The following is a 72,089-nucleotide window of genomic DNA, read 5'->3' as shown; positions in this document are numbered from 1 at the left end:
CTGTGACCTAATGTATGGTCAATTTTTGTGAATGTGCCATGTGGTGCTGAGAAGAAGGTGTATTCCTTTTTATCCCTATTTACTTTTCTCCATATGTCTATTAATTCTAATTTTTCTAAGATTTCATTCACTTCTTTTACCTCTTTCTTATTTATTTTTTGATTTGATTTATCTAAATTTGATAATGGTTGGTTTAAGTCTCCCACTAGTATGGTTTTATTGTCTATTTCTTCCTTCAATTCTCCTAGTTTCTCCATTAGAAATTTGGGTGCTATATTATTTGGTGCATACATGTTGATTAATGATATTTCCTCATTGTCTAGAGTCCCTTTTAACAAAATATAATTACCTTCCCTATCCCTTTTGATCAGGTCTATTTTTGCATTGGCTTTATCAGATATCATGATTACCACTCCTGCCTTCTTTCTATCAGTTGAGGCCCAGAAGGTCTTACTCCATCCTTTAATTCTGACCTTGTGGGTGTCAACCCGCCTCATGTGTGTTTCTTGAAGACAACATATGGTAGGGTTTTGGATTCTAATCCATTCAGCTATTCGTCTACGTTTTATGGGTGAGTTCATCCCATTCACGTTCAAAGTTATGATTGTCATTTGTGGACTCCCTGGCATTTTGATTGCCTTCCCTAATTCTAACCTTTTCTTCTTCGGCTCTACCTTTTAGTCCAGTGATTTACTTTGAAACAGTCCCCCTTGTCCCCTCCCTTGATGTTTCCCTTTTTAGTCCCTCCCTTTTTGTTCCCTCCCCCTCCCCCCTCTCTTACCCTCCCTTTTTGTTCTCCCTCTCCCCCTCCCCCCCTTGGTTTTCCCTTCTCCTTACCCTTGTTGGGTAAGATAGAATTCAAGATCCCAATGGATCTGGAGGTTTTTCCCTCTCAGAGCTGATTTCCCTGAGATTGAGGTTTAAGTAACCCCCCCCCCTCTCTTCCTCTCCTTCTTATAGGAGTTTTCTTCCCCTCCCCTTCCCATGTGAATCTTTGTGTGAGAATGATTATTCTATTTGGTCTTTCTTTACCCCCTATTTATACATTACATTTTCCCCACATGTTAGTATACATAGGTTGATATAAATGTAGTCCTTATAGAAGAGAGTTTGAGTAAAAGAAGAAGATAACATTTTCCCCTTTCCTTAATATTTACCTTTTCAGGTATTCCTTGCTCTTTGATTTTCGGTATCAAACTTTCCACAGAGCTCTGGTCTTTTCTTTGCAAAAAGTTGGAAGTCTTCTATTTTGTTGAATGCCCATACTTTCCCTTGGAAGTATATAGTCAGTTTTGCTGGGTAGCTGATTCTTGGTTGGAGACCCAGCTCTCTTGCCTTTCTGAAGATCATGTTCCATGCCTTACGATCATTCAGAGTAGAACTTGCAAGGTCTTGGGTGACCCTGATTGGCATTCCTTTATATCTAAATTGTCTTTTTCTAGCTTCCTGTAGGATTTTTTCTTTTGTTTGATAGCTTTGGAATTTGGCAATTACATTCCTGGGAGTTGTCTTTTGGGGGTTTAGTGTAGAAGGTGTTCTGTGAGCTCTGTCAGTGGCTGTATTGCCCCCTTGTTCTAGAATCTCTGGGCAATTTTCTTTGATTATATCTTGTATCACCATGTCCAGTTTGGTGTTTATTTCTGGCTTATCTGGGAGTCCAATTATTCTTAAATTATCCCTTCTCCCCCTATTTTCCAGATCTATCACCTTGTCGGTGAGATATTTTATGTTCTCTTCTAATTTCTTGGTATTTTGGCTTTGCTTTATTGATTCTTGCTCTTTTACACGATCGTTGTCTTCCAGCTGCCTGATTCTGGCCTTTAAAGCCTGGTTTTCTTTTACAGTTTGGTCAAACTGGTTTTGTAGATGCGTGAATTTCTTTTGCATTATTTCCAACTTTTCCTCCCAGAAGGCTTCCATCTTTTTGGTCATTTCTGATTCAAATTCTTCATAGGTTTGTGGAGAGTTTCCATTTCCTTTGGAAGGTTTTGGAGCATTTTCTTTTATATTATCTTCTGTCTGCTCTGTATTTTGTATTTTGGCTCCATAGAATGTGTCCAAAGTCGCCCCTTTCTTCTTATTTTTCTTGGTATTTTGGGGCTTCTGTGGTTCTGTGGAGTTTGTCATCTCTGAATGTGGAGGGTTAGTTTTTCTTGTCTCTGTCTGGTGTTCAGAGGCAGTCCTGGGCAGATAGTTCTATGGGCTTTCCCTGGGTTAAACTGAATATGCCTCACTGGAACTGGAATGGAAGGGTCGGACCACGAGGCCACACTCTCCCCCCGGCTCGTTTTCCGGAAGTTGCCTTCAGAATCGCTGGCCGTGAGGCTGTTTCGTCGGCCTGCGGGGGGATGGGCTGCCGCTTCCCCAAGCTCCGAGAGCACAGACTTTCACTGAGACTTGGATAGCAGGATCCAGCCCGTGAGGATGTCTTGCCCGCCCTGAGGGTTGCTGTTGTTTCGACCAGCTCTCTGCAGCGGAGGCCCCAGGCAGTAACTTTCCCCCGGACGGACTGGCTCTTTGACCGACCGGCTCTTTGCAGCGGAAGCCCCAGGCAGTAACTTTCACCCGGACTGGGACTTGGGTAGAAGACCCTGAGGGTTGTTGTTCCTCAGACCCTGCTCTCTGAGCCCGGCGCGGCTGCCGCTTCCGGGAGCCTTGGACTCTGCGCTCCTACCCCTGAGGTCCGAGGGATCTCGGGTTCTGGCTTTTAAGGGGAGCCGTACCTTTTGAACCGGGTCCAGGTCCAGGAGGAGGGTTCCCAGGGTCTGTGCTGTTGATCGTTTTGAATTTCGGCGCCTTAGGAGCTTATCGTTTGAGATCGGTCGGGAAGGGTTTTCCGGAGATCTGAACTTCAGCTTTCTCTAAGCCGCCATCTTAACCGGAACTCCTCTTTTTTTTTTTTATCATGGCATCTCTTTCAAATGGTGATCAGCAAATCTAATATAAGGGTCCCTGGTAATGTCCTTTTAAATATTTTGTGTGCATGTGTGTATATTTATGTATATATATATATGTATATATATATATATATATATTTCCCCCAGATTTCATTTAGTTCTCTTCTTCCCTATTCTCCTTGCCCTATCCCTGAGATTGCAGAAAATATGATATAAGTTGTACATATGCTATCATGCAATATGTATTTCCATTTTTGTCATGTTGTGAAGGAAGACATATCACTTATAGAAGAGAAAAAAATTATGAATGAAATGAAGCTAAATATTCTTACATCTACATTAAGACTCCATCAGTTCTTTATATTGTGGGGAATCTCTTTCTGACCATTTGCAAAGTCTTCTTGCTATTTCTGACTTGATAGTTCCTGAAGTTCTTATTGTTACTATCACTGCCATCTACTCCTTCCACTGTTGTTTCATTCATATGTCCTTCAGGTATCCTTTAATCTTTATTTCACAGATCTCTGACTTTTTCAAGTTGTCTTGAACAAGAAGAATATTTCATTCACAAATTTTGATGGTTCTGACAATCCAGAATTTTATTTGAGATATTATTTTAAGGTTGTATGAAAGGGAATGTTGGGAGATCTCATTTGAGTGTTTTTTTTTTCCTATTGAACAATGATGGGTCCTCCCCAGAAGTCCCAAATTATTTTCATAATGTTCTTCCCTTGCCTTCATTTCTTTCACTAAATTTTGCCTATACTTTTTGCTATAAATCTTATTTGATTTTAAAATATTTTCTTCTTTATAATCTTTCTCCTCAGAATATGTTTTGAGTTTTGATCTAATTTATTTTTCTTGAATCCCTTGCTTGTAGGTACAATCAAGTCTTTGTCTTCTCAATTTGTGACTTATTTACTTTTCACCATAATAGCTTTTTTACAGATTTTTGTTTGTTTGCCATTTGATTTCCCCGCCCCCTTTTCTCCTTAGGACTTTATATTTTGTTATGCTTTGCTTACCCTCTGTGGAGGATAACTAGTCTGAGAGACTTGGCCTTCTGCTAATTTCACAAAACATTTTAAGAGAATGTAAATATTTAGTATTTCCAATGCAGTACCATCTGTGAAAAGGTTTCTTCACTTGCCTCTTCATTTGCACTCTACTCCTTTCTCAATAAAGTCCTATTACCTTAGGAAACATACCTTGCTGATATTTCCTTTCTTTCTCCCTGGCTAGTAGAATATTCCCTTGAAAATTCTTTCTGACTAGGTATTAAGTCTTAGGCTTACTTTCCCTGGATTCTATGCTGCTGTCCCCCAATCAGAGTTAACAGCTAGTATTGCCTCTACTGTGCCCTCTTCCTGACCAGCTTCCATCTCAGTGTCTTCAAACATCTTTTTCTTGGTTTCTAACTTGCTTTGTGCTAGAAAAATGACTGACTAATTTCTCCTTTATATTTGCCTTTCAGAATTTTTCTTTGCACATTATTTGTTTATTTTGAGAGGGATTGTGTTGAGAGGACTTAGAAAAATGGTAACAATTTTATTTTCTCAACTCTACACTGGCTACACAAAACCAAAGAGAATTATCACAGAAAAGGAAATATGGAAGAAAAATTGTGGATGTGCTCAGACTGAAATACATAAGCAATAAGCAACCATGAAGAAGAACAAATGCAAATAATTTTTGTCCATTTTAGAAGCAGACCTAAATCAAGTACTGTTAACTAAGAATTGGGATAATAGTAATAATAACCTATTACATGTTAAGTATCATGCTAAATTCTATACAAATATTCTCTCATTTGATCCTCACAACTATATGCAGCTATTGGTAACAGTGAAATAGATGAAATATATCTGATGCTTTTATGTTTGGTTTTATCTATATTTATATCTATGTATGTATACATTTGTATATATGTGCAAGTATATCTATCTATCTAAAGTTGACCAAACTGAAAGGACTAGATATATATCAGCGATTTTGTTGTCGTCACTACTGGCAGCTGACCAAGATTATACAGTGAGTTAAACAATGAATCAGGTCTTGAACCCAGGTCTTCTAACACATGATTCAGTGTTCTTTCTTTTATAAAAAATGCTTCTAGGGAAATCTGAATGTAGAATAACTAATCTCTGAGAAAATTTGAGGAATGAATTTTTGGCAGATGCCATGTTGTATCATGGAAAGTTAGTAAGAGTGTCTGAGTATTATTGATTTCTGACATCTATTAAGTGTCCCCCCAAAACAAGATAACATATTGGTTATAGTACCTAGTTAAAAGCCATATATTAATGGGATCACATGGATTTTCATTGTTAGTTGCACAATATTGCTATCTAAACCTTAATGAATTGCACCTGTAATCCAAAGCAGCTGCTTGTAACAACTATCTTAATCTCACAAGGTTGTAAATACAGATTCTAAAGCCATAATTTCTATAGATATAGAATAATTCTTGATTATAGCTATCCTGAATTTATGATACCTGTAGAGATGTGGATCATGACTTCAACTGCAAATAATTTGGATTAAGTGTCACCTAAATGGTTTGCTATTGTAGTCCATAGAGTTTTTATTTATTTGTTTGTTTTCCCTATTTATAATATTTTTTCCTTTTTTATTAAGAATATTTTTCCATGATTACATAATTCATGATTCCCCCTCACTATTTCCTCCCAACATCCTGGAATTTACAAGCAGTTCCACTGGTTGCTCATTGTTCAAGACCTATTTCCATGTCATTCATATTTGCAGTAGAGTGATCTTTTAACATCAAAACCCTAATCATATCCTCATTGAATAATGTGATTAATCATATGTTTTTCTTCTTCATTTCTTTGCCTATAGTTCTTTCTCTGGCTGTGGATATCATTCTTTCTCAAAAGTTCCTCTGAATTGTCCAGGATCATTCCATTGCTCCTAGTAGAAAAGTCTTTTACATTCAGTTGCACCATAATGTGTCAATCTCTGATTACAATGTTCTCCTGGTTCTTCTCCTTTCACTCTGCATCAATTCTTACAAGTCTTTACATTTGTAGTCCATAAAGTTAACAACATCTTCTCTTAAGACAGACCATTAAGGAAAACCAAATAGTAATAGGGATAATGTTCATTGTTAATTCAAAAGTTTTCTACATTTATGGATGTTAGCTCTCCTTCCAATTGTGACAAATATATTTAATCCATGCATTCTGGGTTTATGTGAATCTCATCCATATTTTCTCAGAAGTCCTCTACAATTCCACATTACTGTGAATTTTGTGTGGTTGAAAAATATTTGGCTTTATAAATGAAAAAAAAAAGTTGACTCTTTTTCCTCCATACTAGGTCATAAAAACATGGCATACAAATGCAGAAAAGCAGAAATAATAAATGCAACCTTTTCAGATCACAAGGCAATAAAATAATGATCAATAAAGGTACATGAAGAGCCAACTTAAAAATTATTTGGAAATTAAAAAAAAATATGACTCTCCCAAATCGGTTACTTAGAGAACAAATCATAGAAGCAATTAATAATTTCATTGAAGAAAATGACAATTATGAGACATCCTTTCAAACTTTATGGGAAGCAGCCAAAGAAGTACTCAGGAAAATTTATATCCTTGAGTTTGTATATTAACAAATTAAGGAGGGCAGAGATCAATGAATTGGACATGCAAATAAAAAAAATGAAAGTGAACAAATTAACCCCCCCCAGAAGAAAACCAAATTAGAGATCCTAAAAATTAACGAAGAAATTAATAAAATTAAAAGTGATAGAACTATTGAACTAATAAGTAAGACCAGAAGCTGGTGTTTTGAAAAAAAACAAACAAAATAGACAAAGTACTGGTCAATCTAATTAAAAGAAGGAAAGAAGAAAACCAAATTAACAGTATCATAGACAAAAAGGGATACCTCACCTCCAATGAAGAGGAAATTAAGGCAATCATTAAAAACTATTTTGCCCAATTATATGGCAATAAATATGCCAATCTAGGTGATATGGATGAATACTTACAAAAATATAAATTGTCTAGATTAACAGAAGAAATAGAATTCTTAAATAATCCCATATCAGAAAAAGAAATTGAATAGATCATCAAAGAACTCCCTAAGAAAAAATCCCCAGGGCCCGATGGATTCACAAGTGAATTCTATCAAATATTCAAAGAACAGTGAATCCCAATACTGTACAAACTATTTGACATGATAAGCAAAGAGGGAATTCTATCAAATTCCTTTTATCACATAATATAGTACTGATTCCAAATCCAGGCAAGTCAATCTCCTTAATGAACATTGATGCAAAAATCTTAAAAAGGATACTAGCAAAAAGACTCTAGCAAGTGATCAAGTGTGTTATTCACTTTGATCAGGTGGGATTTATACCAGAAATACAAAGATGTTTCAATATCAGGAAAACTATCTACATAATTGACCATATCAACAAACAAACCAAAAAAATTCACGTGTTTATCTCAATAGATGCAGAAAAAGACTGACAAAGTACAAAACTCATTCCTATTGAAAACATTAGAAAGTATAGGAATAGAAGAGTCTGTCCTAAACATAATAAACAGTATCTATCTAAAACCATCAGCCAACATCATCTTCAATGTTGATAAACTATAAGCTTTCCCTTTAAGATCAGAAGTGATACAAGGATGGCGTTATCACTGCTATTATTTAACATTGTACTAGAAACACTAGCTGTAGCAATTAGAGAAGAAAAAGAAATTGAAGGTATTAAAATTGGCAATGAAGAGACAAAGCTATCACTCTATGCAGATGATATGATGGTCTACTTAAAGAATCCTAGAGAATCTACTAAAAAGCTAGTTGAAATAATCAACAACTTTAGCAAAGTTGCAGGATACAAAAATAAGCCCACATAAGTCATCAGCATTTCTATATATCTCCAACACATCTCAGCAGCAGGAATTAGAAAGAGAAATCCTATTCAAAAATCACCTTAGATGATATAAAATACTTAGGAATCGATCTGCTGAGACAAACACAAGAACTATATGAACAAAACTATGAAACACTTTCCACACAACTAAAACTAGATCTGTGCAATTGGAAAACATTAAATGCTCATGGGTAGGATGCTACCCAAACTTAACTATTTATTTAGTGCCATACCCATCAAACTACCAAAAAACTCTTACTGAATTAGAAAAAAAAAAACATAACAAAGTTCATTTGGAAGAACAAAAGATCAAGAATAGATAGTAATAATGAAAAAAAATACAAAGGAAGGTGATCTTGCAGTACCAGATCTCAAACTATATTATAAATCAGTGGTCATAAAAACAATTTGGTTCTGGCTTAAAGACAGAAAGGAGGATCAGTGGAATAGACTTGGGGTAAGTGTCCTCAGCAAAACAGTCTAGGACAAGTCCAAAGATCACAGCTTTTGGTACAAAAATCTAGTTTTCAACAAAAATTGCTGGGAAAATTGGAAGACTGTGTGGGAGAGATTAGACTTGGATCAACACCTCACATTCTACACCAAGATAAACTCAGAATGGATGAATGACTTGAACATAAAAAAGGAAAATAAAAGTAAATTATGTGAACTAAGAATAGTATACATGTCAGACCTTTGGGAAGGGAAAGATTTTAAAACCAAGTAAGACTTAGAAAGAGTCACAAAATGTAAAATAAATAAATAAAATATAGTAAAATAAAATAAAATAAACAATGGAAGGAAAATGATTCTTGTAACCAGGGAAAATGTTCTAAATTGATTAAATAAATAAAATTTTCCAAAAAAACAAAAAAAAAGGAAAAAAATAAAGGACGTTTTAAGATATCCCCAATTAAGTCACCATATATATATATACATATATATATATATATATATAAGATCAAGATTTATTGTTACTTTAAGAGTATGTCTTTAATATTCAGTTAATTTTTCATAAAGTCCAAAACTGTGTGATCTTTCCCTCTATGATTATTAAACCATCACTATAGATACAGAAAGGGGTTATAGAACTAAGAATCTTTTAATTTAATTTGTTTCAAAAATTTCCTTGACCAACAATTCATCACATTTTGCTCAATGTCTTCATTATAGGATTGAGTATGTGAAATGTTTAGGGAGGACTAGCATCTCTGGTTTAAAGATTTGCTGAACTCTTTACAGGCCACTTTTCACTCAACTTTCATCTATATCTTAAGAATCTATAGCATGAGCAGAGACTATATCCATTAAAATCATCTTGGCAGTTGACTTAAATCAGATTGATCATAATGACAGGCTTCAAATCTATTGGTGAGTTAGGGGGATGGCTGCACCAAGCTTAAGAAGCCTTCCCCTGGTGGAATAGGTGGATTAGAACAATTTGTTCTAATGTCCATGAAGTCATCTGGAGCAAGTAGTGTGGATTACTTAGAAGCTTAGAAGAAGAAAACATACCAAGGTCATCACCTGCTTCCCAGGTCATTGATAGTAAACTTCTTGATTTATTTTCATTTTTTTTCTCTAAAAAGGTAGTTTATTCAGAGCATTTCAATTCATGAAGTTTTATATATATGAAAATTAGGATATGAGAACAATTATTCATTTGCTCCTTGAAGGGAAAAATTGGGCCTGTACAGGTGGAGGGAGAGAAGGAAAAATAATTTTCCTTGACACAGGTGAAGTCCAGAAGAAAAAAGACACCATGCCTGAAAGCAAGTTCATCTTTGAACATGGGGACTTTCTGCAATCCCCAGAGTCAAATGCTTAGTTCTGGAGAGAGGCAGGATAGAACTATGAACCACCCGGTGATTCCTGGAAGTCAGTGTATTTGCCAGAGGTGGCCAGTCAAGTTGAAGGCAGCTATTATGGGAGCCTCTCAGCTACTCTCATGCCTGAAGAGTGCTGCTCATTGGGAGGAAAATACATGAGGATGGCAATTTGAGAGCCAAATTCCTCAAGAAAATGGCATAGATATGTTATGATGGAGTATTTTCACATTTCAATAACATTGGACATTGAGTGCTACATATTAAAATATTGATTTCTTTAAAAACAAAAAAAATGCAAGAAGCAAATTTTAAAGAATGCATCTTTCAATCAACAATTTGCTATTTCACAGCATGGTGTATACCTGCAGGAGACTCTGGGAGTCCTGGAACACTCCAGCCAGTCCACTATGGCAGAAATGCAGTGTATGCAAATCTGTACACTGGCTATGCTGGGAGAGGCCCCAGGTGGCTCCAGTCATCCATCACCTGAGGGGTCTACTGATGGAAGACCTGTTTAGGTGACTACATGAACATGAGATATACAAGGTCCTGGCCTACAGATTTGGTGGCTCATTGGACCTGGTACAGCTGCTGGCTGACTGTGAACTGGCTAAGTTTCTGTTGTCCTTGCTGGACCTCTGGGTATTCTGATATGCACTAGTCATAAGAGTCTGAATCTGTCCCTGAACAATCTAGGTACATGATACAGGCTGTTCATGGATACTGCAAACAACCAGTGTTTAACTGCACTTAATTTGTTGGATTTCTCTCTTGTTGGTAATGATATGTTGAGTCATCTACATGTTGTATGTCCTGTGCTGCTTGATGCCTACTGTATCTGGATCTGGTGCTGGACCTGAATGATCTGCACTTGCTGGCCTTCTCTCATCAGCATTGTCACAGTGATGGTCTGGCTCTGCTAAGATTGGGCAGTGGTGATCCCGAATAAATGGTGGTTGCCTCCTGGCCAGTTTGTTTGCTCTGGACCTGGATAGCCATGGGTTGCTGGGCCTGTTTGAAGTTGTTCTGAACAGACACTGAAGGTGTCACATTAGTGCACATCCTCCTGACTGTTGGAAGGTTTTAGTTCATCTCAACTTGTTAAATTTTGTAATCTCTATGGCAATGTCATTTCTCTGGAGCATTTGGGGTTTGTTATCTTCTATGTGGATCCAGGTCATAATACCAACTCAGTGGTAAATACTGGTAAAGAGCCCAGGGACTTCAACACTTATAATCTTTACATCTTCATCCAATTTCATGACCTTAAAGAAGCTAATAGAAGCTACTGCTCACAGACATCTTTCACTGTCAAATTTTAGATTTCTTCCATGACAGGAGAACAGTAGGTCTTACAGACTCTGCAGAGCATTCCTGCTGCTCATACTACCAAACTGGTAACATGAAAATTAGTTACAGTTGTTCCACTGGCTGCTCAGGAAGAGAGCTTGGACTTTCACTAAATGGAAGAGTAGGGACAAAAACAAGATGGCAACTTATCTGTTTATACCATCTCCTCTGCATGACCCCTGAATTTTGTCCTGTCACTGGAGTTTGATGACCAGAAAAGAAAGTACAGCTGATGACTTTTTTCCATTTCTGCCTCACTTAAATCCAGTTCACCCACAAGTCAAGACTTCACCCTCTGTTGTCACTGATTATTCAAACAACAAATTGAAAAGTCCCTCTTAAGTAGTTGGGCTAGTTATTGACAAATACAGGAAGTCTATAAACTAGAGCCATAGTTAAAGCCTTTTTACCTATACTATTTGCTTGTATCATAGCTGATACCACCAGCTAGACCTCGCACACTATGGAACAGGCATGGACTTTTAAAACATATGGCTTCAAGACTATAACTTCTTTAGCAAAGAGTAAAAGTTCTTCAAGAATATCATAGATTGTTTAAATTCCAGAACCATCAATCAAAAAATTTTCAATTATTAATTGATTGGTATATGCAATATACACAAAGCTAAATTAAGGGAAGACAGTGAAAAAATACAATAACCATCTAAGTTATCATTTTATATAGTAAAGTATCAGTTTAACCACATTATTTCCCTTAATTACATTATATATCTTAAGTTTTTTAAGTATGTCTTGTGTGCAATTAGAAATCATGAAGCCTTCTTTTTGAGGCATTTGAGTGTATGTGCATGTGTGTGTGTGTGTGTGTGTGTGTGTGTGTGTGTGTGTGTGTTGCTTGGAGGTGGGTTTGGGCAAACTCAGACTGTTCCTTGCTCCATCTATTTGGCTGCCAGAAGTGGAAATGGACTCTGAGCATTATTTTCCTCTAAGGTGAAGTACAGAGAGACCATTTGCATCTCACAACTCACAATATTTCAAGGGGTATTGTTAGTGATTATACAGTGACACAAGAGTGTTTAACTTTATTATCATTTAAACATATAACAAAATTCACTAGCTGTTTTTGAAGTTTTAATGCTATATAAATCTTGTACAGACAAAAAAAGATATTCATTGGATTATGGAACTTTAACTGGAAGGTACTTTAAAAAACATGTAAAAGTTTCTCATTTTATAAATGAAATGCAATGAGTTTAAAGTGTCTTACATTTGAAGTATTACATATACCCATATCATTCGATGAAGGTTAATTAATTTAATTTTTATTGCCACAATGTATAGTCACTGGGTTGAAGTGATCATTTGTGTATTTATCCAAAAATATCTTTTTACAGATTTTTATTAAAAAGGTAAAAATGTACCTAAAATCACTCATTGTACAGAATAGTACCATTCTTTTGTAGTATATATCAGAAGTTCTAATTCAATTTTAAGCTTTAATAAGATAAGAAGTACATATACTACACATTTACAAAAATTTTCCAAAGTGGTGCATTTGAACATTCAATATAACTCCCATGTTGTACTATATATTACTCTTATCTTTTCTTGAATTTCATAAAACTTACATCAACTGGTGGTCAGTCATTAAAAGTATTTAATTTGTAAACTGAGCCCTAAGAAGAGCTAAAAAAGATTGAATTAAAACATATGATGAAATTAAATTTATTATAATAACCCCCCAAACAATGTAAATGTGAAATAAATTTATATAAACTTGCAATTTTGGTAAGTTTGTAGCATTTATACTGTTGAAGTCATGAAAGATCATGACTGTTATGAGAGTTTGGGGATAAGCCAAATAGTTCAAGAATTTCAGAGCTCTTTTGAAAATTACAAACTTTATCTTAAAACCACATGATATAAGTGATAACATTATCTCCATTTTGCTCTGAAGACAAAGAGCAATATAGAGATTACACATGAACTACCCATGGTCACAAACTTATATGTCAAGTATCTACTATCTCCAAGTTCATTTTTAAAATTTAATATTTTCACTATTGAGTATTGATAGCTAATATTTATAGTCATATCATTTGCCAGAATGTGTTGAATTCAATGAATATGTTTGTTAATATACATTTCTATATATAAATATATGTATGCATTTGGAATTGTTAAATTAATAAAATATACATAAATTAAATTGAAAATGTTTTACTGCTCTACAGTGAAAATTATTGCATTGATTTTTCAGAAATCAACAAGGGAGAGGAACTGATTTCTTTTAGACAGTTAGTGCTTTGCTAAAGGATCTAATAAAACTTTTCATTGTCATAGAGCTATTAGCATGGGGGTCACTTTATCAACAGAGGTCTTCCCTAAAGGGAGAAGTTTGATGATAATGAATGAAAAAAAAAGACAATGAGTTCCACTGGCTGCCTTTGTTTCAGTAGACAGTGAAAACTGCTGAGCAAAAGAGAAGGATAAAGAAGCCCTGCCTTTCATTATAAGTATAAAAGTCCATTGAAAATGTTACTTTTTTCATGAAGGACAGGACAAACAACTATAATCAGGATATAATATTTAAATATATTATTTAATTTGAAATTTTTTTAAATTCTGGGTACTTCATCACACCATGGCATCAATGAATTTGCTATATTCTATCACTGTATCACTCTAAACTTTATTCAGGAAGTCTCTAACATAGTCCATGTGTTTCTCATGTTCTAGTGTTCTTGTTGGTCATGTGTTTCTTTTATTTCTGATAGTAATTCACAACTTGTTATGGAACCATACAAACTAACACCAGGGAATATAGACTTTGGGGATCCTATTTTCTTATCATCCTCCTAGGAGCCAACTGTTCTCTGTTACCAACTGGGAGAGTTATCTTTTTCTTATTCAAAAGTAGTTAACAAGTTGCATGTAGCTCAGGATATTCTTTATCCCCCTGGAAAACTGGAGTTTTGGGGTTGCCCTGGCACTGCCTTGATGTTGTAGACCACTACTTCTGCAGGAGTGTCTAAAACTCACTATCATGAGCATTAATGCCACTAATTTTACTAAGGGTACCAGGGGATTCTCATCGTTTCCCTCCTCCCACTGTGACAAGAAGATTGGGCAAGTCTTTTCCCATGGATGCTATTCGCCAATTAGAAGGCATTGACCTGTGACTGGGAGATCACTGATCAAGGATCCTGTGGAGTGGAGTCTTGTTGAACTAAGTGGCCTCTGACTTTGCTTCCAAAGTCAGGGTTCCATAATTATGTAATTGATTCCATTATTGAAAGATAATTTGTCCCTAGAATCTCAAGTTGATAGCTAGAATGTATTTATTCTCACCAAATTTATAATTAGAAATATTTGTAATAATTATTTGAAATAAATTTTGCTAAAGAGGTATGTAGATATATGGAATATCTATGATTTCACCTAATAGAGGCTTCCTTTGTAGATAGAATTTAACAATTCTATCTACAAAGATCAATCATAACATTTCTTTGGCATTTTATAACATCATAGTTTTATAACTCAAAGAATTTAGTGCCATTCTCACCGTTTATAGATGAGAAAACTGAAGCCCAGAGTGGTTGAGTAAAATTCCCAAAGTTACATAATCCATACACAAATGTCAAGATCAGATTTATACCTAGGTTCCATGAATATAGATATAATCTTTCCACGGTAACACCTTGGATACAAAGAGATCTTTGGGGCTTATAGCACTGAAGATATTTTTTTCTGAGTTCCAATTAATTAAGTACCATGAAAACTTTTTATGCCAGTGACTTTAATTGTGGCTATTATCTGCAGTAACTAGAAAATTAATCTTTGGTAAGATTATATGATTCAAAAATGTATCTGGAAAGTTCAAGCACTTGGGGGACTTGTGATACCAAATAAACATTTCTAAAATAGATACATCTGTTATATACTTGAAGAAAGATTGTCTTTTGAAGAAAAGAGTTGAAACATTAAACATGTGGATTTCAGGGTTTTTTTTTTTCACTTCAAAGGATAGTAATTTATTTAATTGTTGGTTGTTTTATGTATGTATGCCACTACCACCTTTCCTTCCTCACTCCACTCACAGATTAAATGCAATATTCTCAAAATAATAATGAAGTTGTTGATATAGTAAGGATGAAAACAAATCTGCAAAAATATTCAGGAACAATTAAAATAAAATTATAAAGTATGATGACACAGCAAGAATGTGAGTAGTTATGAGAAAGTATCATATTTCCAAAACTTATTTTGTGAATATATTCATATATATTTTGATACCTTTTGATTATAGAAGTAATTTTGGGCAACTAAGTGGTGCAGTGAAGAGTTCTGTCAGAATGTCTCATCATCCTAAATTTAAATATGGCCTCAGATACTTATTAGTTGTGTGACCTTGTCAAGCCATTTAATCCTGTTGGTCTCAGTTTCCTTGCTGGGAAAATAAACCAGAGAAGAAAATAGAAAACTACTTTAATATCTTTGCCATGAAAACTCCAATTAGGATCACAAAGAGTTGCACATGACTAAAAAATGACTGATTCCAAAAAAAGAAGCTTTTGATTTCTTGTAAATTTGGTAAAATTTTGTGTAAAAAATTCATATTTTCATAGCATTGTGATGTAATTACCATCCGCTCTAGTTCCTTTAGTATGTACACACTCATATTCTTTGCTTTTTCTATACTTCTGAATAGCCCTAAAGTCAACAATTAATCTATAATACACTGGGTTTTCATCTTTTTCTTCATGTTCTCATATGATCATTTAATTATTTTATTAAGTTTTTTTCAAATGGACCCCAATATTTGGAATGCAGTTTGTGAATGAATTCCATTTATTTAATACATATTTGTTTAGATTGTACTATGAAAAAAAAAAGAACTCTGGTGCTCCATAGCCTGGAATTGAACTCATACTTCACCCTCTTACTAGATTATGAGATCTAAAAAAATATCTTATCCCTTCTGAATCTGTTTCCTCATTTATAAAATATAGTAAGAAATGATCTCTAAAATTCCTTCCATTAACATGGATATCTACATATTTACATATATACACACACAGAGAAGTAGGTACCTGTGTTCATTGGTGCTATGTTCCAAAAGCTACCTTAATGGCCAAAATTGTGAATAAAACCAACATCTATTAAATTATATATATATATGTATATATATATATGTGTGTGTGTGTGTATATGCATATATATGTGTGTGTGTGTAATTTGTGTGTGGATATATGTGTATAGATATGTATATATGTACACACACACTCTACTCTTGCCTCCCCTCTAAAAACAAAGGAAAAGTGAATGTGGAAGCAGAAGAAATTTCTGAGCACATATCTCCAGCAATGGTGGATTTTTAGGGCCTTGGGTTGACCATGGATAACTGAAAACATGAAAAGTAAAATTGTGGATAGGGAATCCCTTCACTGTCTATACATGTATGCATGCATACAAATATAAACACATATACAACTAAGTGGGGAAGAAAATCATTTCAGTGATCAGAGAAGTCTTCTTGAATGTGGTAGAACTGGATTATACCATAAATGGAAGGAGTTTTGATTTTTAAATTTATGGAAAGGGAATGAATATTCATTCCAAGAAAGGAGAAGAAAATATACAAACACAGGCAGAAAAGAGTTCAGTTCTCTAAATAACAGTTTGAGGTAAGGGTTTTGTTGGATAGTATTCCAACATTATAGGTTTTTCACTGCACTTTTTTTCTTGTTTTGCTTTGTCACCTCATTTCCTATCTTATAATCTGATTAAATTAAAAAATATGTAATAGTCATAGATTAAGTTCAGGGAATGAGGGAGAAAAAGACAAAGGTAGTGAAAGATTCAGTGGGGAGAGACCCAACTCCCTCTGCCCTAAAATAGCACACCTTCTACACTAGGATACTAGATTTAAACAGATGAATGTTATATTCAATTGTTTCTAATTCTTTGTGACCTTATTTGAAATTTTCTTGGTCAAGTTATTGGAATGATTTCCCATTTTCGTCTCCAAAACAGGTGCATAGGTATATTATAAGAAGAAGGACATCTCAAGAAATAAGGAAAGGTTTCCCAAATGTGGACAGTGTTACCTAATCTGAGCTTTGGAAGAAAAAAGGATTACTAAGAGGCAGAGGTAAAGGAGTGCATTCCAAGCACTGAGGTTTACTTCTGTAACGAAAGGCACAGTGAGGCAAGGGATTTAATGATAATTTAGAGTGAGTTGGATTGAAATGTAGTGTTTATAAAGGAGAATAATATAAGATATGTTAATTAGGTAGCACAGTGGATAAAGTGCTGAGCCTGAAGTCAGAAATACTCAATTTCATGAGTTCAAATCTGGCCTTAGATGCTCATTAGCTCTGTGACCCTGAGCAAGGCACTTAAAGCTCTTTGCTTCTCTTTTCTCATCTGTAAAATGAGTTGGGGGAAGGAAATGGTGATTTATCTGAGTATCTCTGCCCCCCAAAAAAAGAAAGAAAAAAAACCCTAATGTAGTAGAGAGATAGACATGACTGAAGAACAAGTTAATGAAAAACAAAATGAAATAAATGGGGAAAGAGCATAAGTATATATAATACAGTGTGTGTTAAGCATTATGCTAATTATTTTTCAAGTACTATCTCTTTTTATCTTCATAACAACCATGGGAGGTAAGTCCTATTATTACTCACATTTTATTTCTGTGGAAACTGAAGCAAACAGTGATTAAGTTAGTTGTCCAGGTTCACCAAATTAGTAAGTCTCTGGAAGAACTTGAACTTTTGTCACTGAATCCATGTCCAGCACTCTATCAGTTGCAATACCAGTAGTCAAAAAAGGTGGGTCACTGAAACTACTCAAACAGGGGAATGGTATGGAAAAACATATCAAAATATAAAAATTTACTTTGTTGACACCTTTTTGTTTTTATATCATGTTACTTTACAGATATCTGTCATATATAACCTAAATGGTTTCTTGTAAAAAAAAATAAAGCCAAAAAACAAAGAACTCAATTTGATACTCAGTATATAACAATAATAACCTGTGCTCCTATTACCTTTCTCTTAGTAAGAGACATTTTTGTTTCATCATTTATTTTCTACGTTTATGATCATAGGCTTTTACTTTGAGATTTATTAGATATGTGAAATATAAAATAGGAACAGGCAAATTTGATAAGAGTCACCACAATAATGGTCATGACTACTCAATTATCTAAAAATATATCTCACTTTTCTGAAAAAATAATTTTGTTGCTATATTTAAGTTTGAGGTCAGCTAAGTGGCACACAGAGGAGGGATAGACATGGAGTCAGGAAGACTCACCTTCCTTAGTTCAAATTTGGCCATAAATATTTACTCTATGGGGAACCATCGACAAATAACTTAAACCTGTTTTCCTCAGCTTCCTCATTTGCAAAGTGATTTGAACTGGGAAATGACAAATCGCTCCAGTATCTTTGCAAATAAAACTCCAATTTGGATCACAAAGAGTTGAACACAATTGAAATAACTGATGACAAGTTGTTTTAACTTTATATTTGTCTCAGTGGTTTAACTCACAGATATTTTACGTGCATTGCATTTTTAAGTAGAATTATGTTTACTACAGCATCCTATGTTTTTTCAATAATATGGGAGCCTCTTAATCAGTTTGCACACATATACATGTACTTCAATAATTTACTGAAGGTACTCATTATTTTGATTGATTTTTTCCCCATGGACTTCCTAAGAGTCTCTTAATGTAACATTATGCTGTCTTCAGATAGAATTATTTTTGCCCCCTTTTTGCCTGAGATTATTCCTCCAATTTCATTTTATTAACTTATTATTTTTGCTAAAGTGACTACGTTAAATAGTGAAGGCATGTTATTTTTGCTTCAGTCCTAAACTTACCAGGAAGGCTTCCCTTCATTTTCTTTTTTAAAATATTGCTTTTCAGTAGCTGTATAAAAGATCTTTTGATCATATTAAGAAAATATACCTCTGTTCTTATGCTTCTTAGTCTTTTTTTTAACATAAACTAATGCCATTTATTTTTTGAAATCTGTTCCAATATATATTAATATAATCACTTGATATTTTATTTAATAATTGACATAATTAATTATACTAATACTTTTTCTAATATTATAGTTTGTGTACAACTGATATAAATTCTTTGTAGGCATAAGTGTTCTTACAGCCTTCTTCCTTTTTTCAAAAATACAGTCAGGTTACTGTCTACCCTTTGATCCAGCCATAGCACTGCTGGGATTGTACCCCAGGGAGATAATAAGGAAAAAGACTTGTACAAGAATATTCAAAGCTGCACTCTTTGTGGTGGCCAAAAATTGGAAAATGAGGGGATGCCCTTCAATTAAGGAATGGCTGAACAAATTGTGTTATATGTTGGTGATGGAATACTATTGTGCTAAAAGAAATAATTAAGTGGAGGAGTTCCATGGAGACTAGAACAACCTCTAGGAAGTGATGCAGAGTGAAAGGAGAAGAAACAGGAAAACATTGTACACAGAGACTAATACATTGTGGTTCAATCGAAGGTAATGGACTTCTCCATTAGTGTCAATGCAATGTCCCTGAACAACCTGCAGGGATCTAAAAAACACTATCCACAAGCAGAAGATAAACTGTGGGAGTAAAAACACCAATGAAAAGCAACTGCTTGACTACAGGGGTGGAGGGGATATGACTGAGGAGAGACTCTAAATGAACACTCTAATGCAAATACCAACAACATGGAAATGGGATTGAATCAAGAATACATGTGATACCCAATGGAATCGCGGGTGGGCTATGGGAGAGGTGGTGGGAGGGGGGGAGGGAAGAAAAGAAAATGATCTTTGTTTCCAATGAATAATGTTTGGAAATGACCAAATAAAATTAAAAAAAATTTAAAAGGAATACAGTCAGGTTGAAGGAGACTACAAATAAAGAGAAATGGCTAAGTCACTAGCATTATAAATTGCATGAATTATTAATTTCTATAATAAAATACATTTTTCTAGTACAGTTTTTAACTTCAGCTAAGATTTTTTTCCTACAAATTATGTCACCATTTGCATGGAATGAAATAAGTATAATTGAACAGAAACAGAAAAATGGAAATAAAAGTAGGTGCTTAAGTCTATGTGGGCTAATATTAAATTCAAGTCTGTAGTACTATATCCCAAATTCCTAATTTAAAAATATGCCTAGAATTCCACATAGAAAATCTAATTAGTTAATTTTTAAAAGCATTTTAATTTTCTTATCTTATGGATAACACTGTTGACCTCAAAGGAGGAGGAGGATAAGGAGTAAGGAGAAAAGAAGAAGTGGAGGAAAAGGAGAAAAGGAGGAGGAGAAAAGAAGAAGAAGAATATCAAACCTGGTCTCAAACATAACACATTTGATTACGGCATTCTAGAGGTTAAAAAAATAGGAACTAAACTTTTCCAAAACTCTATTATTTCACAGTCTATACTGCTTACAGCCTATGAATTTATAATATCAATGGAGCTTAGAAAACATATGCTTAGAAAATAACTTGGAAACAAGAAGAAAGTCCACATTAACATTTGCTAAATTATTGGATGCAATATAGTTACAAGTGTATAATTAAAAATCTGTTACCCTAAAAAAGAACTACATTTCCCAACAGCCCACTGACTTCCTGTCATTACATACTTCCTGTAGACAGAGGATAAAGTCAATAGGAGTTGAGGCCCTTGCTTTATTCTTTGACATGTATTCAGAGGCGATGGTGGTGAGTGGGGATTTTGAAAATTGCTAACTAGCCATGGGTGCTAGGTTTTTATTTTGTATCCTCTTTATTCCTTGATTTCTAATGATCTTTAATAAACCTAATAAAATAGAAGGAAGGAAGTTACACTTTCAAGCAGGCAGTTGATTACAAGCATGTTGTACTCTATGAAAGAGCAGTACCTTGCATATTTCAAACAGCCTCTACCATTCATGAGTGCACTGATCCTTTCACATATCTTGTCTGAGATTCAGGGGAGAATCAACCTTTTGCTATTCTAGCCTGCCCATTCTATAAAATTTATTCAATTTGGGATTCCTTCATATTATGCTCAGCAAGGAATTCTCCCTTGCTATGGGAGTTCCAAAAGCTCTGACAATAAGGATCTTAATGGATAGAAAAAAGAACTTTAAAGAGTCTGGAGGTGAAATTTTAAGCCTTTTCAGCCTCCAATTTTTTTCATGAAAGCCTCTGGATCTTATTGTATTTTGCTAATTTTTTTGTTTAAGACTTTATTTTCTTCTTTTAAGTCAATGTATTAGTGTATTCAATACTATTCTGTTACACTGAATAATTTACATTCTGTTACCTTTCCCCTATAAATATACTTAACAAATATTACTCAGTAAGCCCAAAATAAAAAACAAACAAACAGATTTTTCTTCTATTTTGTCTTTGTAAATTGTCACAAAGAGGATGGATGAACTTCATCAAAACTGGTTACAACTGTATAACAACCTTTGGAAAATTTCATGAGCTAAATATTTCAAATTGCTTTTAAGGGGTCTTCAAACATGAATTTTAGATTTTTTCTCAAATCTGACTGATCATTTTACCTGCCCCTTGAGTTATTTGTAACAAGAGGTAAGGTCCATTTTAGTAGTTGAAATGAAGTACAATTATAATCCCCACCTCCAGCATTTGTAAAAATGTGAATGGATGGGACATTACAGTCTCATAACAAAGGAGCTGGGAAGTTGATCCCAGGGCATGGTACTGTAAACCTTGAAATTTCTTAGACTTGTGAATGTTGGAAATTTCACCATTGGAAAGTTTCATACTTGGAAAAAATTTCCTACTGATAGTAAGAACTCTATTGGAATGTGAACCCCCTTGGCATGGGAGGATCCTTCTCCTCCCTATTTGGGAATGCTTTAGGACAGAAACCTTTTGCTGAACAATGGAAAGGGCTTTGACCTATGCTTAAGCATAGAACAGGAAGTTCTTTGAGTCATGATTGATTTTAGAATTGATACAATAGAGATACTTGGAATGACAGAACCAGGTCTTGGAACTTACAATCTCCACCCTACTCAGCCTAACAGGATTTAGGAAGGGCTGCAGCATAGATCAAAATTTAATTATTTGAGAATATGACCTTCAACAGACATGTGCAAATGGGGGCAGACCTCTGGGCTGTCCTGGGTTAAGCTAGTGCCACTATTGACACAGGGGAGACATGGACAGTGATTGGTAGATGTGAGAACTGAGGGGAGGGGACTTAGATGGTTTCCTTAAAGATGGCAGGGTCTGAGGACAGGCAAATGTGCCAGGGGAGGTTTTGCTCTGAGATAGGTGGCTCTGAAGGAGGACTGAGGAGGTTGCTCTGTGGGAGGACCAGGAGAGAAGGCTGACTCTGAAGGAGGAGAATTCTCTGGAAGCATTTCTTGAAAGGAGGCTCTCTTGAAGGTGGAGCCTGAGGTTGGCATGAGAAGCCTTACCTAGAGAGATCTTGGGTGAGTGATAAAACCAACTGACTGATTTATTCATTCTTATTCCTTTCTTACTTTCTCTCTTTTTCTATTGATTAATCAGTGTATTATAAATTAAATTTCTCTATAAAACCCAGTTGGCTTGGGCATATTCATAAATTGGGAATATATTCCCTGGCGACCATCTTATATTTATATAAAACCAAGACACAGTAGAAAACATATATCAGTGGTCATAATTGATATATATATTTCCCTTGCTCCCAAACATTTTAATTATCACAGTTTATGGCTCCCACTCTCTTATCTACAACTATTTAACACTCAAAACTATTTTAAATCTAACAGTACCCTGGGTGACTCCCAAAAATAGGGGCATCACTCATTTGTAACTCTTAAGCTTACTATACCCTTCCACCAGAATGATCTTTAGATTCTTGGTGACATTTTTAAACCCAACATAAACAGTACAGAAGTTTCGTTTTTATGAGACTCCTCTGCTACAGTTTTGTAATAATGGCAGTAATAGATTTTTTTTTAAATATCTCAGCTATGGTTGAAAGATTGCTACACCTGAAAAACTTGTGACAAGTATCCATTAGCTTTTAAGGGTTTTTTTCTTTGCATGTCATACAGCAGACTCATGTAAAATATGATAGTAAGTTTGTTTGCTATTGTCATTAAATAGGCTGTTATAACTTTGGGGAATTTGATACTTATTGAATGTGTATTATATGCTGTATTACTGTTCTTTATAAAAAAAACTGTTACTTTGTAAAAATCATTTGCTTGCACTCACAGTGGATCATGGCCAGGTTTGAAGGAGGACATGGATCTCAATTTTTGGTGAGAAACCTTTGTATTCCATCTTTCCTTAGCTGACAAAGTATATCAAGGATTATAAGCTATATATATATTTTTTCATTCTAAAAACATTTTATTATTGTTTTTGCTTGCATGTGCAATATACTATTTCAGTTTTATTTTTGTCTCAGTTTTTGGATTTGAAGCACATGCCAACAGTATTGAGAAGATTTTTCTTTAACTGTTTTGATTTTGCAGTAATATAAGTTTAAAATACATTTGTCCTAATGTCAATACATACCTAAAAAAGCTTTATACTATAAAAATGATGCTACTGATTGTTTAAAAAAAATTATGGGACTTTTGCTTAATGATTCTGACTGATTCCAGGAGAAGGGAATACAAAAAGAGCCATTGCACAGCGCCAAAGAAGCACAAAGCTAAACTGTGTAGTACCAATCAAGCACAAGGTCAAAGAGATCAACCAATCCCAATGGGATTGATGAAAATTGGAGCCAAAACAAGAGGACTTGTACATGTTTGGGGTTCAAGGTTGTGGCTGTTTTGACACATGTCAAAGGCAGATCATCCTTGTCCCACATTCTACCAAGTATCTCAAATTCGGCTCCTCCCTGGCTATTATAATCTAGTCCTTATTCTGTCTTTCATAGTGTGACAACTTCCTGTAGTCTTGGCTGCAAATGGGTAAGTGAAATATTACTACATTTTGTCCTATAGATTTGTGGGATAGAAATTATTTTAATTGGACCCTAATACAAGGGCCTGTTAGAAATTAATTAAATTGGGTCCTGATTCAATGACCTGTTATAAGTTTATTTTCCTTTACTTAAAATTTTTACACATGAAACTTTGATAGTTTATATTTTATCCAGAAGTTGTCTTTTCTTTTTTCTTTTGATTTTAATGTTATTTTTTTATTTCTTTTACCAATTGATTCATACACCTCACAACTCAGCCATACATTCCTAAGAGATCCCTGTGTTTTTCAACACTCTCTTCAGGAGGGAATGTATAATTATTCTAAATTGCAAAGTTTAAATTATTTTTGAGAGTTAATTTAGGTCAAGAAACATGTTACCTTTCTGAATTCAGAAAGTGAACGATTTAGAGAAGGCACCATGAAGATTCCTACACAGACAATATGCTACACCAGAAGATCCAGAGTAAACTTTGGTATGTGGTGATTTGAACTGTATGGGATTGAATGAATTTGTTTTGTATGTATATGCTTATACTGAAGGGGACTGCTTCCTAACTAGCCTTTTGTCAATGCACCTATCAGTCCTTGGTTTTGTTCTCTTTTCCTCTTATCCTCAAATTATTGTAATTTCAAAGTTGGTATATTTACAAGAGCCACTGGAGAGACTGGTCTTCCAGAGGTCTCAGGGGAAATGTATAATTAAAAATCTGTTACCCTAAAAAAAGAACTAAATTTGCCAAAAGCCCCCCTACTTTCTGACATTACATACTTCCTGTAGACAGAGGATAAAGGCAGTGGGAGTTGAGGCTCTTGCTCTCTTCTTTGAAATGCAGTCAGTGGTGATGGTGGTTAATACGGATTTTGAAAATGGCTAACCAGCCATGGGTATATGTTTTTATTTTGTATCCTCTTTATTCCTTGATTTCTAATGATGTTTAATAAACCTTCTGAAATATAATAACTTTATTATTGAGATATAATTTTAATTATTACACAATGAAATTGTCATGCAAAAGGAAAAAAAGGTACCTGATTACTAAAGCTCCATTTGCTTCACTATCTTTACATCTTAACAAAAAATATCAGATCTAGATAAGGATAATATTGGCTAACTTTCTGGAAGATCATTAGGTCATTTATTTAAAGCTAGATAAATGGTCTTGGCCAAAGGTTTTAAAGTAACTGTCTTTATGGTTATTAAGATATTTTGTTAATAACAGGTATAGTGAAGGAATAAGGATGAGGATATATCACGATATGAAAATGGTGGGGAATGAGACTATTTCCATTTTACTGATATCATTTCTTAATTATATTTATTCCTTTAAAGAAACATATCTATGGCAAAACCCCACAAAATAAGTGGAAGCAAATTATACACATATATGTGTACACATATTTATACATATTTACATGGAGCTACATATAGGCATTAATGAATTTTTTCATTGATTGCATATTAACATATTTAGAAATTTATATAGATATGGATTTACATATACATAAACAGTCACGTAGATATGCACAACTATAAATCCAATGTATATACTATATACATTTATTTATATATGTACATTCATAAATATGCATTAACATGCCTACTTGTACACATATAATAAACACATGTATGGCATATACATGTAGTTTACAAATTCATATTTATATATAATTGTCATTAACCTACTTATGTACTATATGTGCATATCAGATATTGACTTTATGATTGTTTTGTTTCTATCAGGAGTTTCCCTCTATTTAACAAATATGCATGAAGCAGGAAAAGGAAATGCCTTGATTGCAAGATGTGTAATGAAACCAAAGGCCAAAAAAAGTGAGTTTCCCATTGATCTTGTAGTTCTTTTACATTTCTCTAAGACGTTCTAAAGAAAATCAATAACATATCAAAAACACAGTGTCATCTGATAGTTTAATTTCAGTGGTCCTCCAAATCAATAATATCAGAATTGCCTAGAGTCCTTCATGAACTCTAATAGGTAATGGTGGATACATTTGGTGTAGATATAAAATATTGAAACAAATTCCCCTGGGATAAATGGGAAAATGAATCTCATTACTTTATAGTTGTTTTTCAAATAAAAGTATGAAATATAAACTGGAGTTTAGCTAGTGAAAACTATATTTAATTGATCATAATAATTTTCTAGCATCATTGCTTTTATATCCAGCCCTAAATTAATCTATTATTTTTTTTATTTTATTCTTTTTCAATTTTACTATTCTTTTAGAACATTGTTTTTCACTTAAAATATTCCTTCATACTTTTATTGTATGGTGATAAATGTAATGTTTCAATGTATTTCAGATCTCAATATCATAATTCTCTCCTTTGTGGGTATTAGAGTCTTTTATTTTTGAAAATGGTTACCAATCTTCTGCAGGTCCTCAAGAGAACTGATTACCAGGTACTCAGTGTACTTCAGCACTTTCTTCAGATGTTGTGGAAATAAACATTATGATATTGAAGTTGATGATGAACATAGTCATGGTGATGTTAGTGCTTGTGATAACTAATTAGTGATGATGGCTACTCCAAGAGTTCACATTTACATAGTTCTTTTCAGATCCAAAGTGTTTTATGTGATATGATTTTCAGACATATAATTTAAGCATTATGAATCTTATTTTAGGGAATAGCAAACTGAGGCTGAGAAGTTGAATTTTGTGGAACTGAGAGAACTATGGAAATGCAATACTTTTACATCTACTGATGCAACAGAATTTTCATTGTAATATTTATTTTAGAGAAAAAAGTAGTTGAGCATGATCAAAGAAAATAATTCCAAGTACACAAGTTTTCAAAATTAAGATTTAATGAATAAAGGTTATAACATTTTCATATAAAAGGCAAGGTTGTTTCATTTAATCAAATTTAGTCTATTGTTAATTTGTCAATTTTTAAAGCAGTAACACTTTTTAAAATTGCATTGAAAAGAATATGACTCAGGTTGCTTTAACCTCTTAAATTTTAAACTTTACTGTTTTGGCATTTGTGTGTGTAGGTGAAACTATCCTTAACTTGTCCAGACCTGTTGTATAGTGACCTGTCATGGATCAAATCCCAAATCTATTGAGCACAGAATCTATTACTCACTCTATGTTTCCCACATAGGCTAGTTCTTTGCTCCACAGGCAGCTAGTGGTCCACCTCCACTTATGGAATCATACCATATTGATTCCAGATTGTTTTTTTTTAATTTTTTAATTTACAATTTTCCATAGTTACATGATTCATGATTTCCCCCTTCCTTAGTTCCCCCTATAAAAGCTGACAAGCAATTCCACTGGATTATGCATGCACCATTTTTCAAAATCCATTTCCATGTTATTCATATTTGCATTAGAAAGATCTTTTAACATCAAAACCTTAATCATATGCACATAGAACTATGTAATCAATCATATGTTTTTCTTCTGCATTTCTGCTTCCACAGTTCTTTCTCTGAATTGTGGGTAGTGTTCTTTCTCATAAGTTCCTCTGCATTGCTTTGGGTCATTGCATTGCTGCTAGTAGAAAAGTCTATTATATTCAATTGTACCACAAAGTATCAGTCTCTGTATACAACATTGTTCTGGTTCTGCCCTTTACATTCTGCATCAATTCCTAGAGGTCTTTCCAGTTCACATGGAATTCCTCCAGTTCATCATTTCTTTCAGCATAATAGTATTCCAACAAAATTAGAGACCACAAAGTTTTCAGCCATTCCCCAATCAATGGATACCCCCTCATTTTCCAAATTTTGCCACCACAAAGAGAACAACTATAAATATTTTTGGAGAAGTGTTTTTCATTATTATCTCTTTAGGGTACAAAGCCAGCAGTGCTTTGGCTATGTCAGAGGGTAAGCATTCTTTTAAAACCCTTTGCACATAATTCCAAATTACCCTCCAGAAAGGTTGGACCAACTGACAGCTTCACTAGCTGTGTATTAAGTGTCCCAATTTTGCCATATCCCCTCCAAATATATCACTTTCATTTGCTGCCATATTAGCCAGTCTGTTAGTTGTAAGGTGGTTTGGTTGCAGATTTATCATGAATACTAATCAGCCCTAATATATCTCACAATTCTAGAAGCCACTGGAAACATCATGAAGTCAGAGATTGTATATATTATGACTAAATTTATCTCAAGAAACTGATTTTTGGGTAAGAATGAAAGTTAATTGATAATCTCAGGTTTTTTGCTGAAGTCAGCATCATAACGGTTTATAAAGGGAATTCCCTTCCCCTTCCCCTCCAGGGTGATCCATGTGGTCAGAATTAGTTTAGATTAGGCTTAAATCTTTGTATATCTGCTACTACCACTAGTACCATTACCCCTTCCTCCTGACCCTTAAGAATACAGCTCTGGATCCTGAACTTAAACACTTTGGGAATAACAGTGCCCTGCACTCTTTTAGACCTGCTCCCAAAGCTATTTCTGAAGGGATAAATTATTGTGGAGGTAATGTCCAGCTTTATTTGAATTGCCAACCAATTGTCATTAAAAGGTATATAGGAAAACTCCTGGCAGTTGCAGTAACTTCTATAACACAAGTTCTGCTTCTAACCCAGTCTTTATGGTCCTCATGTGGACAAGAAAATTTTGTATAAAGCAGGCCAGGAGTCTCCACTGACTACCACCAATTTGCCACACAGCAACCAAACCAGTCTAACTAAGGTAAAAAGGTACCCTAAGGGAATAATTGGAAGTGATATGTGCCCAGGCAAGTCAGACCATCATCATGAATTTAATCACTATACGTTCTCAGATCATGATGGATAAAGACCACAACCCCTGCACCCAAAAAGTCTTAGAAATAGCCATGTCTCAATTCCAGTGCTCCTACCAATCATTCTTAAAAGAATTTCCCATAACCATAGCGCCTGAACATTGCTTTTTTAAGTACTTCATAGCTACTGTGGTGGAGAGCAGTTGTGGGAATAAGCAACACATTTATAAAGAATACAGATTTAGCCAATTTGAGAGATTATACAAGGAAATATATTGATGGACAGAAAAATATACCAGTTACTATTGGGCAATCTCCATTTAAAAAAATAAAAAAAAATATTTTAATTATTTTCTAAAGTTTGATAACATTTCTTAGGTCATGTGTATTAATTTTTTTATTTAGAAAACAGTACTTAAACCATTGAAAAATATTTGATATAAGCATTATAACCAGGGCTCAAACCAGCAACTTCTTACCATTTTCTCAGTGATCTTTCTATTTACCATCATTTAAAGTCACTTTCTTAGAGTTTTCTTCAGCATTGAGGTACATGTATAGTGTTCACAGAACTAATGTTCTGTTTTTTTAATATCCTCTTCCTGTGGCATTCTGAGAAAGAAGCAAAGTTCAGTGATATTTTATGCATGGTGTCACCCTTTTGTGAAAACTCCTTTTCTCCTGGTCTCCATCATTATACATACATACATGGGTGAACTCCAATGCTGAAGACTACTGCAATTATCCAAATGCTATAAATGAAAAAGGCAACCATTTATCAGCAAGGAAAAAATAAATATAGAAAGGTATATTGTTAATTATTTTAAAAGGTTATGCCATTATGATTTATATGTGGTTAATTGCCAAAATAGCAAACCAGACATTATAATAATTGATTGTGTTTACATGAAAGTCGTAACATGTACATGCTACATGTGTAACATAATCCTATTTTCTTTGTTGCTGAATTAGGGACAAAATTAGAAATTCCCCATCCACACAGACTTGACTGAAAATCTCATGCCAAAAAAGCCCATTCACAATTCTTTCTACTCAGAACACACAATTATCAATGAAGTTCCAGAACTGAGTCATTTTGGAAAGCCAATGGTGTAAGGTTATAAATTAAAAAACACTAATATCTATTGCCTTCCAGATGATGGCAAATTTTGCAGATGCTATAGAGAATACTAGCTGTTCTTTTTACTATCAACAAGTAACAATTAATTGCTATGTGTCAGACAGTGCATTATGAACTAACAATATATATCTAAAGAATTTTAAAAAAGTAAATAAGCTCTCCTCCCAAGGAACTGCCTAATGATGTTTTATGATAAGGTTTTAAGATTTCTTGCACTATTTTCATGTGTATTTGGGTGTACTTGTATGCATAAAATGATACAAACAGAATTATGAGTCCTAGAAGGACATTAGAACTTTACATGATAAATATGTTTGCATAATTCATAAATACATAGTAATATCTAGGTTATATATAATATACCAAACATTCTCAAACAGGTCTTTAAAATTCCAAATATTCTGCATCATTTTACACATATACTCATTCACCACTAAGTTTATCAACTCTTTTTTTTAATCAGAGATGCAAGATAGGAGGAAGAAAATCATGAACAAAACCGCAAATGTAAGGAGGTTAAGTTTTCTACTTCCCTAAATGAGGTTGTTTGGTTCTTTAAGATTCAAAAAGCTCCATAAATCTCCATGGCTCTGGAAAAATGAGTTCATTAGAATGTCATATGTTCTGGAGGGTCTGAGAAAACCTGCTTCAAAATGTTATAACCATATTATCTAAAATATTTTTTTCTTTCTTCAAGAACTATCAAAGATTCAGAGTGGAGTTATAGAACCAACAATTTATTTGTCATAAGAAAAAAAGGAATTCAAAAGCTAGATCCACCTGTCAGAAGAAATCTATCAAGACATCCAACCTTTTGGGGACTCAGTATTCTCATGTACAAAATAAAGACGGAACCTAGCACCTCTAAGGTCTCTTACAAATTTAAACTCTATGAAGATATAATATCTTGATCGTATCTATTTATTGTATAAAATCACTGATAGTTTAGTTGACAGATTCAAAATCTAAGGTAGGTTTAAATATAAAATTAATAAGCCCCATTATGAAATTTCATGTTTTCCTAGGTTTAGTAATTAATTATGTAGATTCTAAAAAGTTGTGAACAAACATTTCAAAATATTAATGCAAAAATAAAAGAAAATGACAGAGCCAAATACTTTGACAATTGGGAGAAAAGGTGACAAAAGGATTACTCAGGATGAATACAATTAGGATTGTCTAAGGGACTGAGTAGAGTAAGGTGGATAGAGAAACTGAATATGAGATAATGAGTCATCAACTAAGTGGCCACATGGCCCTACATTCAAATTAATGCTTTAGTTTGTTTTAATTTTTCCGTTTCCAAATCCATATTTGCTTATAACTACTGACACCATGGTTAAATGTCAATTATTCCCATTTGTTCTTCTTATAATGTTCATTAAGATTAAAATATGGTTTGTAAAGGTTATTGATTTAACCATAAAGAGTCATAAATGTTTCCTATTTCTCAGCTACTTTTGGCTTTGTCAATGTGCTTTAACTTAAACTGATTACTTTTGTAAATATGCTATAAATTACACATTTACAAGTATTTCTTGAGATATGTAGCACATACAAGTATTTACTTCCAAATCAACTATTTAATATTGCCAATAATCAGCACTAACCATAATTTGCCATATTATACATCTTATGGACACTATTCCATTATAAAAACAGGAAAGTGCTTATAAAAGGGGAATCTTATATCCTTTTATTAGCTGCTATATAACTGGTTGTCTTAATGCATTCAGGCAGCCATCTGTAGTTTTTAAGATGTCTGCCACAGACCCTGAAATTTCTAATGTTAAAAACAGAGTTTCTTGAGCATTTAAGTTAATTAAGCTTAGAAAGGTGCTGGTTCCTTGGAGCCTCAGGACAGGCTTTGGCTATAACTAATATGAACTTTAAAAAAATATCCTGAAATTAACAGACTAATTGTAAAAGATTATTCTATTTATATCAGAGCTTGTTAAACATTGCAGTAGACTGGAACCAATTAAATGAATAACACTAATTCTGTATTATTAACTTCAAATGTGTGCTGTTCTCATTATTGAAATGCTGTGAAAGGTGAATTTCTCTTCTTTTTTTTCTTTGAAAAATAAATTCATTCAATAATTCACTTGGAAGTGCACAATAGAATATTTTGGTAGGTTTCTATATTTCAGAACCATATATGGTTCATGTCATTTACTTTGTTTTAAATCTGTATCAGCAGAACATAAATGAGTTAGATGCAATGGAATGTCTACTGAAATAGGTGGGTAATATGGATGGAAAGGTCTTTATCTTTGATATATCAAGATGTGATACACCACTGAGATTGTAGGCTGACAGGACCTATGTAGGTCCAGAACGCTATCTTTCTCTGACCACAATTAAAAAATATCACAGTAGGTTTTATTATTATCCAAAGAAGCAAGACAGGAGGATTTGAAGCAAAGGTATACCTAACTCTAAAAATATTGGGTACTCCTTCCTCCCAATTCTAAGGGCCTAATAAGAATTCATCTTCAAAGTCTTCCATCTCCCTACTTCTACTCCCTCTTACTAAGATCTCAACTATATATCTCTCTGATCTAACAAATCCTCCCAAATACTGTTTGGATAAGTTATAGTTCATCATAGTAGAAAGTATTTGGAATCTTGGTGAGTTCAGCCTCTTAGGTCAAGGCCCAAAAAGTCTGCAGGTCCTTTCCTCACAGACAAGTTCATTGGGCTGCTGGCAATTCTCTCCACAAACTTCAGAAATCAGGATCAGGACTCAGGAACTCCAGTAAATTATGAAATTAGGAGAAAGAGTTAGTAGGATCTCATACCAGGAAGTCAGGGTCACAGGACAGGTAGGTTTGGCTCCAAAGGGAACAGGTTAGCAAACTCCCACTTGGCTCTGACAGAACCAGCACAGGAAGTTTCCTCTCCAAGATCAGGAGCCAATGGCTCTCATCTGTCTTCCTGTGTCCATTCTTATCTCTTCCCCAAGCTCTAGAATAGAGATTATAAAGTTCTGTGGATGTGTCAAGTTCCCTTTTTGCAAACTTGCGTTTACTCTCTTTTACAAATTCTTTTTCTTTGTTAGTTAGTTAGCTAGCTAGTTAGTTAGTTAGTTAGTTAGTTTGTTTGTTTCTTCCTTCCTTCCTTCCTTCCTTCCTTCCTTCCTTCCTTCCTTCCTTCCTTCCTTCCCTCCTTCCTTCCTTTCTTCCTTCCTTCCTTTCTTCCTTTCTTTCTTTCTTTCTTTCTTTCTTTCTTTCTTTCTTTCTTTCTTTCTTTCTTTCTTTCTTTCTTTCTTTCTTTCTTTCTTTCTTTCTTTCTTTCTTTCTTTCTTTCTTTCTTTCTTTCTTTCTTTCTTTCTTTCTTTCTTTCTTTCTTTCTTTCTTTCTGCCTTTCTTTCTGCCTTTCTTTCTGCCTTTCTTTCTGCCTTTCTTTCTTTTTTCCCATTAACTTGTTGATTTAAACCTAATTTTTTTCACATACTGTTTTCCAATTTTCCCAGTAGTTTTTGTCAAATGATGAGGTATTTTCCCCAAAGCTAGGATCTTTGGGTTTATCAAACACTAGCTTGTTGAGGTCAGTTACTCCTACTATAATCCGTGAATCCACTCTTCTGTCTGTTAGCCAGTACCATATTGTTTTGATGACCACTGCTTTATAGTACAGTTTAAGATCTGGTACTGCTAGGCCCCCATCTTTCACATTTTTTTTCATTATCTCCTTTAATATTCTTGACATTTAGTTCTTCCAGAATGAACTTTGTTATAATTTTTTTATTGTATAAAAAAGTTTTTGGTAATTTGATAGGTATGTCACTGAATAAGTAAATTAGTTTAGGTAGGCTTGTCAATTTTTTTTTATTATATTACCTTGTCCTATCCATGAAAAATTTAATTTTTTTCCAATTTTTTAGTTTTAGATTTATTTGTATGAAAAGTGTTTTGTTGTTCTGTTTATATAATTTCTGAATTTGTCTTTGCAGATAGATGCCTAAATATTTTATTTTGTCTAGGGTGATATTAAATGGAGTTTTTCTTTCTAACTCTTGCTGCTGATTTTTGTTAAAAAATTATAGAAAATCTGTTGACTTATGTGGGTTTATCTTGTGCCATGCAACTTTGCTAAAGTTTTAGGTGATTTTCTGTGATACTTTACATATACTATCATATTATCAAAGAATAATAGTTTAGTCTCCTCATTGTCTATTTTAACCGCTTCAATTTATTTTTCTTCTCTAATCGCAATCAGTAGCATTTCTAGTATAATATTATATAGTAGAGGTGATAATGGGTATCCTTGCTTCACTTCTGATCATATTGGGAAGTCTTCTAACTTGACCCCATTGCAGATGATATTTTCTGATGATTTAAATATATACTGTTTATTATTTCTATACTTTCTAGTGTTTTCAATAGGAATGGGTGTTATATTTTGTCAAAGGCTTTTTCTCCATCTATTGCAAAAATCATGTGATTTCTGCTGGTTTGATTATTGATATGGTCAATTATATGAATGCTTTTCCTAATATTGAACCATCCTTACATTCCTGATATAAATCCCATCTAATCATTGTGTATAATCCTCATAATCACTTGCTAGCATCTTTTTGCAAGTATTTTATTTAAGATTTTTTCATCTATGTTCATTAAGGACATAGTTCTTTGTTTTTTTTCTCTGTTTTTTGGTCTGCCTGGCTTTGGAATCAGTACCATATTTGTGTCACAAAAGGAATTTAGAAAAATGTCTTCTTTGTTTATATTGTCAAATATTTTGTGTAGTATTGATATTATTTGTTTTTTAAATGTTTGATAGAATTCACTTGTGAATCCATCAGGCCCTGGGGATTTTTTCCTAGGAAGTTCCTTGATAGCTTGTTCAATTTCTTTTTCTTAGATAGGAATGTTTAAGTATTATATTTCCTTATTTGTTAATCTAGACAATTTATATTTTTGTAAACATTCACCCATTTCACTTAAATTGTCATATTTATTGCCATACAACTGAGCAAAATCATTCTTAAAAGTATCTTAATTACCTCTTCATTAGAGGTGAGATCACATTTTTCATCTTTGATTAAATTATTTTGACTTTTTTATTAGATTAACCAGTACTTTATATTATTTGTTTTTTCAGAGTACCAGCTCCTAAAAATTATTTATTAGTTCTATAGTTCTTTTACTTTCAATTTTATTAATTTCTCCTTTAATTTTAGTATTTCCAATTTAGTTTTTATCTTGAATTATTAATTTGTTCCTCTTCTAATTTTTTAAAGTTGTAAGACCAATTCATTTATGTTCTCCCTTTTTATTATTATTATTATTGGTTATAGGCATTCTGAGATATAAATTTTCTCTTGTGTTCTGCATTGGCTGTATCCCACAGGTTTTGTTATTTTGTCTCCTCACTGTCATTCTCTTTAATAAAACCCATAAGCCTTTATATGAATTGTTTTTTGACCCACCAGTTTTAAAGAATTAAATTGTTTAGTTTCCTATTAATTTTAAATTTGCCTTAACTTGGACTCTTGCTAATTATAATTTTATTTTATTTTGAACTGAAAAACTGCATTTATTATTTCTGTTTTTCCACATTTGTTTGCAATATTTCTATCCCATTATACGTGGTTTATCTTTGGATATATACAATGTACCGCTGAGAAGAAGGTATATTCCTTTTTATCCCTGTTCAGTTTTATACAGATATCTATTAACTCTAATTTTTCTAGCATTTCATTTACTTCCCACACTTTCATCTTATTTGTTTTTGTTTCATTTATCTAATTCTGAAAGGGGAAGTTTGAGATCCCCCACTAGTATGATCTTCCTATCTATTTCCTCCTAGAGCTTCTTTAATTTTTCCTTTAGAAATCTAGATGCTGTGCCTTTTGGTACATAAATGTTTAGTAATTATATTAGTACATTTTTATAATACCCTTTAGCAAAATATAATTTCCTTTCTTATCTCTTAATCTGATCAATTTCTATATTGGTTTTGTCTGGTATCATGATTGCTATTCCTGCCTTTTTATTTTAGATGATGCATAATAAATTCTGCTTCAGCCTTTTACCTTGAATCTATGTGTGTCACTCCGCCTCAAATGTGTTTCATGTAACCAGTATATACTAGGATTCTGGATTTTCATCCACTCTGCTATCTACTTCCTTTTTATTGATGACTTCATCTCATTCACATTCAGTGTTATGATTACTGTGTATTATCCTCCATCATATTATCCCTTTTACATCCTGTTCCTTTCCATTTTACTCTATTCCTCCTCACCAATGTTTTGCTTTTTGTCATACTCCCCCTTCTTTCTCCCTTCTATTTCCTCCAACCTTACCTTGTCTTCTTCCCCTTCTACTTCTCTGTAGGGTGATAGAATTCTATATCCCACTTCATACACTCATTTTTCTCTCTCTGAGGCATTTAGAAAGTGAGTAGAGTTCAAGCATTGCCCATCAGCACCTCATTCTCCCCTCTATGTCATGACTTTTCAAACCTCTTTATGTTACATAATTTATTGCATTTTATCTCTCCCTTCCCATTTCTCCCAGTGCAACCTTCTCTTTCAGCCATCAATTGATTTTACATACCATTTATATATATATATATATACATATATACATACATATCATATCATATCATATATATCATTCTATATCATCACATTTACATATACATCATATCATCATAATTAGTTTACTTCTCCCCCTTTCTGAGTAAACTCCTTCTATCTTATCCACTATTTAGCATAATTTTTGAGAATTACAGAAATCCTCTTTCCATGTAGACTTATAAACATTTTGACCTTAATGAGAGCCTTAAATTTCCACTTTCATATTTAACTCTTTGGACTTCTCTTCTGTCCAGTGTTCAGACATCATTTTTTAAAAGTCTGGCTTAGAATGCTGAGAATGCTCTGGAATGCTTAGAAAATGTTTCTCTTACTGAGTGACCATTTTTCCCCCTAAAAGTATAAATTCATTTTTGCTGCATAAGTGACTCTGGATTGTAAACCCAAATCTTTTGCCTTCCTGAATATCATATATCATGCCTTTTAGTCTTTTAATAGTTAAGCCTGTAGTTCCTATATGATCCTGATGATAACTTCATGGTATTTGAATGCTTTCTTTCTGGCTACTTGTAGTATTTTTCCATTGGCTTGGAGGCTCTAATGAATTTAGATATTATATTCCTGAAAGTTGTCAGTTGAGAATTTCTTTCTGGAGGCAATCTGGGAATGCCTTTAAATTCAATTTTATTTTATTTTTTAAAGATCTTTGGACAGTTATTTTTGATAATTTGTTATAATATGATGTCTAAGATTATTTCTTTTGAAGTCTTTTTTTGAGATCTTAAACTCTGTGCCCAATCCATATTTTTCTTTTGGAATTTGTGTTTTTTTCTTTGCTTTCACTGACCCCTTCTGTGTCTGTACTTTATTCTTTATCTCCATAAAAATTCATTAGAGTTAGGTTTTTTGTTCTTGTTTTCTAATTTTTTCCTATCTAATTATAGGTAGGCTCTGTTTTCTGGGAAATTGATGTACCTTCTTAAACTTCAGTCTCCACTTGGTGCTATTTTCAGCTTTTTTTCTGGGTTGTTACTAGTTCACCAGATGGTCAGAGGGCCAAGAGCTCTGAGAGTCTCCTCCCCCTGCTGAGTCAATTGACCTTTGAAATGCTGATAGCTTAAAGACTTTCCTCAGGCTTGGGTGTAAACTTTTTATCTCAGTCTGAACTTGGTCAGTTCAGGAGTAGATCAAATTTTAGTCCCAGGTTTAGGCTCAAGTTTTTGGTCTCATTGTGTTCTTAATACAATTAGGCATTCCTACATTTGCCCTGTCCTTGAACTCTGCCCTTAGTTTTGGGCACAAAGATCTGTGGCAGTGTGTGGGAGGCTACCCTGTGGGTGGGAGGCTCCCCCTGTGAACTGTGTCCTCACCCCAAACCATGGATTATATCCTCATACCAAGTGCAGACTGGGATTCCTGGCTTCCATCTGTGTCCCCACAGCTCAGCTCCTTTGGCCTACATTGCCCTGGACTGGGACTCTGGACTTTTCTACATGTTTGAAATTTCAAGGGTAAGAGTTGACTTGGACCACTATTTGCCCAAGCAGGCTCTCAACATTTGATGTTAGCTAGGGCTTAAATTGGAAATTAATGACAGAAGATGTGGGGTTGGGGTAAGGGTTGTGGTTTGCTCTTGGCTTGCTCTTCACTCCTTGCTGGCTCTGCTCCCCTTTCACCTCAGTTCTGCAGATGGTCTCTGCCTATGTTTTGGGTTTTTCTTTTATTGAAGGTTGTTTCACTCTGTGTTTTTGTTGGTTCTTTCACTCCTGTATTCTTTTTTTGGCAATATGTTAATCTTGGTTGGAGAGGATTCTCATGGTTACATGGATCTGCTGCCCTAGTTACTCTTCCCCAACATACAGTATTGGTTCTAAGATGGAAGGCAAAGGTTTGTTTAACAATTAAAATATTTCTTATAATTAACCTCAATCAGAAATTGAGCAAATGTGACAAAATTTGGGACTAGTTAGTGCTACAGAAGTGATTGCAGTTACTGAACTAGATATATTCCTAATATACTAAATATTGAATTATCTGAATTTATGAGTCATAGTGATTGAATCAATCTTTATCATAGAACTATACTTTAAAAATGCAGATAAACAAATACATTAATGAATGGACAAATAATTTGTATTTGATTGTCTAGAATATGATTTAACTAAATAAGGATTCCTGTCTTTTCTTCTATGTTATCATCTCTTATCTAGCCCCTTTAGTCCATTCACACAGCTGCTACCCTAGTACAGGCTTTCTCTACTTCTAACCTGAACTTAAATTTGTCTTCTTATTGATACAAGTGCCCCAAATCTAGTTTCTCCTCACTGCACTCCATCTACATCATAGCTGCTACTGTGATTTTACAAAAGCATAGACCTGACTATTTCACATTTGATGACCTGATGATGAACTGACAAGACACTTTTTACTTCCAGGATCACCTGTATACTCCTCTGTCATTTAAAGATACTTATAATTTGACCTTTTCCTACATTTCCAGTTTTTATACATTTTATTCTACCCATGCAGACTGTGATCCAGTTACACTGACCTACTTGCCAGTGTTTGTACTTGATATTTCAATATTTTGTTTCCTCTATTCCTAGGAAGCTATGTCCTATCAGCTCTATGTCTTAACTTCCCTTTCTTTCCCATTAAAATGTGCAATTTATAGATATATAGAGTTGGCTAAAGTACTGAGAGATTAAATGATTAAATAAATTATCTAGTATCACACAGCAACTATGTGTCTAATGTAGGGCTTAAACCCAAATCTTCCCAGTTTGAAGACCAGATCTCCATCTATTATGCCAAGTTGCATCTCAAATTGGTTCATAACCTCACTAACTTAGATTCTCCATGAAATTATTCAGATGACAACCTATCTCATACTATCTACAGGCTCTTGTCCAACCTATAATATATAATTTTTTCAGTATCACATAGAATTGACAATAAAATGTTAAATAGGAACTATTTATTGAATGTAAACTTTTTTATAACTGACATGATATATAAACTTACAAATAAATTTTTTTGTACAGGCTATGCCAAAACTATTGCCAAAGAGTGTCAATTTCTAAATGTAGAAAATTGAGTCACAAGCCCATTCCACTTTTTCTTCCTTGCTTTATAGTCTATGTTATGTCATATTTTATTAACTCTTTATATTCAATGATTTGAAATTTATTTTAAAACCTTTTTTCCATCTTTTTTATCTTAAAAAATTCTCAGAAAGTTTTTATTTCTCTACATTTCCTCCAGGTGTCTAAGACATTTAAAACATGACCCTACTTCAACTTTTAAAGTACCCTTTAAAAACATTATGTGTGCTGTCAGTATTAGATAAAAGAATCCAAGAGATAAAATGAGGTGCTTAGTACCCTTAGGGACATAGAATTTTTACTCTCTCTCAGTTATTTTATAGTCTTGCAAGTACCTAAGTCTGAAACAAACCAAAAAGGTTTGGACTTCTGTTTGTATTCATTTTCTTCTTTTTTATGGCTAATTAAATGAAAATCGCTGATTCAACACCTTTCCACAGTACAATTTACTCTTCTTCATTCTTCTCTCATGGTTTAGTAACATAAATTCTTGAAAGTCAGTGTTTGCACTCAGCTGGTCCCAGAAATGTTATCAGCTGCAAAATATAGGCAATAGACAGTGTGCAAAGATTAGATTTAAGAAATATATTTGGCATTTAGGTTTAAGGAAGACTGATCACAACTCTTCTTTCTAAGCATAAGCCAAAGAGATGTGAAGAAAGAAATTTTAGATGCTCTTTATTTCAGTAATAAACTTTTCTTTTTCCTCTGCTGAGAGTGTTGAACCTGGAAATTGGGTAGGTGCACATATAAATATTAAAGAAGTAGCTTATACTAGGGAGGTGTTTTTTTTTACCACTTTTTTCAGTATATTTGCCAAAGCTTAGTCTTATAAAGTAAAAAGTATGATGTAGGATGATGTCGTTGAATGAGTATCTGATTTGTTTTAAAAGAAAAACTGAATCTGGGTCCAATTGTGGGCTTTAACATTCACTATTTGTGTAATTTTTTATAAGTTACTTAACTCCATTGGCTACATTTTCTTTATCTTGAAAAGAAAAAAAGTACTTTATTGGATTTTGAAAAGCAATCTTTTAAAGTTCCCCCTTTGTAAACCTATTAAAGTATTCTTGAAAAGGATTTCTTTTTCTGGATGTATAAGAAAAACAAACTAAGAACTCACTAATTTTCTTTGAGTTATTTTATAGGAAATGGATAATAACCATCTTTAGGCAAATAGATATATATTTAAAAACATTTAAGTACATAAAATGTTCCTTGATTTTCTTCATTTTTTGAAATTGGAAAGAATTAATTCATGAATAAAATCAATAGATCACAGCAGTTTAGTAAAGCAGATGATTTACTGCACTTTGAGTCAGAGGACCTTAATTTAGTTCCTGGAGATTTCACTTGCCAACTGTATGACACTTAAAAGTCACTGAAACTCTCTGTTTTTTAGTTCCCTATACCTCCATTTATATACAATTTTCTGATTCTGTATTTATGTCTGTCTCAAGCACTTCTCAAGCAAGAGGATAAAATTAATTAGGAATTCTTATTGTCTACAGATACAAAAAGCAAAATTTTCATTTATGTCTGAGGATATTTGAACCATTCCCCACTTAACTACAAAATTATTATTTCTAATTTTTCAATTAATTTTTTAAACCAGAAGTCACTAGTTATGATATACTTGATCAATTACATATTAAATATTTGGTTGTTGAACAAAGATGATAATGATGATGGCAAACGCTACTACTTTTGCAATAATTTAAAATTTTCCAAATGTTTGGTGTTACCTTCTTAGATTCCACATTTATATCATCCACAGTAAAATTGATGTTTGCAGATCATCTAAAAAGAGTCTGATTCTTAGTGATCTCTTTCTCCTTTTCCATTTGTTGTCTATTATAACTAAAGAAGTAGAAAGGGCCATCCAGAGCTAAAGAGCTTTTTAAAATGATCCTTGGTTTTGTCAGGCATCATTAATTTGTGTTCACCTTTCATTATAAAATTATTAATAATAAACTAATTAAATTTCATATAGTGCTACCAAGTTTGCCAAGAAATTTATAAATATTGCCTTATGTGATCCTCCTATGGGTTTAGAATACAGAGGGTATTATGATAAATAATTTACAAATGGGAATACTGTGGCATAGAAAAAATAAGTGACTTGCCCAGGCTCACACAGGCTTGGTGTGTCTGAGGCAGGATTCAAATTAAGGTTTTCCTTAGATAAAGTCCTGTGATCTTTCCACTGTACAATGCTTGGTCAGGCTGATCTTGGGCAGTGGTTGTTGTTTCCCACCTGGCTCATAATTTAGGTTTTTTAATCTAGTAGAAATTTCGGTATGTAAATTATGATTTATTTCCAAGGCTTTTATGGATGAAAGTCACCTGTACCCCATATTGTGTCAATGGAATGGTGCTTTGTTGTCATCATTATTAAGGTTGCTTTTAATGTGTTATAATTTTGAAAAACTGTATTCATATGTTGAAGTTCATAATATGAATTTAGAAATATCTTTTATACCTTTCAGAGCCTTTCCATGCAACTATCTGGTAAGACAAATATTACAATAATACTAAATATTATTATCCCTATTTAATAGGTAAGAAAATAGATGCAGAGAGTCCTCTCAATCAAGGTGAATGACTTTTCTTAAACATAAGGTTGGTGAATAGAATAGTAGATAGTTTCAACCAGGTCTTCTGACTCATGATGATACAAATCCCACTTAAATCTCTATGATTAAAATTTTATATATGTGTTCTTATATATATACATATATACATATATGCACATGCATAATATGTATATGAATATATAGCTTCACACACATACATAATATATAATATTCATACCGCTTTAAAGTTTACAAAGTTCTTTTTATTTACTGTCTATGGATTCTAAAAGACCTACTGTAGATTATGAACAGTAAGTAATATTTACCTAGGGCTTTTGTGTTGGCAGCACTCTTTAAATATATGACATCATTTGACTCTCACAACAACATTATAAGTTAGATAATGCAGAATTTTTTCATCCCTATTTTATTGAGGATGCTGAGGCTTACTGAGTTTAAATGACTTGGCTCATCATATATCAAAAATATCAGCCATATTTGATACCTTGGTCTTCTTGATTTCAAGTCAAGAATTATTTTTCCTAATAAAAGAATATAATCCACTTGGCATAAGGAAAAGCTTTATTGCTTGCATTCATATCATAAGAGGTGGCATACAAATAGAAGGTGATTTAAAGTGATTTTTGATTGATGATAGATTATATCTCTTACCTAGGCTGTGGCTGCTTAGGTAGTTATAAAAGTTTTCTCCTATTTATTGGGACTTCTTATTTGTGCAGTCTCTTTAAAAATATGGGATTGGCTAATTTGTGCCTATATGCTCCTTGGGCACATCTATCACATTTCCCAGTCATCTTTCTATTTTGAGGACAACAAAACTAGCTGACAAGTCTTATAATCTCCAGGGATTCCTATGACAAGTGAACATAGTTTTTGGAAAACTCTCAGAAGCTTTTGGATTTACTAATTTTAAAAAAATGTATAAACTAACCATTTAAGCTAGAAAGTAGTTAAGAAGCAGAATATGAAGTACCTGAAGCAGTCATTGGAGACTCCAGACCTTAAAATAGGGTCACCCATAAGAAATCAAAAATTACCAGAGAATAAAAATTTTTTTCTAGAGGTTCAGAGATAATTATCCTTCTTTATAAAATAACACTAGAGTTACACATATCTTTTTGAAAATAGAATATTAACTCTAATCTCTTGTCTAATATCTAGGATAGAAGATGATATCAGGTTTGTTATAAATTTATTTGGACTAACCATTATCTCTTAAGAACCTGTAACATTCATTCAAAGTTCTTTTCCTGCATTCCCTGAATTTTTCATTGAGAATGTTCCCACCAACCACCTAACTCTAGGCAATAAGCAGAGCACAGTTTTTTAACTTGTCTCAAATCTAATGAAATTAAATGACAGCCTAAGGGAATAAGCTGGAATGTTATATTAAAATCAAAACTTCTGATAAAAATGATTAAAATCTTAAGGTATAACAAGTTTATACATGAAATATTCTTTGGATTCCAGCATGCCAGTAATATACTTCATTTTATGAATAATAGATAATTTAACACACTTTGTGTTCTCATTATATCTAAATATATTGGAGGCACATTATATAGCCACAGTAAAGCACAGTCCCTGGCATATAATAACTGCTTAATAAATGGTTTACCTTTTAGTCATTTAACTTTATTTGTTTCATTCATTTGTTTGTTTGTGGGGTTTATTTTGTATGATTACTATCTTAAAAATGAACAACATGGAAATATTTTTGCATGATAATACATGATATACAAACCAAATTGAATTTCTTGCCAGCTCCAGGAGAGAGGCAAAAAGGGAGGAAGAGTGAATTTGAATCACATAGCTTTTAAAAAGTTATGTGGAGGGTAGAGTCAAGATGGTGGCATAGAAGGAGGAGAAGGTCAGACCTCTGAATACCCTTCCTTACTGGTCACAAATTAAATGCTCCTAGGGGAGAGAGATGCAAATCAAAACAACTCTGAGGTATCACCTCACACCTAACAGATTGGCTAACATGACAACAAAAGATAGTAATGAATGCTGGAGGGGATGTGTCAAAGTTGGGTTGGGACATTAATGCATTGCTGGTATAGTTGTGATTTGATCCAACCATTCTGGAGGGCAATTTGGAACTAAGCTCCAAGGGCAATAAAAGACTTTCTGCCCTTTGATCCAGCCATAGAACTGCTGGGTTTGTACCCCAAAGATATAATAGTACAAGAATACTCATAGCTGCACTCTTTGTGGTGGCAAAGAATTGGAAAATGAGGGGATGCCCTTCAATTGGGGAGTGGCTGAACAAATTGTGGTCTATGTTGGTGATGGAATACTATTGTGCTAAAAGGAATAATAAAGTGGAAGAATTCCATGGGGACTGGAACAAACTCCAGGAATTAATGCAGAGTGAGAGGAGCAGAATCAGGAAAACATTGTATACAGAGACTGATACACTGTGGTACAATCGAAAGTAATGGACTTCTCAATTAGTGGCAATGCAATGACCCTGAACAACCTTGAAGAACCTACGAGAAAAACCACTATCCACATCCAGAGGAAACACTGTGGGTGCAAAAACAACAAAGAAATATAAATGCATTATCTGCCAATAAATTAGTCAACATATCAAATTGAAAGTTAAAAACAAAAAAATAACTTTCTACATATATTATGCTTAGGCTTATACTTCATAAACATATAATCTCTTTATAACACTTTGTGTAAAACTCTTTGGAGCTAGTAAAATTTAAAATAAAAGGACTACAAAAAATGAACAAACATAAAAAAGAAAATTATTTGTAAGGTAAAGAAGAGAAAGCTACAAATGCAAAAGGGGACAATGAGATCAAAGCAGAGTGCAAAGAAAAATATGAATTGGCCTCAGGATTGGGAAAAACACAAGAAGGATTCAAAAAATCAAGAGAAGAAAACAGGAAATTAGGAAGAGAAATGAAAGCAATACAAGGGGAAGAAAAGAAAAAACCTCACAAAGCAAATTGGCCAAATGGAAAAGAGTTATAAAAATCCAATGAAGGAAGGAATTTTATTTTAGTATTTTTTAAATATTTATTTAATTAATTATTTTAGAATATTTTTACATTGTTATAAAATTAATGTCGTTTTCCTCCTCTTTTCCCTCCCCCCTCTTGGAGCCAGCAAACAATTGCACTGGGTTTAGCATGTATCATTGTTCAAATCCTATTTCCACATTATTACTATTTGCAATAGAGTGATCATTTAAAGTCAACATCCCCAATCATATTCTCATCTAGTCATGTCATCAATCATATGTTTTTCTTCTGTGTTTCTACTCCCTTAGTTTTTTCTCTGGATGGGGATAGCATTTGTTCTCATAAGTCCTTCAGAATTGTCCTGGATCATTGCATTACTGCTAGTAGAGAAGTCCATTACTTTCAATTATGCCACAAGGTATCAGTTTCTGTGTACAATGTACTCCTGGTTCTGTTCCTTTCACTCTGCATCAATTCCTGGAGGTCATTCCAGTTCACATGGAATTTCTCCAGTTCATTATTCCTTTCAGCACAATAGTATTCCATCCCTATCAGATACCACAATGTGTTCAGTCATTCCCCAATCGAAGGGTATCTCCTCATTTTCTAATTTTATTTTTGCCACCACAATGTGTGCAGCTATAAATATTTTTTGTTCAAGTATTTTTCCTTATTATCACTTCGGGGTACAAACCCAGAAGTGGTATGGCTAGATCATAGGGGAAGCAGTCTTTTAAAACCCTTTGGGCATAGTTCTAAATTGCCTTCCAGAATGGTTAGATCACTTCACAAATCCACCAGCATTGCCACATCCCCTCTGACATCAATTATTTTTCTTTGCTATCATATTGACCAATCTGCTATGTGTGAGGTGTTTCCTCAGTGTTCTTTTGATTTGCATTTCTCTATTTATGAGAGATTTAGAACATTTTTTCATGTGGTTATTGATAGTTTTAATTTCTTTTTCTTTATTCATGTTCCTTTCCCATTCATGAATTGGGTAGTGACTTTTTTTTTTGTACAATTGATTTAGCTCCTTATAGATTTGAGAAATTAGTCCTTTGTCAGAGGTTTTTGTTATAAAGATTTTTTTCTCCTTATGTTGCTTCTCTGCTAATTTTGATTCCATTTGTTTTTTTTTGTACAAAAGTTTTTTTTAATATAATGAGAATTATTTATTTTACATTTTGTAATATTCTCTATCTCTTCCTTGGTCTTAAATTATTTCATTTTCCATAGATCTGACAGGTATAATTTTATTTTTGCCTAATTTACTTATAGTTTTCTTCTTTATATTCAATTCATCTGAATTTATCTTGGTGGAGGGTAAGATATTCATTTAAAGCTAATCATTCCCATACTATTTTCCAATTTTCCTCATATTTTTTTAAATACTGGATTTTTGTCCCAGAGCTGAGATCTTTGGGTTTATTATAAACTATCTTGCTGAGGACATTTACCCCAAGTCTATTTCATTGATCACTTATTCTATCTCTTAGCCAGTACCATACTGTTTTGATGACCAATGCTTTAAAGTACAGTTTAAGATCTGGTCCTGCTAGGCCTCATCCTTCATATTTTTTTCATTATTTCCCTTGATATTCTTGAACTTTTGTTCTTCCAGATAAATTTTGTCATATTTTTCTAATTCTATAAAAACCTGTTTTTGGTAGAAAGATAAAGTCAATTTTTCAAAAATATTTATAAGTATGCTTTGTGGTAGCAAAAAATTGGAAAATGAGGGGGTGTCCATTGATTAATATCTGATGGTGATGGAATACTATTCTGCTGGAAGGAATAATGAACTGCAGGGTTTCTATGTGAATTGGAAAGAACTCCAGAAATTGATGCAGTCTAAAAGAAGCAGAACCAGGAGAACATTGTACACAGAGACTGATACCTTGTGGCACAATGGAATGTAATGGACTACCCTACTAGCAGCAATGCAATGACCCAGGACAATCCAGAGGAACTTAAGAGAAGGAATGCTATCCATATCCAGGTTAAAGAACTATAGAAATAGAAATACAGAAGAAAAATATATGATTGGTCATATGGTTCGATGCAAATATGATTAGGGTTTTTATGTTAAAAGATCAACCTACTGCAAATATGAATACCATTGAAATAGGTTTTGAAAAATGATACATGTATAACCCAGTGGAATTGATTTTCAGCTCCAAGGTGGGGGAAGGAAGAGAGATGGGAAAATTCAGGAATCATATAACCATATAAATATATTCTAAAGATATATAAAAAAGGAACATAATGTCAAAGTTGGTATATAATTTAGACATAAAGGGTGACAGCATTGGAAAATTAAGGGTTCATAGAAGTTTCTACCTGTCAGTTTTTTGGAGAAAAGAAAAATTTATGACCAAACACAATAGAAAACATTATGAGATCTAAAATGAGTAATTTGGATTATGTTAAATATAAAAGAGTTCATTTAAAAAGCCATATAACTAAGATTAGAAGAGAAACAACAGCATTGGGGGTATGGAATTGTAGCAAATTTCTTTGATAAATGTCTGATTTCTCAAATATAGAGAGAATTCAGCCAAATATATAAGAATATGTTATTTCCCCATTGACAAATGGTCAAAGAACATGGATAAACAGTTTTCATATTAGGAAATCAAAGCTATCAACAATTATATGAAAAATGTTCTAAATCATTCTTGATTAAAGAAATACAATGAAAACATCACTGATATACCACCTAATAGTTATCATGTTGACCATTACTATAGTAAAGAAAAATGATAAATTTTGGAGATGATATGGTGATATTGTAGTACTAATATAGTATTGGTGAAGTTGTGAATTGATCCAAACATTCTGGAAGGCAATTTGGAACTATACCCAAAGACTTGTAAAACTGTGGATACACATTAGTCTTATAATACAACTACCAGTTCTGAATCCAAAAGAGATTTTTTTAAGGGGAAAAAAAAACCTACTCATACAAAAATTATTTTATTATATTAATATATTTAAGTAATATGATTATAATTTAATTATAATATATACATATAATATATTTAAATATAATTTAATTATTATATTATATATTGTATCACATTTTGTTCTGGAAAAGAATTGAAAATGGTGGGGTTGTCCATCAATTGAGAGATGGCTGAACAAATTGTGGTATATAATGTTGATGGAATATTATTGTGGTATAAAAATTATGAAAAGAATGATCTCAGAAAAAAAGCTGGAAAAACTTACATGAACTAATTAACAGTGAAGTAAACAGAACTAGGAGAATATTATACATAGTAACAGCTGTATTATGGGATGATAAATTGTGAAAGATTTAGAGCCTCTTAGCCAGACAGTGATCCAGGACAGTTCTGAAGGACTTGTGACAAAGAATGATTTACACTTCTGTCAATCAAAACATACTAATTTTACTTTATGTGTGTTTTTATTTTGGAGTTTTGGTTTTATATAAGTATTTTTAAAACAATTACCAATATGGTTGTAAATTTTGCATAATATATATTGATAGATAGATACGACCCAGATCAAATTGCTTAGCATCTCTGGCAGGGGTAAGGGAGAGTAGGGAGGAACACAAAATTTGAATGTTATAATTCTGGGAAACTGTTAAGAATTGATATATGTGTAATTTTTAAAATATATATTAAATATTACTTAATAGAGAAAATTTTATTTCATCCAAGAAGTGATAGAATGTTGCACTAAATGAATAGGAGATTTGCATGGCACATCACATTTGCATTTGAGGAAAATTATTCTTGCAGTGATTAAAGGATATTTTGGAATAGGAAGAGATATAAGAAGAAGAGACAACGAGGCTACTACAATATTTTAAATTAGGAGTAGCTAAGAACTGTACTAATGTGATAGTTAAATGTAGATCAGGTGTTTGATTTAAGAGCAGTTGAAATAGAAATCTTTTACAAATATTTGGTTTATGTGAATAGAAGAAGAGTAAAGAAATGATCATAATACTAAGATTATGATTGATGATGGTAACTTCAACAAATTTGAAAGAGGGAACTTTTTAGGAAAAAAACATAAATTCAATTTTATGTATTTTATTTGTCTCTAGCACATATAGTTTAAAATTCCTGATAGTTGACTCATGACATGATTGAAAAATGATTGCAGTATATATATATATATATATATATATATATATATATATATATATATGTGTGTGTGTGTGTGTGTGTGTGTGTGTGTGTGTGTATATGTTTGAGTGTAAACAGACATACAAATATAATCATATGTGTATATGGATGGCCATGGATATAAGCACATATGTCCAAAGTCACATAGATACAAATATTAATATAGAGATGGAATGGATGGAGGGGCAAATGACATAAATGTTTAGGTACCTAGATATCTGAGAATCACTTTCATAAAGATAATTGATGAATCCATAGGATCTGGTGATATCACTATGCTATAAAATATTTGCCATTGTCATGAAATCAATATCAAATCTTGTGGTAAATACTAACAAGCTATTAATTATCATGATCAAAATTTATAGGATTTTGAGATTTTTTGATGTGTATAGCATTTAGAAGATTGTAGTTTAAGGGGGCAGCTGGGTAGCTCAGTAGATTGAGAGCCAGGCCTAGAGACGGGAGGTCCTAGGTTCAAATCTGGCCTCAGACATTTCCCAGCTATGTGACCCTGAGTAATTCACTTGACCCCCATTGACTAGCCCTTACCACTCTTTTGTCTTGGAGCCAATACACAGTATTTACTCCAAGACGGAAGGTAGGGGTTTAAAAAAAAGATTATAGTTTAAGAACTACAATGAATGAAATTGCATCCATTCATTTTGCTAAATACCACTTCCTTTGTTATTTACAACAAACCTGGAAGAAATGTTCACACATTTTTATAAAAAGATAACAAACTTAAGGAACATAGATTAAAAAAAAAGTCTGGGTGAAATGTTTATTGCTATGTATTACCAAAGGTAAGATTCAAACAGTTTTTTTTCTTACTTGAAAATCCAGAAAATTCCATTGTCCTTTGCTACCTAATACGTTTTTTAGCCAAATATGGTGAACTAAAATTCTTTAATAGGTTTCAACTATTTCAATTATTCATTTTATAATTTTGGTACTCTTTTCCCCATATTTTCCTTTTGTAGCTTTAAAGTCTCTATTTTGAGATTTATAATTTTCATTTGACAGCTCAGTCTGGAGGTCATGGAGAATTAAGTAACTGAGATACCATGAATTGAAACTCAAAATATCAGGCTACATGGCTGAGAAACAGCTTGCATATAATACTCATTCTATATTTCCCATTGGTTTAAAAAGTGTCACAAAAGAGCATACAGACTCTGGGGCAGTAAGGGCACTATTAGGTTTTCTCTAAATTCCCATACTTTAGAATCTGTATATCATAAATTGTTATACAGATGAATACCAATTTAGAGCTTACAACCCAGTGACAACTGCTAATTGTACCTAGGATGCCCATTGAATAACAATGAACTTTGGTATCCCCAGCAGTGATACTCAGTGGATTATTTCAGTATTTCTTTGTCAACACAGTGGGGTTACCCTGTGAGCTGCAGCAGAATTTGAAGGAGATTAATGTCAGGGGGAAAAAACTGCTCTAGTATCAATCACCAAACCTTAACAGTATCATACAACTAATAAGTCTATTTTAAGAGATTGTGTGATTTTGAGAGCATAAAAAAATAAACATGATACATCTTTGCTCCTCATATAAATACCAGAAATTAAAATCATATTCCAAAGTAGGACACATTTGAATGACAAATGAATAGTATAAATGAAATTCAGTATAAAAGTTCAAAAACGGGAGAGACACACATAAGATGGCACAATTAGGAATGATTTCATGGAAGAGGCATGCCTGAAATCATTTTATGAATGATAAATACAATTTACTTAAATGGAGAGCATGAGGTGTCCTGAAATAGTAAAGAAATCAAGATACTCATAGATGTGAAAAGTGGAAGGAAACAAGGTTGGTTTGGGTGAGATGTAAGGACCATTTTGGATACTAGTAGAAGAAAAATTTGGAAATAAAATTTTATGAACACATAATGAAGGGGCTTGAATCCTGGTTTAAAGAATTTGAATGATGTATTATAGGGAATGCTGAGATCCTGAAAAATTTTAGTAGGAAAATTCCATGATGATAATGAGCCTAGAAATCCAGTACTACTAGGAATTGCTCCATGCAGCCAGAATATCAAAACTAAAACTATTAAATAAATAAAAATGAAATATTACATAATATTATAGTTACTATTACTTGTATTATCATTATTAATAACATAGAAATAATAATAAACATTTATAGTGCTTTTAGTTTTGCAAAATGATACAAATATTAACTCACATGATCTTCATAACAATTCTGGAGTGCAAACGTTATCATTATCAGCATTTTACATATGAAGGAACTGAGGCAGCTGTACAAAAATGTCTTCTTTTGGATCATGGAACTAGTTAGTGTCTGTGGTCAAATTTGTCTCAGGTCTCCCTATTTCCAGGACCAGCACTCTTTTTTGATATAGCTAAAAGTGTCCCAGCCCAAATCAAAGACCAAAAGTTGCCATTGATAAGTATGGGGGATTTGCCCAATTCTGTTTTTTAAACCTCAATATATCCCTTTCTCAGACAACTTAACCTCTGACCCCTGGTATTCATTATATTGTGATGTACTTCATATGGAAAGAACCGTGACCTTAGTGCTTCTACAGCTCAGTTCTTGAACAGAAATGATCAATATACCTCAATTTTCCCAGTAAGAGGTGTTACAGTTAAAAAGCACTATCCCAAGCTTGAGCCAGCTTTAATGAGATCTTTCTTTTCTTTTTTAAATTTATTTATTTAGTCAATTTAGAACATCATTCCTTGGTTACAAGAATCACATTATTTCCCTCCCTCCCCTGCCCTCCCCTTCCTGTAGCCAATGGTCAATTTCAGGGGGGATTACATGTATCCTTGATCAGAACCTATTTCTATGTTGTTGGTGTTTGCATTAGGATGTTCATTTAGAGTCTACATCCATAGCCATATCCCCTCTATCCATGTATTATTCAAGCAGTTGTTTTTCTACTGTGTTTCTACTTCCGCAGTTTTTCTTCTGAATGGGGATAATGTTTTTCTTGTGGATTCCTCCAAGCTGTTAAGGATCACTGTGTTGCCAATAATGGAGAAGTCCATTACATTAGATTGTACCACAGTATATCACTATCTGTATACAATGTTCGCCTGGCTCTGCTCCCCTCACTCTGCATCAATTCCTGGAGGTCATTCCAGTTCCATTGGAATTCCTCCACTTCATTATTCCTTTGAGCACACTATTATTCCATCACCACAATATACCACAATTTGTTCAGCCATTCTTCAATTGCAGGGCTTCCCCTCATTTTCCAGTTTTTTTGCCAACACAAAGAGCCCACCTATGGATATTTTATTACATGTCGTTTTCCTTATTATCTCTTTGGCGTACAAATCCAGCTGTTCTATGCTTGGATCAAAGGGCAGACAGTCTTTTAGCATCCTTTGGGCTTAGTTCCAAATTGTCATCCAGAATGGTTCGATCAATTCACAACTCCACCAGCAATGAATTAATGTCCCAACATTGCCACATCCACTCCAGCATTCATTACTTTCTGTTGCTGTCAAGTTAGCCAATAGGCTAGGTGTGAGGTGATACCTCAAAGTTGTTTTGATTTGCATCTCTCTGATTATAAGAGATTTAGGACTCTTTTTCATGTGCTTATAAATAGTTTTGATTTCTTTAACTGAAAATTGCCTATTCATGTCCCTTGCCCATTTATCAATTGGAGAATGACTTGATTTTTTGTACAATTGGTTTAGCTCTTTATAAATTTGATTAATAAGAAATTTGTCAGAAGTTTTTGTTATGAAGATTGTTTCCCAATTTATTATTTCCCTTCTAATTTTGGTTGCACTGGTTTTGTTTGTACAAAAACTTTTTAATTTGATGTAATCAAAATTATTGATTTTACATTTTCTGATTTTTCTAGCTCTTCCTTGGTTTAAAAGTCTTCCCTTTTCCAAAGATCTAACATGTATACTCTTCTGTGTTAACCTAATCTGATTACAGTTTCCTTCATTATATTAAAGTCATTCAACCATTCTTAGTTTATCTTGGTGTAGGGTGTGAGATGTTGATCCAAACCTAATCTCTCCCATACTGTCTTCCAATTTTCCAAACAGTTTTTTTTTGAAATAGTGGGTTTTGGTCCCAAAAGCTGGGATCTTTGGCCTTATCATAGACTGTCTTGCTGAGGTCACTTACCCCAAGTTTGTTCCACTGATCCTCCTTTCTATCACTTAGCCAGTACCAAATTATTTTGATGACCACTGCTTTATAATATAGTTTGAGACCTGAGACTGCAAGGCTTCCATCCTTTGCATTTTTTATGATTTCCCTGGATATCCTTGATCTTTTGTTCCTCCAAATTAACATTGTTATGTTGTTGTTGTTGTTTTTTCTAATTCAGTAAAGAAGTTTTTTGTTAGTTAAATGGGTATGGTACTATATGAGTAAATGAATTTGGGTAGGATTGTCATTTTTATTATGTTAGCTTTTCATACCCATGAGCAGTTGATGTTTTTCAAATTATTTTGATCTATTTTTAATTGTGTGGAGAGTGTAATATAGTTCTGTTCATATAGTTCCCTTATTTGTCTTAGCAGATAGATTCCTATGTATTTTATATTTTCTAGGGTAATTTTAAATGGAATTTATCTTTCTAGTTCTTGTTGTTGAGATATGTTGGCAACATATAAAAATGCTGAGATTTATGTGGGTTTATTTTGTATCCTGAAAGTTTGCTAAAGTTGTTGATTATTTCAACTAGGTTTTTGGTTGATTCTCTGGTGTTCCTTAAGTAGACCATCATATCATCTGCAAAGAATGATAACTTGGTCTCCTCTTTGCCTATTTTAATACCTTCAATTTCTTTTTCATCTCTAATTGCTATAGCTACTGTTTCTAGTACAATGTCAAATAATAGAGGTGATAGTGGGCATCCTTATTTCACTCCTGATCTCATTGGGAATGTATCTAGTTTATCCCCATTGCAGATGATATTAGCTGATGCTTTTTGATGTATACTGTTTATTATTTTTAGGAAAATCCCTTATATTCCTATGCTTTCTAGTGTTTTCAATAGGAATGAGTGTTGTATTTTATCAAAGGTTTTTTCTGCATCTTTTGAGAAAATCATGTGATTTTTGTTGGTATGCTTGTTAATATGGTCAATTATGTGGATGATTTTTCCTAATTTTGAACCATCCTTGCATTCCTGGTATGAATCCTACCTGGTCATAGTGAATAACTCTTGTGATGACTTGCTGGAGTCTTTTTGCTAGTATCCTATTTAGGATTTTTGCATCTATATTCATTAAGGAGATTGGTTTATAGTTTTTCTCTGATTTTGAACTGCCTGGATTTGGAATCAGTACCATATTTGTGTTGTAAAAGGAATTTGGTAGAACTCCTTTGCTTAATCTATAAAATAGTTTATATAATACTAGGACTAGTTGTTCTTTGAACATTTGAAATAATTTATTTGTGAATCCACCTGGACGTGGGGATTTTTTCTTAGGTAGTTCTTTGATGGCTTGTTCAATTTCTTTCTCTGATTTGGGGTAGTTTAGGTAGTCTATTTCTTCCTCTGTATGTATAGACAATTTAAATTTTTGTAAGTATTCATTCATATCACCTAGATTGCCATATTTATTGCCATATAATTGGGCACAATAATTTTTAATGATTGCCTTAATTTCCTCTTCATTAGAGATGAGGTCTCCCTTTTCATCTTGTATATTGTCAATTTGGTTTCTTCATTCTTTTTATTAATTAGATTGACCAGTGCTTTATTTATTTTATTTGTTTTTTTTAAGTACCAGCTTCTAGTCTTATTTATTAAATGAATAGTTCTTTGACTTTCAATTTTGTGAGTTTCTCTTGTTTTTTAGGATCTCTAGTTTAGTCTTCACATGTGGAATTTTAATTTGTTTACTTTCTATTTTTTTAATTTGCATCCCCAATTTATTGACCTCTGCCCTCTATAATTTATTAATATATGAACTCAATGGTATAAATTTCCCCCTTAGTATTGCTTTGGTTGCATCCCAAATAGTTTAAAAAGCATGTCTCATCATTGTCATTTACTTCAATGAAATTATTAATTATTTCTACGATTTGTTCTTTAACAGATTCTAGAGTATCATATTGTTTAATTTCCAATTAGTTTTTGATTTTACTCTCCATGTACACTTACTAATTATAATTTTTATTTCATTGTGATAGGAGAACTTTGCATTTTTCATTTCCCCTCTTTTGCACTTGTTTGCAATATTTTATGCCCTAATATATGGTCAATCTTTGTGAATGTATCATATGCTTCTGAAAAGAAAGTGTATTCCTTTTTGTCCTTATTTATTTTTCGACACATATTTACTATTTTTCTAAGATTTCATTCACTTCTCTTACCTCTCTCTCATTTATTTTTTGGTTTGATTTATCTAGTTTTAATACAGGAAGGTTCAGGTCCCCCACTGGTATAGTTTTTCTATCTATTTCATCCATGACCTCCAGTAGTTTCTCCTTTAGAAACTTGGATACTATGCCATTTGGTGCATAAATGCTGAGGACTGATATTTCCTCAGCATCTATACTTCCTATTATTAGGATATAATTACGTTTCCTATCTCTTTTAACTAGATGTATTTTTTTCTCTGATCTTATTTTTTTTTATTTTTTAATTATAATTTATTTGATCATTTCCAAGCATTATTCATTAAAGACATAGATCATTTTCTTTTCCTCCCCCCCAACCCCCCAGCCCCCATAGCCGTTGCTCAAGTCCACTGGGCATTACATGTTTTCTTGATTTGAACCCATTGCCTTGTTGATAATATTTGCATTAGAGTGTTCATTTAGAGTCTCTCCTCTGTCATGTCCCCTCAACCGTTGTATTCAGGTAGTTGCTTTTCCTCGGTGTTTCCACTCCCATAGTTTATCCTTTGCTTATGAATAGTGTTGTTTTCTCCTAGATCCCTGCAAATTGTTCAGGGACATTACACCACCACTAATGGAGAAGTCCATTACTTTCTATTATACCACAGTGTATTAGTCTCTGTGTGCAATGTTCTCCTGGTTCTGCTCCTCTTGCTCTGCATCAGTTCCTGGAGGTTGTTCCAGTCTCCATGGAACTCCTCCACTTTATTATTCCTTTTAGCACAATAGTATTCCATCACTAACATATACCACAATTTGTTCAGCCATTACACAATTGATGGCCATCCCCTCATTTTCCAGTTTTTGGCCACCACAAAGTGCGCAGCTATGAATATTTTTGTACAAGTCTTTTTGTCCATTATCTCATTGGGGTACAGACCCAGCAGTGCTATGGCTGGAACAAAGGGTAGATATTCTTTTGTCGCCCTTTGGGCATAGTTCCAAATTGCCCTCCAGAATGGTTGGATCAGTTCACAACTCCACCAGCAATGAATTAATGTCCCTACTTTGCCACATCCCCTCCAGCATTCATTACTTTCCTTTGCTGTTATGTTAGCCAATCTGTTAGGTGTGAGGTGATACCTCAGAGTTGTTTTGATTTGCATCTCTCTGATTATAAGAGATTTAGAACACTTCTTCATGTGCTTATTAATAGTTTTGATTTCTTTATCTGAGAACTGCCTATCCATGTCCCTTGCCCATTTATCAATTGGAGAATGGCTTGATTTTTTGTACAATTGATTTAGCTCTTTATAAATATGAGTAATTAAACCTTTGTCAGAGGTTTCTATGAAGATTTTTTCCCAATTTGTTGTTTCACTTCTGATTTTAGTTACATTGGTTTTGTTTGTACAAAAGCTTTTTAGTTTGATGTAGTCAAAATTATTTATTTTACATTTTGTGATTCTTTCTATGTCGTACTTGGTTTTAAAGCCTTTCCCCTCCCAAAGGTCTGACATGCATACTATTCTGTGTTTACCCAATTTACTTATGGTTTCCTTCTTTATGTTTAAGTCACTCACCCATTTTGAATTTATCTTGGTGTAGGATGTGAGGTGTTGATCTATTCCTAGTCTCTCCCACACTGTCTTCCAATTTTTCCAGCAGTTTTTATCGAATACTGGATTTTTGTCCCAAAATCTAGGATCCCTGGGTTTATCGTATACTGTCTTGCTGATGTTGCATTCCCCCAGTCTATTCCACTGATCTTCCTTTCTGTTTCTTAGCCAGTACCACATTGTTTTGATGACTGCTGCTTTGTAATATAGTTTAAGGTCAGGGACTGCAAGGCCCCCATCATATGTGTTTTTTTTCACTATTTCCCTGGATATCCTTGATCTTTTGTTCTTCCAAATGGACTTTGTTATGTTTTTTTCTAAATCAGTGAAGAAGTATTTTGGTAGTTCAATGGGTATCGCACTAAATAGATAAATAAGTTTGGTTAGGATGGTCATTTTTATTATATTGGCTCGTCCTATCCATGAGCAGTTAATGTTTTTCCAATTGTTCAAGTCTAGTTTTAGTTGTGTGGAGAGTGTTTTGTAGTTGTATTCATATAGATCCTGTGTTTGTCTCGGGAGGCAGATTCCTAGGTATTTTATTTTGTCTAAGGTGATTTTGAATGGGATTTCTCTTTCTAGTTTTTGCTGCTGAGCTGTGTTGGAGATATATAGAAAAGCTGATGATTTATGTGGGTTTATTTTGTATCCTGCAACTTTGCTAAAGTTGTTGATTATTTCAATTAGCTTTTTGGTTGAATCTCTAGGATTCTTTAAGTAGACCATCATGTCATCTGCAAAGAGTGATAACTTGGTCTCCTCCTTCCCTATTTTGATGCCTTCAATTTCTTTTTCTTCTTTAATTGCTACTGCTAGTGTTTCTAGTACAATGTCAAATAGTAGAGGTGATAATGGGCATCCTTGTTTCACTCCTGATCTTATTGGGAATGCATCTAGTTTGTCCCCATTGCAGATGATATTAGCTGATGGTTTTAGATATATGCTGTTTGTTATTTTTAGGACTGACCCTTCTATTCCTATGCTTTCTAGTGTTTTTAATAGGAATGGGTGTTGTATTTTATCAAAGGCTTTTTCTGCGTCTATTGAGATAATCATGTGGTTCTTGCTGGTTTGCTTGTTGATGTGGTCAATTATGTGGATGGTTTTCCTAATGTTGAACCAGCCCTGCATCCCTGGTATAAATCCTACTTGATCATGGTGAATGATCCTTCTGATCACTTGCTGGAGTCTTTTTGCTAGTATCCTATTTAAGATTTTTGCATCTATGTTCATTAGGGAGATTGGTCTATAGTTTTCTTTCTCTGTTTTTGACCTGCCTGGTTTTGGAATCAGTACCATGTTTGTGTCGTAAAAGGAGTTGGGTAGGACTCCCTCTTTGCTTATTATGTCAAATAGTTTGTATAGTATTGGGATTAACTGTTCTCTGAATGTTTGATAGAATTCACTGGTGAATCCATCAGGCCCTGGGGATTTTTTCTTAGGAAGTTCTTTGATGGCTTGTTTGAATTCAATTTCTGATATGGGATTATTTAAGAATTCTATTTCCTCTTCTGTTAGTCTAGGCAGTTTGTATTTTTGTACATATTCATCCATCTCTCCTAAATTGGTGTATTTATTGCCATATAATTGGGCAAAGTAATTTCTAATGATTGCCTTAATTTCCTCTTCATCGGAGGTGCTGTCCCCCTTTACATCTTTAATGCTGTGAATTTGCTTTTCTTCCTTCCTTTTTTTAATTAGATTGACCAGTACTTTGTCTATTTTGTTTGTTTTTCCAAAGTACCAGCTTCTTGTCTCATTTATTAAATCAATAGTTCTATCACTTTTGATTTTATTAATTTCTCCCTTAATTTTTAGGATTTCTAGTTTGGTTTTCTGCTGGGGGTTTTTAATTTGATCGCTTTTGAGTTTTTTCATTTGCATTTCCAATTGATTGATCTCTGCTCTCCCTTGTTTGTTAATATAAGCATTCAGGGATATGAATTTACCTCTGATTACCGCTTTGGCTGCATCCCAAAAGGTTTGAAAGGATGTCTCGCCATTGTCATTTTCCTCAATGAAATTATTCATTGTTTCTATGATTTCTTCTTTAACTAAACGGTTTTGGAGTATCATATTGTTTAATTTCCAATTAGTTTTAGATTTGGTTTTCCATGTACCATTACTAATCATTATTTTTATTGCCTTGTGATCTGAGAAGGCTGCATTCATTATTTCTGCTTTTCTGCATTTGTGTGCTATGTTTCTGTGACCTAATGTATGGTCAATTTTTGTGAATATGCCATGTGGTGCTGAGAAGAAGGTGTATTCCTTTTTATCCCTATTTATTTTTCTCCATATGTCTATTAATTCTAATTTTTCTAAGATTTCATTCACTTCTTTTATCTCTTTCTCATTTATTTTTTTATTTGATTTATCTAAATTTGATAATGGTTGGTTTAAGTCTCCCACTAATATGGTTTTACTGTCTATTTCTTCCTTCAATTCTCCTAGTTTCTCCATTAGAAATTTGGGTGCTATATTATTTGGTGCATACATGTTGATTAATGATATTTCCTCATTGTCTAGAGTCCCTTTTAACAAAATATAATTACCTTCCCTATCCCTTTTGATCAGGTCTATTTTTGCTTTGGCTTTATCAGATATCATGATTACCACTCCTGCCTTCTTTCTGTCAGTTGAGGCCCAGAAGGTCTTACTCCATCCTTTAATTCTGACCTTGTGGGTGTCAACCCGCCTCATGTGTGTTTCTTGAAGACAACATATGGTAGGGTTTTGGATTCTAATCCATTCTGCTATTCGTCTACGTTTTATGGGTGAGTTCATCCCATTCACGTTCAAGGTTATAATTGTCATTTGTGGACTCCCTGGCATTTTTATAGCCTTCCCTAATTCTAACCTTTTCTTCTTTGGCTCTACCTTTTAGTCCAGTGATTTACTTTGAATCAGTCCCCCTTGTCCCCTCCCTTGATGTTTCCCTTATTAGTCCCTCCCTTTTTGTTCCCTTCCCCTCCCCCCTCTCTTTCCCTCCCTTTTTGTTTTCCCTCTCCCCCTCCCCCCCTTGGTTTTCCCTTCTCCCTACCCTTGTTAGGTAAGATAGATGTATTTTTACTTTGGTTTTGCCAGATATAATTACAGTGACTCTTGCCTTCTTTTTATCAGTTGATGCCCAATAAATTTGACTACATCCTCTTTCATTTACCCTATGATTGTCTTTCTCACATGTGTTTCTTGTAGACAGCATATGGTAAGGTTTTGGATTATAGTTCACTCTGTTATTTGCTTTTGTTTTGTGGTTGAGTTCATTTCATTCACATTAAAAGGTATAATTACCAGCTGTGTATTCCCCAGTGGGGTGTATGGGGTGCTCAGGGAGGGGTAATATCTCTGGTATGGAGGGCTTGTCATGCCCTTCTAGGGCAGCTCTCCAGCCACTGACCCTCACCTGACACCCAGCTCTCACTTGTGGCTCCTAGTAGCTGCTAGCATGGTGCAGAGGCCACACCCCGGGCAAAGGCTTCGACAGGCCGGTTAAACCTTGTGAGGGTAGCCATCGGGTCGATGTCAACCCCTGGTGAACTAGGGCTTTGCTCACACAGCATGTGAGGACTGCTTCGGCAGAACAGGTGGAAGAAACCAACAAGAAGGTTCAACGGCTGAGATGGCGATGCAGCAAGGCACTGTGGAGTGCTTAGGGCATGATGGAGCACAAAAGACAACCTGGCCATCCAATGCAGCTGAGGAAGTCTCCAGGTGTAACGATTTTTCATGCCAATGGACCCAGGCTTCCAATGCTGAGAGAGTGGGACTGTCTCTGTGCATCGACTTTTCCACTTAAGTCTTCATGCACAGGTGTCTTTGTGCACAAAAACGCACAAAGACAATTGTCATCCTCGGTTCGAGAGACAACCAACAGCAACATTCCCCAGTATTTTGATTTCTATTCATAGTTCTGCCTTTTCTTTTTTCACTATTTCCTTCTAACCCAATGTTTTGTTTTTAAATCAGTCCCCCTAATTCCCATCCTTACTTACTTCTTTTTCTACCCCACTCCCTTCTTATCCCCTCTTATATTCTTTACAGTATTTTTAAACTTCCCCCCATCCTTACCCTCCCTTGAACTGCTTCCCTCCCCACCCCTCCATTTGTTACCCTTCTACTTCCCTATTGGGGTGTATGGGGTGTTCAGGGAGGGGTAGTATCTCTCATATGGAGGGTTTGTCATGCCCTTCTAGGGCAGCTTTGCAGCCTCTGACCCCCACCTGACACCCAGCTCTCACTTGTGGCTCCTAGTAGCTGTTAGCATGCAGCAGTGGCTACACCCTGGGTGATGGCTTCAACAGGCCGGCTAAACCTTGTGAGAGTAGCCATTGGGTCGTAGACCCTTGGTGAACCCGGGCCTTGCTCACCCAGCATGTGAAGCCTGCTTCAGCTGAACAGATGGAAGAAACCAATAAGAAGGTTCAATGGCTGAGATGCCGATGCAGCAAAGCACTGTGGAAAGCTTAGGGCATGTTGGAGCACAAAAGACAACATGGCCATCCAATGCAGCTGCGGAAGTCTCCAGGTGTAATGACTTTTCATGCCACTGGACCCAGGCTTCCAACATCGAGAGAGTGGGACTGTCTCTGTGCATCGACTTTTCCACATAAATCTCCTTCACGCACCAGTGTCTTTGTGCACACTCAACTATCATAGATGAAAACACACAAAGACAATCGTCATCCTCGTTTACCGAGAGATGACTACTACTACTACTACTACTACTACTACTACTACTACTACTACTACTACTACTACTACTACTACTACTACTACTACTACTACTACTACCCTATAGTGCTCAAATAATTTATCTGCCCCAATGGATTGGATTGTTCTTTCCACTTTGAGTCAATTTCAATGCACGTAACAGTTGAGTATTTCCTAACTGCAACCTCTTTACCTTCTAGTGTATTGATGTTCTTACCCCATTCCACCATGAGCTTCTTTGGGACATATTAATTTACCCCCTTTTCTTTCTATTCCCATTTCTTTTAGTATTAATCTCTTTTTTAGCTGTAGTTTTGTGTATATATATCTATATATATGCCTTTATCTATATCTATATCTATATCTATATACATATTTATGTCTTGACATTTCATTCTCTATAGATGTCACTGTTCCCTCTTGGTGTAATTCTTCTAGCTGCCCAGCTGATAATAATAATTGTTAAGAGTTACCAATGACCTCTTTTCTTATAGGCATACATATAATTTAATAATAATATAATTTAAATTTTGGCATCTCTTAAAAAAGATTTTTGTTTGTTTTTTGTTTTTTTTTCTTTTTCCCCTCTTTTGTAATTACCTTTTGATAATTATCTTGGGTTCTCTGCTTGGGCATCAAATTTTCTGTTCAGGTCTGCTCTTTTCTTTACAAATGCTTGGAATCTTTCTATTTTGTTAAATGAACATATTTTCCCTGTAATTATATAGTCAGTTTTGCTGGGTAGTTGATTCTTGGTTCCCTTGCTTTTCGGAATATCATATTCCATACCTTTGGGTCCTTCAGTGTAGATGCAACCAGATCCTGTGTTATCCTCCCTGTGGTTCCATGGTATCTGAATTACTTCTTCATAGCAGCTTGTAATATGTTTTCCTTGGTCTGATAGTTCTTGAATTTATCTATAACATTCCTGGGTGTTGTCAGTTGGGGAGTGATTACAAGATGTAATTTGTGAATTCTTTCAATCTCCACATTTCCCTCTTGTTCTAGAATATCGGGACAGTTTTCTTCAATAATTTCCTGTAGTATGATGTCCAAGCTTTTTCTTCTGTCATGGTCTTCTGGTAGACCAATGATTCTTAAGTTGTCTCTCCTGGAATGATTTTCTTAATCTTCTGTTTTGTGAAAGAGGTGCTTCATATTTTTCTCAATTTTTTCATTCTTTTGGTTTTGTTTTATAGTGTACTGCTGCTTTGTGAAGTAGCTTGTTTCTAGTTGTATTCTGGTTCTTAAAGACTGGATTTCATCCATAGCTTTTTGCTCATTCTTCTCCTTCTGGTCTGATTTTCTTTGGAGGTCATCTTTTATTCTCTTTGCCTCATCTTTCATTTTCTTTGCCTCACCTTTTATCTCCTTTGCCTCATTTTCAAGCTGGTTGATTTTGGTTTTCAAGACACTATTTTCTTGTTTTAATTCAAGTGCCTCTTTTTCCAGATGACTTATCTTAGTTTTTATGTTCTGTTCACAGTTGTCTTCAGCCTCTCTCATTCATTTTTTGATAATTCAAAAAATTACATATAAATTACATACAAAAAAATACAATTATTTTGAGTTCTTCCAGAGCATGTATCCAATTTCCAGGGTTTTCTTCTTTTTTTTTTTTGCTTGGTGTTTCCTCGACTTCTCTCTTCCTTTTGCTCTTTGTTCATTGCCTCTATAGAAGCTGTTGATTGTAATTTCTTTTTTCTTTTCCTATTGTTTGCTTATATTTACCCTTCTTTACTCCCTTCAGTTGCCCAAGCTCTTGGTTCTCTCATTTTTTGTGGTTTGTGGCTTTTCTTTCCACCTTCACCCTTGGAGTTTTGTCATTAAATCTCTCATTGCAGTTTGTTGGGGAGGGGTTTTGGAGTTTGAGCTTCCCTGACCTCTGAAATCTTTCATCAGATTAAGTACAGTTGGGTTGCTAGATGTGCCCTGAGGCCAAAACCTCAGGAAGGGCAATATGGAGTATCTCTGCTGCTGCAACTGGTGCCAGGTCTGTGCTATCTCTTTCTTCTCTATCTGCTTCCCCACTACCTGTGTTTGATGTTCTGAGCCTGGTACATCTTTGCCTGCAAGGTATCCCTCCAGACTAGTGCCTTTGCCCACCCAGAGGTTCCAGATGCCCCTGGAGATTTAATGCTCTGAGTGGGGGTCCCAGGACCTTCCTTCTTCCTTCCCCTTAAACTAGAGCATTCTCAAATTCTGGCTTGGGGGGTGTGTACCTTTTAAGTTGAGTCCAGCAGGTGGTTCCTTTGCTCTGTCTTGTTCTTAGGTTTGATTTTCAGTCCCCTTGGAACATAATTTGTAATTGGTAAGGAAGGGTTTTCAGAGGTCTGAACATTTGCTGCCTCTATGCTGCCATCTTGACTCTGCCCACCTAATGAGATATTTCTGATAGAAAGACATCTTTGATTCCTCTGATATCATTGAAAATTAGTTTTTATTCATTTTATAGTTACTATTCCTCTTTTCCCAAGTATTTGTCATCTTCCAGAATAGATTAAAAAAATAGGTTCAAAGAGCTTCAGTGAGCTAAATTCCTATGTAAATCTCAACTTCTTATTCATTATAGTGAGGGATGTAGAGGTAAATGATGAAAGCAATTCTCAGATAAAAAAATATCATAATTTTTTATTTGTAATTAACATCTTGAAATGCACTTTAAATTATAAGTTCTCAATAAATTTCTTCATTCACTAATGTGGAATCTGAAGCTGGATATTTTTGTTCTATGACATTTTAACAATATTTTAAATCATTTTTAACCTAAACCAGTGCTTTCAACTTCTAATAAATGTTTATTAAATGAATTAATGACTGGATTAAAAATTTTGAAGTTTCAGAATAACTTCTAATTAGAGGCTCTGTAAGAAGTAATTTGGTTGTAGAAATTAAACAAGAAAATGAGAAGGAATTGGCAAAATATCAGATATTTCATAACAATATGGAAAGTAAAGAGAATGAAAAGTTAAACAACAATTTATAATGTTTCTTTCCTGTGATGTGATATATAGAATAAACTCAATCTACTGTTTCATTATTATTTTTCTTAATATGATGTTTAATTAGTTCTACTGTATTTGAAATATTGTGCTTGTGAATTTATTTTTTCAGTGTAATCTACCTTGATTAATTTCTGTTAACTGCCTTGGAAACAAATGCAGGTAGAGAATTGGATAGGAATCAGTATGGAACTCTTTAAGCATTATGGGATTTTGCAGAGTTTTGTTTTTGTTCCTTTTGTAAAATTAGCAATTTGGGGGAAAATAAAGATATATGAACAGGCTTATATATAAAATTAGCCAGTATTAAAAGAATTCTTAATATTTATGTATATTTATAGGTGTGTATTCATGCCTGAATATATGGATAATAGATTGAAATTCATTGACTTATCAATAGAACCTGGACCTTTGTTTTGGTTTCATTGGTTAGGGAAATCTTGGTTGAGGTAAATTCTTCTAATGATGAAGATTGATATCTTTTCAGCAATTTATAAGGACTCATTAATAGAGATATTGGAAGTCTAAAAGCTTTCTGATCAGCAAATGTAAATTAAAAAGGAATGAAAAAGCCTAACCATGACCCTCTATGGGTTTTACTATGATATTCTTAAATGACTGGAGAGATGTCTTTGAGTACAAAAAGACCATGTCAGCAAAGGTGAATCTATGAGTTGGAAGGGCTTAGAGATTAGAATTAGTTATGTGATATTAATATAAAAACAACTAAACTTTAAATTCATTTAAAAATTTTTGAGTTCTCATTTTCCCTTCTTTTTCTCAGCCCTTCTCCACCCATTAAGAAGTGAAGAAAAAATATGCTTCAAGTTTCCTTCAGCCTTAATTTGTTATCTCTCTGGAAGCACCTAGTATTTTTCATTATGAGTCCTTTGGAATTATCTGACATGAAAAATTAGCCTAAATAAATTTTGAGTGGCTTATTATATGAAATTTTATCACAAGGTGATTTTTGGTTTGCTTATTTGTCCATTGATAGTCTTCCATATTGTCTAAGGTATAGAAAATAGTATAATCTCTATTAGTGGACACAAAATCCTTATACTGGAGGCATGGACTCAAAAAGACATGATTATTAATATTTTTTTAATTTTTTTTAATATATTTTATTTGATCATTTCCAAGCATTATTCGTTAAAGACATAGATCATTTTCTTTTCCTCCCCCCCACCCCCCATAGCCGACGCGTAAGTCCACTGGGCATTAGATGTTTTCTTGATTTGAACCCATTGCTTTGTTGATAGTATTTGCATTAGAGTGTTCATTTAAAGTCTATCCTCTGTCATGTCCCCTCAACCTCTGTATTCAGGCAGTTGCTTTTTCTCGGTGTTTCCACTCCCATAGTTTATCCTTTGCTTATGAATGGTGTTTTTTTTCTCCTGGATCCCTGAAAGTTGTTCAGGGACATTACACCACCACTAATGGAGAAGTCCATTACGTTCGATTATACCACAGTGTATTAGTCTCTGTGTACAATGTTCTCCTGGTTCTGCTCCTCTCGCTCTGCATCACTTCGTGGAGGTTGTTCCAGTCTCCATGGAACTTCTCCACTTTATTATTCCTTTGAGCACAATAGTATTCCATCACCAACATATACCACAGTTTGTTCAGCCATTCCCCAATTGATGGGCATCCCCTCGTTTTCCAGTTTGGGGCCACCACAAAGAGCGCAGCTATGAATATTTTTGTACAAGTCTTTGTGTCCATTATCTCTTTGGGATACAGACCCAGCAGTGCTATGGCTGGAACAAAGGGTAGATATTCTTTTGTCGCCCTTTGGGCATAGTTCCAAATTGCCCTCCAGAATGGTTGGATCAGTTCACAACTCCACCAGCAATGAATTAATGTCCCTACTTTGCCACATCCCCTCCAGCATTCATTACTTTCCTTTGCTGTTATGTTAGCCAATCTGCTAGGTGTGAGGTGATACCTCAGAGTTGTTTTGATTTGCATCTCTCTGATTATAAGAGATGTAGAACACTTCTTCATGTGCTTGTTAATAGTTTTGATTTCTTTATCTGAGAACTGCCTATCCATTTCCCTTGCCCATTTATCAATTGGAGAATGGCTTGATTTTTTGTACAATTGATTTAGCTCATTATAAATATGAGTAATTAAACCTTTGTCAGAGGTTTCTATGAAGATTTTTTCCCAATTTGTTGTTTCCCTTCTGATTTTAGTTATATTGGTTTTGTTTGTACAAAAGCTTTTTAGTTTGATGTAGTCAAAATTATTTATTTTACATTTTGTGATTCTTTCTATATCTTGCTTGGTTTTAAAGCCTTTCCCCTCCCAAAGGTCTGACATGTATACTATTCTGTGTTTACCCAATTTACTTATGGTTTCCTTCTTTATGTTTAAGTCACTCACCCATTTTGAATTTATCTTGGTGTAGGGTGTGAGGTGTTGATCTATTCCTAGTCTCTCCCACACTGTCTTCCAATTTTCCCAGCAGTTTTTATCGAATAGTGGATTTTTGTCCCAAAAGCTGGGATTTTTGGGTTTATCGTATACTGTCTTGCTGAGGTCGTTTTCCCCCAGTCTATTCCACTGATCTTCCTTTCTGTTTCTTAGCCAGTACCAAATTGTTTTGATGACTGCTGCTTTGTAATATAGTTTGAGGTCTGGGACTGCAGGGCCCCCATCATATGTGTTTTTTTTCATTATTTCCCTGGATATCCTTGATCTTTTGTTCTTCCAAATGAACTTTGTTATGTTTTTTTCTAAATCAGTGAAGAAGTATTTTGGTAGTTCAATGGGTATGGCACTAAATAGATAAATAAGTTTGGGTAGGATGGTCATTTTTATTATATTGGCTCGTCCTATCCATGAGCAGTTAATGTTTTTCCAATTGTTCAAGTCTAGTTTTAGTTGTGTGGCGAGTGTTTTGTAGTTGTGTTCATATAGTTCCTGTGTTTGTCTTGGGAGATAGATTCCTAGGTATTTTATTTTGTCTAAGGTGATTTTGAATGGGATTTCTCTTTCTAGTTCTTGCTGCTGAGCTGTGTTGGAGATATATAGAAAAGCTGATGATTTATGTGGGTTTATTTTGTATCCTGCAACTTTGCTAAAGTTGTTGATTATTTCAATTAGCTTTTTGGTTGAATCTCTAGGATTCTTTAAGTAGACCATCATGTCATCCGCAAAGAGTGATAACTTGGTCTCCTCCTTGCCTATTCTTATGCCTTCAATTTCTTTATCTTCTCTAATTGCTACTGCTAGTGTTTCTAGTACAATGTCAAATAGTAGAGGTGATAATGGGCATCCTTGTTTCACTCCTGATCTTATTGGGAATGCATCTAGTTTATCCCCATTGCAGATGATATTAGCTGTTGGTTTTAGATATATACTGTTTATTATTTTTAGGAATGACCCTTCTATTCCTATGCTTTCTAGTGTTTTTAATAGGAATGGGTGTTGTATTTTATCAAAGGCTTTTTCTGCATCTATTGAGATAATCATGTGGTTCTTGCTAGTTTGCTTGTTGATGTGGTCAGTTATGTGGATGGTTTTCCTAATGTTGAACCAGCCCTGCATCCCTGGTATGAATCCTACTTGATCATGGTGAATGATCCTTCTGATCACTTGCTGGCGTCTTTTTGCTAGTATCCTATTTAAAATTTTTGCATCTATATTCATTAGGGAGATTGGTCTATAGTTTTCTTTCTCTGTTTTTGACCTGCCTGGTTTTGGAATCAGTACCATGTTTGTGTCGTAAAAGGAGTTTGGTAGAACTCCCTCTTTGCTTATTATGTCAAATAGTTTGTATAGTATTGGGGTTAATTGTTCTCTGAATGTTTGATAGAATTCACAGGTGAATCCATCAGGCCCTGGGGATTTTTTCTTAGGAAGTTCTTTGATGGCTTGATGGATTTCAATTTCTGATATGGGATTATTTAAGAATTCTATTTCCTCTTCTGTTAGTCTATGCAGTTTGTATTTTTGTATATATTCATCCATTTCTCCTAAATTGGTGTATTTATTGCCATATAATTGGGCAAAGTAATTTCTAATGATTGCCTTAATTTCCTCCTCATTGGAGGTGCTGTCCCCCTTTTCATCTTTAATGCTGTGAATTTGCTTTTCTTCCTTCCTTTTTTTAATTAGATTGACCAGTACTTTGTCTATTTTGTTTGTTTTTTCAAAGTACCAGCTTCTTGTCTTATTTATTAAATCAATAGTTCTATCACTTTCGATTTTATTAATTTCTCCCTTAATTTTTAGGATTTCTAATTTGGTTTTCTGCTGGGGGTTTTTAATTTGATCGCTTTCGAGTTTTTTCAATTGCATTTCCAATTGATTGATCTCTGCTCTCCCTTGTTTGTTAATATGAGCTTTCAGGGATATGAATTTGCCTCTGATTACCGCTTTGGCTGCATCCCAAAAGGTTTGAAAGGATGTTTCGCCATTGTCATTTTCCTTGATGAAATTATTAATTGTTTCTATGATTTCTTCTTTAGCTAAACGGTTTTGGAGTATCATATTGTTTAATTTCCAATTGGTTTTAGATTTGGTTTTCCATGTACCATTACTAATCATTATTTTTATTGCCTTGTGATCTGAGAAGGCTGCATTCATTATTTCTGCTTTTCTGCATTTGTGTGCTATGTTTCTGTGACCTAATGTATGGTCAATTTTTGTGAATGTGCCATGTGGTGCTGAGAAGAAGGTGTATTCCTCTTTATCCCTATTTATTTTTCTCCATATGTCTATTAATTCTAATTTTTCTAAGATTTCATTCACTTCTTTTACCTCTTTCTTATTTATTTTTTGATTTGATTTATCTAAATTTGATAATGGTTGGTTTAAGTCTCCCACTAGTATGGTTTTATTGTCTATTTCTTCCTTCAATTCTCCTAGTTTCTCCATTAGAAATTTGGGTGCTATATTATTTGGTGCATACATATTGATTAATGATATTTCCTCATTGTCTATAGTCCCTTTTAACAAAATATAATTACCTTCCCTATCCCTTTTGATCAGGTCTATTTTTGCATTGGCTTTATCGGATATCATGATTACCACTCCTGCCTTCTTTCTATCAGTTGAAGCCCAGAAGGTCTTACTCCATCCTTTAATTCTGACCTTGTGGGTGTCAACCCGCCTCATGTGTGTTTCTTGAAGACAACATATGGTAGGGTTTTGGATTCTAATCCATTCAGCTATTCGTCTACGTTTTATGGGTGAGTTCATCCCATTCACGTTCAAAGTTATGATTGTCATTTGTGGACTCCCTGGCATTTTGATTGCCTTCCCTAATTCTAACCTTTTCTTCTTCGGCTCTACCTTTTAGTCCAGTGATTTACTTTGAATCAGTCCTCCTTGTCCCCTCCCTTGATGTTTCCCTTTTTAGTCCCTCCCTTTTTGTTCCCTCCCCCTCCCCCCTCTCTTTCCCTCCCTTTTTGTTCTCCCTCTCCCCCTCCCCCCCTTGGTTTTCCCTTCTCCTTACCCTTGTTGGGTAAGATAGAATTCAAGATCCCAATGGATCTGGATGTTTTTCCCTCTCAGAGTTGATTTCCCTGAGATTGAGGTTTAAGTAAACCCCCCCCCCTCTCTTCCTCTCCTTCTTATAGGAGTTTTCTTCCCCTCCCCTTCCCCTGTGAATCTTTGTGTGAGAACCATTATTCTATTTGGTCTTTCTTTACCCCCTATTTATACATTACATTTTCCCCACATATTAGTATACATAGGTTGATATAAATGTAGTCCTTATAGAAGAGAGTTTGAGTAAAAGAAGATAACATTTTTCCCCTTTCCTTAATATTTACCTTTTCAGGTATTCCTTGCTCTTTGATTTTCGGTATCAAACTTTCCACAGAGCTCTGGTCTTTTCTTTGCAAAAAGTTGGAAGTCTTCTATTTTGTTGAATGCCCATACTTTCCCTTGGAAGTATATAGTCAGTTTTGCTGGGTAGCTGATTCTTGGTTGGAGACCCAGCTCTCTTGCCTTTCTGAAGATCATGTTCCATGCCTTACGATCATTCAGCGTAGAACTTGCAAGGTCTTGTGTGACCCTGATTGGCATTCCTTTATATCTAAATTGTCTTTTTCTGGCTTCCTGTAGGATTTTTTCTTTTGTTTGATAGCTTTGGAATTTGGCAATTACATTTCTGGGAGTTGTCTTTTGGGGGTTTAGTGTAGAAGGTGTTCTGTGAGCTCTGTCAGTGGATGTATTGCCCCCTTGTTCTAGAATCTCTGGGCAATTTTCTTTGATTATATCTTGTATCACCATGTCCAGTTTGGTGTTTATTTCTGGCTTTTCTGGGAGTCCAATTATTCTTAAATTTTCTCTTCTCCCCCTGTTTTCCAGATCTATCACCTTGTCGGTGAGATATTTTATGTTCTCTTCTAATTTCTTGGTGTTTTGGCTTTGCTTTATTAGTTCTTGCTTTAAAGCCTGGTTTTCTTTTACAGTTTGGTCAAACTGGTTTTGTAGATGCGTGAATTTCTTTTGCATCATTTCCCACTTTTCCTCCCAGAGGGCTTCCATCTTTTTGGTCCTTTCTGATTCAAATTCTTCATGGGTTTGTGGAGAGTTTCTATTTCCTTTGGAAGATTTTGGAGAATTTTCTTGTATATCTTCTTCTATCTGCTCTGTATTTTGTATTTTGGCTCCATAGAATGTGTCCAGAGTCGCCCCTTTCTTCTTATTTTTCTTGGTATTTTGGGGCTTCTGTGCTTCTGTGGAATTTGTCATCTCTGAACGTGGAGGATTGGCTTTTCTTGTCTTTGTCTGGTGATCAGAGGCTTTAGTCCTGGGCAGATGTTGGTTCTATGAGCGTTCCCTGGGTTAAACTGAATATGCCTCACTGGAACTGGAATGGAAGGGTCGGACCATGAGGCCACACTCTCCCCCTGGCTCGATTTCCGGAAGTTGCCTTCCGAATCCCTGGCCGTGAGGCTGTTTCGTCGGCCTGCGGGGGGATGGGCTGCCGCTTCCCCAAGCTCCGAGAGCACAGACTTTCCCTGAGACTTGGATAGCAGGATCCAGCCCGTGAGGCTGTCTTGCCCGCCCTGCGTGTTGCTGTTGTTTTGACCAGCTCTCTGCAGCGGAGGCCCCAGGCAGTAACTTTCACCCGGACTGGGACTTGGGTAGAAGACCCTGAGGGTTGTTGTTCCTCAGACCCTGCTCTCTCAGCCCGGCGCGGCTGCCGCTTCCGGAGTCTTGGACTCTGCGCTCCTACCCCTGAGGTCCGAGGGATCTCGGGTTTTGGCTTT

The sequence above is a fragment of the Monodelphis domestica genome, chromosome 8, assembly GCF_027887165.1.
Source record: "Monodelphis domestica isolate mMonDom1 chromosome 8, mMonDom1.pri, whole genome shotgun sequence".
Taxonomy (NCBI): domain Eukaryota; kingdom Metazoa; phylum Chordata; class Mammalia; order Didelphimorphia; family Didelphidae; genus Monodelphis; species Monodelphis domestica.
Note: the sequence above shows the minus strand (reverse complement) of the source record.